The following is a 72,089-nucleotide window of genomic DNA, read 5'->3' as shown; positions in this document are numbered from 1 at the left end:
CTGGAAAGATATTTTCAACTCAAACCAACACATATTCAAACACCACAATTCCTCCCATCAGAGCAGCCTCAGTGCGCTCACACACACACACACACACACACACACACACACACACACACACACACACAGAGCTGTGGTGGCCTACGGTCACTTCTGACAGTGGACACCAAAGATGGGAACATCAGATCCGGGCAAAATATCAGAAAACATCACGTATCATCTAATTATCATCCTTTCATTTTGAAAATGTTGCTAAGCTCACATCACTTTGTCCAGCCTGTTTTAGAATGAAAAAAAGCCTTGAAACAAAAAAAGCCTTGTAATAAATCTGTAATTACACCATAAGGTTTTCTTTTCTTTTTATGTTGAATTTGATTTCTGGAAATATTTTGACCCCTCCACCCCCACCCACTCTCCATCTGTGTCGCCTGGCCAGCACTTTGGCAACCGGCGTTTTAAGGTGCGCTGGGGGGATCAAATATAGCGAAGTAGTGGAAATGTGGGTAGAAAGTGGCTGTAAAGAATTTAACGAATCATTGTGTGTTTTTTGGGTGAAACATGATTTAAACCAGTGTCAGCTCTCATACCTCAAACGCACCTGGGCTCATGGCTATTTAAATCATGCACTCTGCTAAGAAAACAATTGCCTTTTTTTTTGTTTAAGTAAGTTGCCTACGCTAAAAGCCTTTCAGTGTGTGCACTCACGCGTGTGTGTGTGTGTGTAGAGCATTGTTACTCAAATAGTGGGGTGTGTGACCCCTGGGAACATGCTTATGGTGTAGTATTAGCTCTATGGTTTAGGCTTTTTTTTTTTTTTACACTGATCATGTGCACACACAGCAGTAAACAGTGCAGTGAACAAACCCTCAAAGAGACTCCATGGAAAAATATTAAACAATGATGATAAGAAAAGCGGTGAGAGACGGAGATAACGAGACAAAGTTACCCGAAAGCTCAGACGAGGAAATGTGACAAAACGTATGGAGCGTTTGGCTTCAGTGTGACTACGGTGGGTGATGAGGAACGACTGGTGTGTTTACTGTGTCTAAAAATGTTGGCAACAAACAGCATGAAGCCAAATTAATTAAGTCGTCACTTAAAGACATTAAAACCCCTATAACGCTAATAAGCGTTGCGCTTTTTCAGCGAAAATGTGCAGAGTATTGCCAACTTCAGTAAACCTTCCGAGCGCTGTTATGTTAATAAATGTTAATAAAGCTATTCCTTGTTACAGTTGATCTATATTTCTTTCTTTATTCTTTTGTTTAGTGTTAATAAGGATACAATGTTTTGCAGAGGTGTACATATGACAATTTTACAGACAAATGATACTCTCTATAGCTGTGGTTGAGAGTGAGGGGGGGTGTTTTCCTCTTCCTTGGGGGGTAACAGAAAATTTTTTGAGAAACACTGATGTTCAGCCAGATGGACTCACAGGTAAGTGAAAAACTTTGGGTTATTCTGCAACAGAAGTCAAAAGAAAAGGTGACTATGAACACAATAATGGTGGAAGAGACTTAAGCCATAGTTTTATATCCAGACCCTGATTATGTGTCACATCACATGACAAATGCTTTGTCTGAAATACACAGTAATAAACGCACATCCTCTCGTACTAGATGACTTTCTGTCCTCCTTGTTTGGGTGGCAAAGTTGTTCAAGGGGTAAACAGACTTCAGGGCCGAGTGAGTCAGCGACTTGGGTGACACTTGAGTGACATTTATGATGGCCACGTGATATTTCCTCCCACCCCCTGCAAAGGGGTGGAAACGGTGGAATACGGGGCATCAAAAGACAAACAAAAGACAAAAAAACAATTGAAACCCAGCCTGAGAAGCACTCTAGACGCAATGTAGAATTCGGCAAAGACTAAAAGAAGAAATTGGAATCAAACTGAAGTCCAATAAAATGTGATCAAAGTGAAACTAAGGATACAACAATTCATTAAAAAAAAGAAGAACCCACCAAGTATTGCTTTACAGATGGAGCTCACAGGATCTGGTCTGCGATTGGCTGGATGAGTCTTTGGTTCGGTGGGAAATTAATCAATGCATTTCCAAAATCTACTTAAATCACCATTTTTATTGTTCAGTCAGTTCCAGCTAACGACCTCTTCATGTGCCAATCGTGCACGTCTGCGGTTAGTTCTTCAGCCTCTGACACCTAACGGATAATGTGACGTTAAATTAAAGTTTATGCATAAGCAATAACTCTGCCTGTGCAGTCTATTCTTCAATATCGAGCATCACACTTTGCAGCCGTACAAAATGCTCACTGTAATTGAGGTGTGTCTTCCTTTCTTCCAGAACAAATCCGTGTTGATGGACAAATCAAGGTCTTTTGGACAGCTGACTGTAAATCTTCTAAAGCCTTTGTCCTCTGGGTTGCCAGAATCAACAGGAATTGATCACTGCTTGTCGGCAGGCAAGTAACATAATTGGGTGTTGAAACGAGCGGGAGAAAATGGCGTTAATCTGCTCAACAGTTGTATTGGGTTTTGGAGGTTTTCACCCCAGAGGTAAGTGTGCCAAAGTGCACCTTCTCTCTAAATCTGCAAATAATCACTTCGTAACAACCCGAAAAGCCGTTCAAGTTTTTTTGCAAAAACTTTTTTATGCATGTTTTTGTCATCTGCAATACATCCTGAAACCTGCACGCACAATTTCCTGTGAAAGCCGAGCGAGAAAAGTCCCTCTGTCCTTGTTACAGACCTCTGAATCACTGCCCGCATCCCATCAGTGACTTGGACCCCTCTCGTGTTGTCACACATCCAGAATGCGTTCAGGTGTTTTTTTTCTCACATTTTGAGTTTGTACGTTACACGCGCGGTGATTTAGTGGCCACTCTCATGCTTTCCTCATACGACACTATTATAAAAATTAAGAATGAATTAAATAGATATTATGGATGTCTTTTTACGAGGAAACGTAGTCACATCTGGAAGTTGTTTGGTGCAACCACAGTCTGATGTCTTGGCCACGGGAGCAGCAGGGGTTACAGGCACCTCGGTGGTAATGAGGAACCAGATTTAGCCTTGTAGTCTGGGGGAAAAAGAAAATCTTCCTCTTCTACCAATTACTATTATTATTATTATTGTCTCATGAGTGACATCATATATGTGTTTTAAGGTAGGACTTTGGAAAAAGACGTGTTTGTCTAATTCTTGGTAAAAGTATTATTCCACTGTGGTGGTGGTGGTGAAAATAATTGCTCTGCACACACACACACACACACACACACACACACACACACACACACGTATGCGCGCTCAAACACACACATGCACATACTCATGTAATTTTGCCTAACTTATCTGTTCTTTCTGGTAATTTAGGCCAGATGGATATTTAAGACTGATGCTGCTATTGCTTTTGTTGTCCAATAACTCAGTGTTTCCCAACCACTGTGCCGCGGCACATTAGTGTGCCGTTAGAGATCATCAGGTGTGCCGTGGAAAAATGCCCACTTTCACCTGATTGGTCCGAAAATTATTTATCCAACGTAAATAATGTGTCTTCCTTTGTCTATGTGGGCAGCGTGCCCATTCGATGGCAACGGGTAGTGAATTAACCTGTGCATCTGTGTATCAGAGTGATTAGTGACGCTTTGCGTGATACATTTTTAAAATAAAAAGTACTCGTATCTGCGTAAACAAACAAGCAGCATTGTTGAAAACTACCAAGACGAGTGAGAAAGCGGTGAAAGCTTGCTACAAAGTTGTTGAACTCATCTCTAAATCCAAACAGCCACACACCGTAGCAAAACATTAATACTACCTGCCGGCAAAATCTTTGCAGAAGAAATGCTCGGCTCTGGCGTTGATAAAGAAATAACCAGAGTTCTCTCAAGTTATACCATTTTCAGACATATTGATGACATGTCTTCAGACATTGAAAAAAGTGTTCTGGAAAAGTTGCACATCAGTGGGTAATTTGCATTGCAACTTGACGAATCTACAGATATTAGATATATTAGATTTCACACTAAGTAAATTGAGACTACGGTTTCATTCTAATTCGTTAAAAAATGTTTTTGACATATTTATTCGGTGGTGTGCCGTGCGATTTTAATGTAAATAGGTGCCGTGGCTCAAAAAAGGTTGGGAAACACCGCAATAACTAACTAAATAAATAAATAAATCATAGTAGCAAGACGCAACACAACAGTATTTTACATGTTCAGGCTGGACACACTTGGCTTCATCATTTAGAGGCACAGAAGGCAGGTGGCGGTACTGCAAGGGTAGTAGTTGGAAGGAAAATGTAGTCCTCCAACAAGCTTGTTCTCTTGAGAGAAACACTGGAATGCTGGCCCAAAGCCTCACATTGAGTTCACTGGACAAGACATGATTAGATGGACCGATAATCCATCTTGCCTTACGGGCCCCTTGACTCTCCTTTGTTGGGCCCCTGTAATGCCGGAGATGTTTTTCTTCTTTTTTTTTTCTATACTTTCAATGAATGAATGAACTAACATAGAATAGACAATGGACAAAATGAGCCATGCCTCCCTTTAAGGTAACGTCCTTATCCTTGTCAAGTTTACAGTTGATTCATTATTTACAGTTTATTATCTACGCATTATTTACATTCATAGAATTTAGTGTTTTGTTTCATTTTGAGTTTTTTTTCTGTCCACCTGCTTAACGTAAGTCCTGTATCAACTGCCTTCCATCTCCGTCTTTGCTCTCCATACACCTCCCCCAGGAGGAAATATCTGGATCAGGGCTGACAAATGCATCGCTTTGCTCACCAGTGAACCAGTTCACCGGTAGTTCACAGTACTAACTGGTGGTGCGCGTTGTTAAGTTCAGCGAAATGAAATAATCCATCAATTGCCGGGTCAAAGTGAAAGAACTGTAAGCAAACACTTGGAAATAATTAACAGTGTTTTTTTGGATAATGTCTCCGAATAATGTAGAAGCTTGGCTTTTTCTGTAGTTGTGTGGGGGGTGGGGGGTGGGCCCTAAGACATCACATATTGAAATTATTACACATTATTTCTACACACACACACACACATGCACATGAACCCATCCTCCAGGGCCTTGGTAAATCATTTCCTTTCAGACATCCTTTTTCCACCACTTACACTTCCTCCAGGAAGAGGGAATCCAGAGAGGGGGTCGTCCGTGACTGATGACAGGAAACGAAGGGGAAAGCAGTGATATCCTCTCAGAGCGATACTCATCAGTGCCCAGGAAACATTTACATTATGAATATATGTGCGCTGGAAAAGCGCCAAAAGAATTGACTAGGCAGCGCCGGCAGGCCTTCACGTGCCAGCTTTTTATATCTCCGGAAGCCAGTTTTATCACAATGGTATCTCAGATTACTTTGCACACAACGCTCATTCATCAGTAAAATCTTTTATCACAAATAAACTCACTGAAACCAATGGGCCAATGACATGGTTATTACCATGGGAATAACTGCAATTATGACAGATTTGAGCACCAAACTTTGTCTGGAGCTTAGTCCCTATTTCTATCTCTACTTGGTATGGATGGTACGCTGCAGCTCAGGCAGATGGTGTACAATCTATAATATCTATAGTTTTTTTGGACACAGTTATAACACATTTCTAACCATTCTGTCTGAAAGGTAAAGGCAAATAATGCAAGGGCACGTAAAATGAACTCACTATAAGGAGTCAAGAAAGTTGTGGGTAGAAATTTGAAATTGCAAGGATGAGCAGGGTGCACTGTTTCACGTAGGTGCTGCACTACAGCTGCATTTAAGAAGTTTTATGTATATATATATATGTATATATATGAAGCTAGTTGGTAGTTAGCTAGTGAAGTTATGCGGTAGGTTTGGTTTGCCAAATGACCCTGTCTCACCCCATAGAGACCCGAGAGACAGATCACGAGGCAGAGGGGAAGAACTGGATGACGGGAAGGGAAAGCAGTAAGGCTCGGGGAGAGGTGGGACGAGAAAGAAGACAGGGTTAGACAGTGACGGCGTCTTATTGGATGATTTAACTCTATGTATATCTGTGTGGAATTATAACAATCAATCAACGGTAAAATAATAATAGCTAGTTTTAAAACAGATGGCTGGTTAAGGCACACTTGAAGCTTGGGTTGTTAATCGGCGTTGTATATATTGGGATAATATATTTGGTTTTTAAATGTCTGCTGCTGCTGCTGCTCTAAAGTGGATCGAATGACCTGGAAGTCCTTTTAGAAATGTGCTGAAATCAAGGTCCTTCTGAAAAATATTCCCCCCTACACTTCTATGAATAGCCCACACTTGGAACAAAAAAGGAATGCGGTTTGGTGTGTTGCAAATGTTGGTGGTTAACAAACTGATTAGAATAATCTTATATCAGTTGCGACCGTGAGAGAAATTCTGTTGCAAGGGGAGGTAAGTATGGGGGATTGCTGTGCAAGCAAAGGGACATAAAATTGCATATAAATTATCACAAAAATATGTTTAGGTGCTAATTCTCTAAATATACACCTGGTGGTGCGGTGTAATGAAGAGTGTATAAATGTTGTGGTAGTACTGAGAATGTGGAGAAGAGAAGGAAGAGGAGGAAGCCTGGGGGTTTGCCCCTTCTCTGGCGATGAGCGCAAGTAGCACTTCCGTATGAAAAAAAGAAATAATTTGGGTTATTTACTCAAGAGGACTAGGAAGGTGGCCATTTGAAGTGTGTATATGGTGGATGTTAGGGGAGGTGGTTGGGGGCAACAAGGGCGGGGGCTTCACCTAACATCCTACTTTTTACCAACTTTGTTTATGAGAGGGGGCAACGGTTAATCCCGCTCCTCGGGAGCGTCGATGGCTTCAAGATGCAGCTGAAATCTGTTGGCACCGACTAACATCTGGAGCACAAACACAGAGCGAGGCAGACTTAATAATAACTCCAGTTATCTATTATCAGCTCGCTGCACTAATAGCACTTATTTCCAACTGAAATATATCTGCTTTCGGTCATCTGCAGGACTCCCCCAACATCTAGCTGGAGGAGGAGAACTGTTGACCCAGCCGGGCCGCAAAAAATAGTACTTTGACGGAACCCACTCCAGACATTTTCAATGCCGTCCTTCTATTTTGTTAATCTTGGACAAGGACAGACAGCCTGCAGGGGCAAAGGGACACGAGCACACTGGTTGCATTGCCTTGCCGGGATTGTTTCTCTATTTTTCAGCCAAAAAGTACAGTCAAAGTGAGATATATAGGAGTCCTTAAAAGATGATAAAAAAAAAAAAGAAAAAAAAATCTTGTAATAATAATCCGGTAATGCAGTATTAGTTTTTCCCACACATACGCGTGGGGTTTGCCGGCTCGTCTTTGCAGTCGCAATGAATTTTCGGAGTGCTTTTACATTATACAGACCTTCCTGAACTTGTCGTACTATAGAAAGTATTACACAAAGATTAATGGTCAGTCATCATCTTTCGTTTTTTTTTTTTCTTTTGTCTTTTGTCCTGTTCTTCATCCACCACGTCGATTAATTAGCAGTCTGGACGGCATACAACTCTGACTTGCCTGAGCGCACCTGTGGTGCTTCCACAATCTCACTACCTCACCCATTCATGTCATGCCCGAACTCTGCTTTGTCCTGTATTTCTAGTTCTCAGTTCTGTATTTTTCACCCTCAGTGTTCCTTTATGTTGACCATTGTTATCCCTGATGTTGCTGTCTATTTATTTGTGGATGTCTTGCTATCTTCTGTCTCTATTTATATTTATCTTCATATTCATTTTCCTTTTTTTGACATTATAAATGTTACGGTGCTGTGACGAAGGAATTTCCCCAATGGGGATCAATAAAGTATATCTTATCTTATCTTATCTTATCTTATCTTATCTTATCTTATCTTATCTTATCTTATCTTAAACAACAGAATTCATAGTCAGAGTGTATTTTTAAATGAAATCTTCGAAATGTTTCTTGGCAACGGGTCCTTGACGGCAAGATCCAGAGGCCAAAAATACTTTGTCCAAAAAAATCTGGCACATCACTGCTGAGGAATTATTACAATGAGTCAAAGTATTGTTAGGTTTTACCACAAATCCCAATTTGAATTGAGCTTTTGTTAGAGTCATAGACACATCATGGACAAGATTAACACTTCTCTAGGGTTATGCAATCTTAATTACTTAGTTACCTCAACCGCTTGGCTACAGTGATTGGACAATTGTGGTGGATTTTAGAAAATAGCATCAACTTTTCAGTCCCTTATGGGAAGTTAAGCCCAGCAATAAGGCAAGGAGGGGCTGATGTCAATGACCTCTTAAATCCACTTTCCAAGGAGAAACAAAAGTGATTGTGTTAACATCAGTATCCTGAGGGTGTGCATCAGCTCAGTGTAACCCAGGTGAAGACAGCCATAAGTTAACAAATAAGAATAAATCTTCTTCTTCTTCTTCTTCTTCTTCTTCTTCTTCTTCTTCTTCTTCTTCTTCTTTCAGCTTTTCCCTTCAGGGGTCGCCGCAGCAAATCAACCTTCTCTATCTAACCCTATTCTCTGTATTCTCCTCTCTCACACCAACTACCTTCATATCCTCTGTCACTACGTCCATAAATCTTCTCTTTGGCTTTCCTCGAGACCTCCTGCCTGGCAGCTCCAACTCCAGCATCCATCTTCCAATATATTCACTATCCCTCCTCTGTACATAACCGAACCATCTCAGTCTGGCCTCTCTGACCTTCTTTCCAAAACATCGAACGTGTGCTGTTCTTCTGATAGACTCATTCCTGATCCTATCCATCCTGGTCACTCCCAAAGAGAACCTTAGCGTCTTCATCTCTGTGACCTCTAGCTCTGCCCCGTGTCTTTTCATTATTGTAACTGTTTCTAGACCATTCAACATCGCTGGATTCACCACTGTCTTGTGCACTTTTCCTTTCATTCTGGCTGATAGTCTTCTGTTGCATGATACCCCTGACACTTTTCTCCACCCATTCCAACCTGCTTGACCGCATCTCTTCATCTCTTTTCCACACTCTCCGCTGCTCTGGACTGTTGACCCCAAGTACCTGAAATCCTCCTCCATCTTGATCTCCACTCCCTGTAGCCTCACCGTTCCACCTTGGTTCCTCTTATTCACACACATATATTCTGTCTTGCTGAAACTAACCTTCATTCCTTTCATTTCAAGTGCATAACTTCACCTCTAGATTTTCCTCTACTTTGTTATCTGCTCTCACTACAGATCACAATGTCATCTGCAAGCATCTTTGAGATTCCTGTCTAACCTCATCTGTCAGCCTGTCAATCACCACTGCAAACAAGAAGGGGCTCAGGGCTGATCCCTGATGGAGTCCCAACCCCACCTTGAACTTCTCCGTTACCCCTACAGCACACGGCACCACTGTCTCACAGCAAGCATACATGCCCTGCACCAGGCGAACACACTTCTCTGCCACTCCATATTTCCTCATACAATACAGAAGTTCCTCTCTTGGCACCCTATCATATGCTTTTTCTAGGTCTACAAAAACACAATGCAGCTCTCTCTGGCCTTGTCTGTACTTCTCTATAAGCATTCTCCAAGCAAATATTGCATCTGTAGTACTCTTTCTAGGCATGAAGCCATACTGCTGTTCACAAATGCTGACTTCTGCTCTCATTCTAGTTTCCACTACTCTTTCCAATAACTTCATTGTATGACTCATCAACTTTATCCCTCTTTAGCTGCCACAATTCTGCACATCCCCTTTATTCTTAAAAATGGGCACCATCACACTTCTCCATTCTTCATGCATCTTCTCACTCTCTAAAATCCTGTTGAATAATTGAATCAGAAACTCTACCGCTGCCTCTCCTAGACACTTCCACACCTCAACAAGTATATCATCAGGACCAACTGCCTTTCCACTCGTCATCCTCTTCAATGCCTTTGAATAAATAAGAATAAATATTAAGTAGAATTTCATCATTTAAAAAAAAGTCATATTAATTATATAAAAATGTCTAAATGAGATAAATAGGATTAGAAATAGTACTTCATATTGTTTGTAAATAATTTTGTCAGTTTAATAGTACTGCTGCTTTAGGAAGTGGTGGATCTATCCACCGATCATAACGCTGATAGGGATTTTGTTCCAGAAGTTACGAGAATGGGACTCCCCCCCCCAAAAATATATATAAATAAATAAAACATGATTTAGAAAGTCATGCTGTTGAGTTGATTGAGTGAGTGAACAAAGAAGGAAACAGATATTAAGTATTTCTGGCATTTATTTTATCTATTCAAAGCGTTTTATTTAATATTCTGTCTATGATGATAGACTGTGGTTACTTTGAACATTTTCCCATCTAAGTTAATGACTGTATTGATGAAGAAACGGTGAACTGTGGAGCCCATGCGTCCCGCGCATATACATGAATGCTTGATGGCGAGGCACCCACAATAAGAGACTGACTGAAAGTGACATCGGTAGGAAAACTTTCCTACTCCTCGGTTCACCTTGCTTTTGGGGAACGTGGATTTTGAACTGCAAAGCTGATTGAGTACAGTTTTTCAAACTGTCTACCGAGAGTGGATCTCAACTCGGTCTTAAGAAGAGATCGCTTTGCTTTCACTTACTAAAGGACTGATTGAGTACCAACATTTTGACAACTATAGAACCATATATTCACTTTGTTTCATTTTCTGTAGCATATCTTGAGTATGTTGACCTGTGAATCTGAGCGTTATTGCAATTGAAGGTGTTCAATTCCTGTTTGGTTAATTGAAATGCTTCATGTAACTCAATGGTTACTGTAGTTGAAATAACCTTAGGTTATTAGGAAGATAATATCAGTAGTGGATTTCTTTACACTATAATAGGCCTATATAGATTTTAAATAAAGAAAACTGGTTAAAACTGTTGAATGAAGATTATTTGTCAGTGTTGTGTCACCTCTGCATCTGAGATGATGGACAATTTAACAACACGTTTCCAATGCCCCACTGGTGGCATCAAATCAGAACATTGACTCTGACCCCCTTTTGTGCCCCTTCCTGAATGACATTCAATTAGTTCGGCCATGTATAAAAACAACTTATTTCCACGTATAATTTAGCATGTAAATACAACAATGGTAGATATTATTACATTATCATAAAATTAGTAATAAATGACTGAGTGCTTTTGAATCAAACAATGATAATGATAATAAACCAGCAAGATAAGATAAGATAAGATAAGATAAGATAAGATAAGATAAGATAAGATAAGATAAGATAAGATAAGATAGATGAGATGAGATGAGATAAATACGATCATTTCTCATAATGGCACATTCTTCTACAGATGTTTGATTTTTCTGCACTTTTGCAAAGGTGTTTTCACAGAGTTTTAGAATATGAATTAAGCTTTCCACTCTGGATCCAGCCATGACCAGAATAGCCTGAAGGTGCTCCCTTTGCTGCTCTATATGGCAGCTGTAAAATGCTGGCTGTTGCGCCTGCACTTCCCAGTGTACATTAATATAGTCCTGTCCAATCTAATTGTACTTGTGTATAAGTTTCACCCTCACATGTACACTTGCCTTCTCCTTCTCTTTAGGGGTCAATCAGGGGGGATTAGCGCAGGGCTTTATGATGAGCGCTGGCACTAATACGGGCCGCAGGGAACTGGCTGCTGAATGACTGGGTTTGTCAGGGAACAGACAGTCAGACAGCTTTGAAGTGAGAAAAGGAGCCCCCTGAACCCTCCGACCCAACTTTTTTTTTTTAGGAATCCCATTAAGATTGGTGGCCTGGGGTTCCAAGGTGGTCATATCCTCTGGTTTATATTCACAGAGAGAAAAGAAAACATCCAGTGAAGACAATGCAAAGGGCCTACATGGACCTCCTATTGTCCTTGCTTCACATGACACGTTTCGAAAATGGCGTTATAAAAGTTTAATACTGGATAATTACATCCGATCACTAAGTTAATATTGTTGCGGTGAAACATTACGCCCTGAGATCTTTCAAAATACGAAAAATGTGGTCTGGTTCACGTAACAAAAGCTCATTTTTAATATCAAAATAAATGTGCTGTCCACACAAAAACACACTCACTTAACTGTTATAAATGTACACATTGCGTCAGTTCTTGGACACCCGGTCGAACCGTTTGTGATAAAATGGTAGCCTTAGCGTGCGACGGCTTTTCAAAGTACTACATTTGCAAAAGAGGGTCTGTCTCTCCTCACTTGCCATAGTTCTTGGCACGTCTGAGGTGACTGTAATGCAACGAGACAAATATTGTCTGGAGAGGCTTTGTCGAGTAGTCGAGATCATTGGCAGGGATGGAAGCATTTTTGAGAACCGGCAGTAGAAAGCAGAGATGGCAAGAGGAAAAGGAAAGTGAAAGGGAGTGCTTTTGCCGAGGAGGTTTTTGTTTAATAATAACTTGATTTATCCCCACTGGGAAATTTTTTCTCGGCAATTAACCAATCACGGATGAACCATGAGCAGTAGGCTGCCATCGACCAGAGTCTTGCTCAACAACACTTCGACACACTAGGAGGAGCCGGTAATTTGAACCAATTGAATCGAATGTTGAAGGGAATCCTGCACCGCGCCACCCCTGTGAAGATGCAGGTTTTCACCCGTGTTCGATGCTATGAAGGTTATTCTAAAAAAAAACAAAAAAAAAACCTCCAGAAATTGGCCCAGTGATTGGAGGCTGAAGAACCCTCGAAGTTCAACGTCAGAGAATTCGAGTTTTGGCTTTTGCAGAGATATTCAATCTACACATGTGACATCTTGAGCATAAAAAATAAACGATGGAAAAAGAAGGACCTGGGGAGGGGATTTGGTTGCATCCAAAGAGTCCAAGGTTTGGCATGGATGTTGGCAAGACGCGAAATCAGCTTGACAAAATAGGCCAAGAAAAACAGGGCACTGATTGAGAACACGGGAAGAACTAATGACACGATAAAGGTTGGAATGCCGGGCGCAGGTATTGAGACAAGCTGGCACAGAGAGACAGGAACACACAGAGCGAAGAGCCCCCAGGGTGGAGGTGGGGGGATAAAGAGCGACAAGTGAAACTAATCAGGGCAGAGCAGGCAATCACAAAGGTGGGAAAACATACGAGTGTGATGAGTGACAGGGGATGAGACGTCATCGGTGCTTCACACGGGATAGCGCGCTGATTGGAACGATGAAAAACATTGGCATAAAGTAAGGATGTCACAGCTATGGCCCCCTCTGTTCCCCCACCCCCTGACAGCACCCAGTTTTTGAGCCTGGTAGCAGTTGCGTTCTTGGGAAGGACCAATGAGGAGATTTATGGATGTGAAAGATTTATGAATGAATGAGGAGATTATGTTGGTCAGTGAGATAGAAGAGGACTCAGAGGAGAGGGTTAGATGGAGGCAGATGTTTTGCTGTGGTAGCCCCTGTGGGAAGTGTCTGAAAGGAAGAAGAGTAGTAGCAGTTTTGGATTAGTCAAAGAAGAACAGTATTTTTGGGCCACCTTTAGGATCTCTCTATTTGTGACCAGATTCAGGGAAATGAGATGTGTTGATTGAGCCACTTGATTCTGCAAATGGATCCTGAATGGAAGGTCATCGCGTCTAAAAGTCCGATTCCAAACTACCTCTATCGCCCTCAATATGAGACATATTTGCTGAAGGCTGGAACTGAGGAATACCCCTCTCCCTCCATCCAAGAATGGTGGTATGACCTGCCAATAAAAAAGGGCTCAGATCTTGTGGACTATGGATTTAAGGAAGTTGATGTCACTTGCAACTTACAAAACAATGTCAGATTGTCAGTATTCTTGTTTTGTTTTTCTAATTAGTATTAATCTAATCTCTTTGAAACTTAACATCAAACTCCTTTTGATTGCTCCCTTTTGAAAGGAACTATTTAACCAGAGAGAAAAGATATTACTCTACATTTAAAAGCCTTTTTTTCAGCCTCACAACAAGGATCTTTGATTCTTGTGCTCTTGAAGAATTCTCTTGATGGAAAAAAACTAAAATCTAAAACTGAAAATAAAAAGGAATGAACAAATAAATGAATAAATAAACAATTGTTAAGACAGATAACGAATGTGAAGAACAAGGAAAGAGTGACGTACGTAACAATATGTTTATATATACATATCAAATTGAATGCAGTCGTAAAATATGACAATTATACACAATGAATTGCTCAATCATGATATATACAAATAAATAAAGTAAAGTTAGAGTTTGGGGAAAAGATTTAATTCATTTTTTTTTCTTATCTGTCAATTACACACATCAAAACACAGGTAACAAAAAGCCTGATTGGTTGGCGCCTCAGAGTTTTGCAGTTATGTTGTGAAACCGCAACGCGGAACATCCAAGACACTGCCAAAGAAAAGAGTCTCCAACACCGGCACCAGACTCAGGCGGTAGACAATCCTATTTTCTGTATGACTGAAAATCTTGACATGGCGAATGGGACTTTAAAGAGATGTATACATTAAGCTTTCACCTGAAAAATGGTGTTGGACAAGTGGATTACATCGGACAGACATTTTGGACACTTGTATGTTTGCTATTTAATTGCATGTCTTCTTCTTCTTTTGGCTTTTCCTTTCAGGGGTCGCCACAGCGAATCAACTTTCTCCATCTAACCCTATTCTTTGTATCCTCCTCTCTCACACCAACTACCTTCATATCCTCTCTCACTACGTCGATAAATCTTCTCTTTGGCTTTCCTCGAGACCTCTTCTTGCCAGGCAGCTCCAACTCCAGCATCCGTCTACCAATATATGCAGTTTAATTGCATGTACCGTACTTAAACTCCTTAGAGGGACAGCACTCTTTTCCTGTGTTAAAAACTAAACAAAATTCAAACATACTTTCTCTCAGCAAGAGGCAGATTAAAAAGGAATCAATTTGAATTTAAATTAAAAAAAAAGGAGAAGAAATCAAACTCACTCTTTTCTTTGATGCCATACTCTTTATTGTGCTGAATAAAACGCAGTGAATATCTATAGACATTTTAGCAAGCAAGCAAATTTTTTGTCGTGTAATCCAAGGCAGTAATACTAAGTGGATAGAGACAAAGCGACAAGAGTTATATATGATAGAAGACATTTGAAATGATACAGAAGGATCGAGACTGAGCTGCACTTCCCTCACAGCTTTACTACATAACATTGCATAATGTAAGAAAAGTCCTTTTTAAAGGTTACATGTTCAGTCTTGCCTAATACTGAGAAGCAGAGAAAAAAGTCTTATAAAATGTATCCCCCCACAAAAATAAACTGTATATATATAAAATCTTTTTTTTAAGATGTTCTCCCTATGCTCTTGCAGACCTGAATTTTAAACAGTATTTAAGTTTGATAACGAGGTAAAAGTAGGCCTTTCGGGAGGTAGTAGTGTGTATTCGATTGTACTAGAAAATGATATCATGAAGAGAAAAGATCAACTTCATTAAGACTACCAGAGCTGAAAGGTTAAATTGACAGCGGCTTAGAAAGTCGTTCCGCCCATGGGCGGAGAAACCTGGGTGGGTGGGGGGGCTCCGTCCGCTCAACAGAACATCGATACTACATGGAGCCGCCTTTGCCTACATTTGAGACGGCCTCAAGAATAGCTGGTTGCAACTCTGCACTTTTTTCCAGGACCCTCGCGATGTCTTTCCCTCATATTTGGTTGAATGGACCTTGAATTGTAAAACGGTCAACAATATTTGTTGTTAAAACAACTACAACTTTCTTTCTTCTGTGAAATTGCTATTTTCGCATCATTTAACCATTCTTAGTGTTTCTCCTCACTGTCTTGTCTGTCACCATCTACCATATCTTGAAATATCAATATGCCTTTCTGTTATTTGATCATTTGCTTCTGGAATTTAAATCGATGTTTTTCCGATGCTCGTCTGAGGTGTTTTTGACTTTAAATTCAATATTTGTCATGTTAAATTCATTTTCAGCTGTTGCTTTTTCTGTGGAAACAATTTAATGCTACTTGAGTGTCACTGATGTCTCAATTGTAAAGGTAAAAACACACCGTACTTTGTCAAGTACATTTTGTACAATACTGGAGTATTGTCTATACTCCATAAATGCTGCATATTTCAGGTTCTAGAAACAAATTTCCCAAAAATGGCAGAGAACAGACCTGAGGTATGAAATGAGCTTTAGGTCCTGGACTGATAATTTGATTGACAGCTGAATTGCCTGCAGCGCTGACAAGTCTTTAGAGGCCGTCAACACCTGCTATCGCCCACTAATCGCTTTCCTGATCAGATCGCTTTCAGATTTCAGTATATTCTTTGTGAATTTGTATGCGTTTTTACTTTTTTGGGAGGTAGGATGGGGTTGGGAGGAGGGGCAGATGGGCAGTGTGTTCTTCAGATGCTGAAGCCTGTCTGTTTCGAAAGCTTTTTGTTCAAAGCTACAGATCATCCTGCTCCAAGTGCACACAGTTACAGTATGTCTTTTGTTAGCTTGATTTTCTTTAGCCTGGGATTCTCTGTGTTTCGCTGCTTGATAAATCACCTGCTCAGTGTCTGGACCTGTGGGTCGCAAATGCAACGGATATGTCTCGCTTCCAGTCATGTGGCATCCTCAGATTTTCTAAAAATCTCGTTCAATTCAGGGGAGCACTAGCCACTTATGCGTTTGCGGTAAAAACAAACGACTCAGAGTCGGGTAAAGTCTAGCGTTCGCTGTGCACAAGACACATTTCCAAATATATAGCCATAGCACTTGTCCATGGCTGGAAGTTGGATGTAACATGTAACAATAAAATCATGAGAACTCAGTTCCATTCAAATGTCTGATAACGGTAGGAAAAAAAGACAAAAAAAAACAAATGTCTCTACAAATTACTTTACGACTTACATCCTGCATCTCTTCCCACTTAATACGTGAAAATATCATTAGTGAGTTATAAATGTTTTAAAAAGTAATTTTTAAATCTGGTTAAAAATGATTGCATGTATCTTTCTTGCATCCCCACATGGAGAACTAGACTTCCCTTGATATGGAACCATATCTGACTAAAAATGGAGGCACTGTGATGGCTGTGGGTTGTTAGCTGCTGCTGAAAGCTAATCTTTGCAAGGCTTTTAGGCTAGCTGTCTGTCATGCTAACAAGGCAGGGATCAGATCTAAATAAAAGCCAGAAGAAAATCTCATTTGCATTTGAGTCGAAGGCACTGTTTAGGTCCCAGACACTGTGCAGGCTTGCTGGTCAGCGTCACCACTGTTGCAGGTCAAATGATCAACGTAGCTCCTCTGAGGCTCTACTTCCGGCCCAGTTCAAAATATCATGTTTTACTTTTCAAAGGTTGCCATGGTTACAGGTGAAAAATGGTATCATCTATCACTACATAAAAACCAATTCCATATACATCTGGTTTAACCATATAACAAGAAAAGAAAATCACATTTGTGTGAGGTACACAAAGACAGCTAATCAAATATATCAATGTCTACTAATTAAAAACAAGAAAACATGAATACAATATCCAAAATCCAAACATACGTTTCAAACTTGAACGTCAGTTTGAAGGTGAATATCCAAATGAAATTAGAAGCTTGAATGATCTGACAATACTTTAAGTAAGGAGCTTCTGCAGTCCTGATATATATTATATGTCAATCGAACTCATACTGAAAGTAAACCGGCAAAATCATTCCTTTTCAAGACTGGAGGTAGGTATGTCAATTGATTAGTCCATTTTTATCAGTCATTTTGAGGTACTGTACATTTAGGCTATAGGTAGTACATAACTCAGGGAAAAAAATCAAACTATTCAAAGAAAAAGAAAAAAAAAAGAAAAAAAAAGACATTTGTAGTGTCATACATAGACGTGATCCTTACGAAACCATTGTGTAAATCAGTACAAAATAAATTCAAGTTAACAGTCTGTCAAACGGAACACCCGGTTTGCGGATAAGGAAAATAATGTCTCGTTACCAAAGTTCAGATACAAAAATGAAGGTAAATTAGAAAACAGCACAAACAGCACTCCTGTTAGCTGCTTTTACTGTATCGTGCGTGTGAGTGCGTGGGTGTGTATGTGAGTGTGAGTGTGTGTGTCTGGGTCTGTGTGTGAGTGTTTGAATGTGTGAAAAACAAACAAACTTAAAAAATAAAAAAAGAAAGAAAAGACCACTGAATTGAGGCTTTTTTTCCGGGGATCTGTAAAGACGCAGAAAACAGATACGTCAGAGCCAGGTGTAGAAATTAGTGCTGCCATCAAAATGTACGTTAGATGACATGGGCAACTCTGAATTTCAGCTGTGATGAGCTAGGAATATTCCAAAAATAAGCATCTTTTTTTTTATTCAGGCTATACCAGAGAAAAGTCCTATAAAGAGATTCCCTGTTCCAGTCATTCCAGTTAGAAAAAACATGCCAAGCCACTGGGGACAGAGGCTGTCGCACTGCTTATCTGAAATCCTTTCAATTATTTATTCTATTGCGCTATAACGCTTATTGTTTTCGCTAGGTGGGTTGAGATGTGGGGTGCTGGGGGTTAACCCAGCTGTCATTGGGCAAGAAGCAGGGTTCACCCATGACCAGTTAGCTGCCAGTTGATTTCAGGGCCACTTATAGAGACATACAACAATTCAATCTTTCATTCACATATCTGAGTAATTTAGGGTCTCCAATTGACTTTCTGCGATTTTTTGGATTGTGACAGGAAACCAGGCGAATCTGGGGGAAACCAAGCAGATTTGGGCAGAATACCCAAACTCCCTGTCAGAATTGAGCCAGGGACCTTCCTGTTGTGCCCTTAACATTAAATCATTAGAGTAAATTTGCCAATTTTTTGATCCCTTCCAAAAACTGACCTAGGCAATTGTAAAAACGAATAAAAATATTATTTTCCTCTATTTCCAACATATTGCAGTATCTTTAAACAAATATTATTTTTGAACATGATAACTGTTATATTGCTGACTTTTTGCAAGAACAACAGCATCTTTTCAGATTGGACAAGGATCAACGTCTCCTGCCACGTTATTCTGGTAATAAAAGAATGATAAAATTTTATGGTCAAATAACTGGAAAGTGGAAAAATCGGTTGAGTTTTAAAATATATTATTGATAGGCATGGCTCTGCCATATCTGATACCTGCCTCTTCGCAGACCTCTTAGGGTTTACCTGACTGAATCAAACAAAACAGCTGCAGACAAAATGCCCTCCCCCCCCCCGTGACAAGACAACAACAAGCATGACCTCGCTTTAATATACAGTATTAGGTAAGTTACAACACATCTTCAAATATCTGAATGCACACTGCCTTCCTGTGCATTGGTTTTGTGTGTACTGAGCAACAGCGTGCATTTCATGAGCTGGTTGTGCTGAGTCAGAGGTAGTTTTGAAATCATGAGAGGATATTGCATATCAGTGACCAGAAAGCACTGGCATTCTGTAAGGTTTCCTTAAACCCCTTTAAGGTTACCCTAGAGTTACAGTGTGAGATGAGTCGTACAATGTAACGCTGCCACTCAATCCAGGTATCAAGTGTGGTTTGTGCAATGGGGTATTGGGGCCAGTGCGGGCAGGTGAAGACTCAATAACGTGCCAAAGCCGGCAGCGGGGATTCCGAGAGGTCGGATCGTGCATCTCGTGCACATGCCGACACAAATGTAAATGTACACTAAATGTACACAAATGACTGATGATGGGAGGCTTCCGGATTAGTGAGAAAGAGAGAAGCATTAATAAAAACAAAAGCACACAGCTTAACTTTGGCTTCAGATTTGTTGCAAATCTCCCGCAAATCTATGCTATGATATCAAGCGCGAGAATTCAACCCCATCGCTCCGTATTCCCCCCTTTATTCACTCACAGTAGCCCTGATACCCCATTGTACTTTTGAGGTAATGTGTTCTGTTCTTGTGGTATATAGTTTTTTTAATTTTTTTATTTTATTTTTTTGTTCTTGAGGTTTAGTTTTGCAAGGCAGACCGAGTCTGAGTTTTTTCTTTGTAGTGTGACATTGTTAATGGGATCAAGGTATTAAAGCTATGTTGCGATCACACGAAGCTACGTGAAGAAAGGTATTACAGTACAGTAGTCTGATACAATGCAACGGTTTGGTTGTGCAGTGATGTCATGATGTGTGTATGTGTATGTATGTGTGTGTGTGTGTGTGTGTGTGTGTGTGTGTGTGTGTGTAGAGGCGAGGGGGGGGGTTTCATTGGATTTGATAATGAAAGATGCATGTTCCTCCACCACGAACAGGGAGACTAAAGTACAGTGTGTGTCAGTGAAAAATTGCAGGGCGAATTAAAAAATTAAAGCTTTAATAAACATAAACATTTAGAAACATCCCCTGTAATATTTTGATTTTTTGGAGGTTTTTTTTTCAAGTAAAACCATTCTTTTCTTTGATAAGGGATGTGCAGTAGAGTGAAATCAGTCGGGTCAAATATTTTTAAAAAGCTGAATTATTCATATTTTGAGCATCATATCAAACCAGAGCTCCTGTGTCCCCTCAGATTTCAACAGATTTCCAACTTCTAATATTTCAGATTAAAAAAAGATTATTTGTAACTATAAGCTTTGCATATGAAGTGTAGAAATCCAAGATGACATCTCTTCTTTGGATTTGGGTGGCACAATTTTTTTTGTTTGTCACACCCAATATTTTTTTCGATTGAACTCCAAATGGAACACGCAGAAACGGACTTGTAATTGTTGACTTAAATCACGTTTGATCTTCTCGGTGAGCGTACAGGCGGAAAAAAAAGGATTGCTGTTGTTTAACAACAAGGTTTCTACTAGAGAATTTGACAACTGTTCTGACAAAGGGCTAAAGAGTATTTTTAGATGGTAACCGATAGCTCTTAGTTCTGCCAGGGTTTCATTCACGTTTTCCATGACTAATATTCAATTATGAAAGTTATATTTGAACCTCTCAGTTACTTGCGCTTCTCAAAATAAACATTTCACATGGAATATAACTTTGTTTCTAAGAAAAAAGTCAATAATAATCACACATAATACTGCAAATACAGATTTTATACATTTGGGGGGGGGGGGGAATTATTTTTTTTAAGAGGCCCTCAATTACAGCAAATTTCCGCCTGCGGAAAATGTTCATTTTACAAATCAAATTTGACACAATGACACCATGCTGTAGATAGCAGGGTATTTCATTGTTTGATTTAAAAAAAAACCTACAAATTAACAAAAAAATCACACCCTGGGCGACCATCTTAACCTACAGAATTCCAGGTCAGTACTTGTATGTGGGTCGACCAGAATGCAATGTAGCCGCTCTTTAGCGGCTAACATTGATAGGCTAGGGCTAGCTGCTAATTGTAGCATCAACTTTTTGTCATCCATTCTAACCTTACGGACATCCCCTGCCCAAGAGATAAGGGGACGAAAGTGCGACACAGCGGTACTGATTGTGGATCTGTTCTTGCCCAGCAGTTGTGAGTGTTGGACAATCCTCAGTCTTGGATAGGGGGGACTTGGTTGCACAGTTGGGGTGGAGTTGGGGCGTGGGGGGTTAATGTCTAAAGCTTCAGCAAAACCTAACAAACTTGGGCAGCCTTTGATTGAGAATGGCTCACATTCGACACCAAAAATAAATAACTGTCCTGAGGAAAGACATTTGCTTCTCCCTGTCCTTGGTGGTCTCACAGCAGCTGAAGTAAAGTGGTGGGAGTTGGTGGGGTGGGTTTGTTTTTAAATGTGTGTGGTGCATCTCTGTATGACAAAACCATATTGCGTTGAGAGAATTGGTTCAAATGGTTGTTGACAGGCAAAACGTCTGGACCTGAATTTTCTTGCTTCACAGCAGTGCAATGACCGAATTTTTCGTTTCGGCGTCACCCATGTTGTTGCATTCTTTTCTTTTTTTTTCGGTCTAATGCATCCGTGAGGCTGCGCCCGATGACAAAAACTGAAAAAACGGACATGGAGGTTTTCTAACTGAAGTGAAACCCAGTAAAAATGACATGTGGAAAAGGTTAAAAATAAGTGGTCAAGGTAGTCTTTTCCCTTTGAAAGACCTGACAGCTGAATGAGGTAGAGGTTTCACGGTGGTGAAGCTTAATCCTCCTCTGGGGACTCTCCAGCCTCTTCTTCTTCCTCCTCTTCTTCCTGGAAAGAAAAACAAGATGGCTTATGTCATTTTGACTCTTTCAACCCAGCTAAAGAATCCCTTTTTCAGACTCGCCGCCTGAGTGACGGGGGAGAACCACCACTCGGCTGCTCAGTCACTTACAGGATTAATGAAGAGGAACATAATGTTCCAAAACTTTCCAGGTCCTGACCCACAAAAATTAAGGAGCCACAGACTCGTGACTTTCATTATCCATGGAGGCCGCTCAAGCATGTTGTGCCACAGATGTGTGGATTTGGAGAGTTTCGTAACCATGAAAGTGACCTTTAAAACATGTCCACGGATGTCAAGTCTTAACTAATTTTTATGTATCTAATACTTTTGAGGATGAGCTACCCTGAAAAAAATATGATTACGAATTTTACTCACACAAAATGTATGTATGTATGCATTTAAGCATGCATGCATTTATGTATGTATCAATGTATTCATCTATCCATCTACATGTATGAACCATGAAAATATGATGTAAAGTTTGATAGATTTTTTATTTTTTCCCAGTAAAAACCTTTTTGGGGGAGAATATTTTAAAATCATATGTCTCCCAGTGGTTCTGAGGAGCCCCGGTCTTGACACAAACTTCCAGTGTTTCAGTTATAATAGCTGGTCCCAAGCCCGGATAAATGCAGAGGGCATCCGGCGTAAAACTTTTGCCAAAACCAAACATGCGAATCAAACATAATAACCAGATAATACCAGATCGGTTGAGGCCCGGGTTGACAACGATTGCCATTGGTACTGATGACCTACAGGGAATTGATGGAAACTGGGCTATTGTAGGTCAAAGAAGGAGAGGAGGAACGTGTGTTTGGAAGCAGAGAGACAATAGGAAAGGCAAGAGTCTGGGAAAAGAGCAGGGACTTTGAATATTGGGACTATGACAGGAAAAAGTAGAGAGTTGGTCAACATGAAGTAGAGAAGGATATACTGTGTGTCCAGGAGACCAGGTGGAAAGGTAGTAAGGCTAGAAGCTTAGGAGCAGGTTTTAAGTTGAACTATTATGGTACTAACACGAAGAGAAATGGAGTAGGGGTTATCTTGAAGGAGGAGTTTGTTAGGAACGTTGTGAATGTCAGGGTACCACACCTGATCCCAATTTGTAATCAGCGCCAGCTGCAGCAGATGCCGCTAATCAAGATCCCTATAAAGGGCAGCGGGACGCTCTGCCTGGCGCCGGGGGACTGCGGAGCCCCTGCCACGACCGGAGCCCCTGCCACGACCGGAGCCCCTGCCACGACCGGAGCCCCTGCCACGACCGGAGCCCCTGCCACGACCGGAGCCCCTGCCACGACCGGAGCCCCTGCCACGACCGGAGCCCCTGCCACGACCGGAGCCCCTGCCACGACCGGAGCCCCTGCCACGACCGGAGCCCCTGCCACGACCGGAGCCCCTGCCACGACCGGAGCCCCTGCCACGACCGGAGCCCCTGCCACGACCGGAGCCCCTGCCACGACCGGAGCCCCTGCCACGACCGGAGCCCCTGCCACGACCGGAGCCCCTGCCACGACCGGAGCCCCTGCCACGACCGGAGCCCCTGCCACGACCGGAGCCCCTGCCACGACCGGAGCCCCTGCCACGACCGGAGCCCCTGCCACGACCGGAGCCCCTGCCACGACCGGAGCCCCTGCCACGACCGGAGCCCCTGCCACGACCGGAGCCCCTGCCACGACCGGAGCCCTGCCACGACCGGAGCCCTGCCACGACCGGAGCCCTGCCTTGTTATGACCGGACCCAGTTGGCCGGTGTAACCTCTGACCTCGTCCTGCCTGAGGCCCATCCCGTCTGCAACCTGTCCTGCCTGCAACCCGTCCCGGTGAGACCCAGCCCTGTGCACCTCTGTCTCGGGGCCAGGGGCTTACCAATGACACCCCACCTGCCGTTTCAACTCAATAAAGCGCTTTCAATCCAGATCCCTGCTCTGAAGTGTGGTTCCCTGCTCGAGTCTGCCCCTGCTACTCGTGACAGTGGAGGTGAAAAGAATGTCCGGCTTATGAGTCGGGAACTGAAGGTGTGATGCTCAATGTTTGTGGCTATGCACCGCAGGTGGGATGTGAATTTGAAGAGAAGTTCTGGAATGAGTAAGATGAAGTGATGCAGAATATTCCCAGAAATGAGAGAGTGGTAATTGGTGCAGACTTCAATGAGCATATTGGTACAGGCAGTAGAGGGGATGAAGAAGTGATGGGCAGATTTGGTATACAGGACAGGAACACGGAGGGACAGTGGTAGATTTTGCAAAAAAGATGAAATGGCTGTCGTGAATACTTTTTTCCAGAAAAGATCGGAACATAGGGTATCTGATAAGAACAGAGGTAGGAGCATGCAGGTAGACTACATCCTGTAAAGACAAGGTAACCTGAAAGAGATCAGTGACTGCAAAGTAGTTGTAGGTGAGAGTGTAGCCAGACAGCATAGGATGGTGGTTTGTAGGATGACTGGTGACAAAGAAGATCAAGAGGACAAAGGCAGAGCAGATGACAAAGTGATGGAAGCTGAAAAGGGAGGAGTGTTGCATGATTTTCAGGGAGAGGATGAGAGAGGCTCTGAGTGGTCATGGAGTGCTTCCAAATGATTGGACAACCACAGCTAGTGTTATCAGGGACACAGGTAGGAGAGTACTTGCTGTGTCATCAGTAAGGCAAGTCAATAAGCAAAATTGGTGGTGGAATGAGGAAGTGCAGGCATACATACAGAACCAGCGGTTAGCAAAGAAGATGAGGGACACTGAGAGGACTGAAGAGAACAGACAGAAGTAAAGGGAGATACAATGTAAGGTAAAGACAGAGGTAGCAAAGGCAGAACAAAGGGTGTACAATGACTTGTATGCTCTGTTGAACAGTAAGGAGTGAGAGAATGATCTATACAGGTTGGCGAAACAGAGAATGATGGAAAGGATGTATAACAGGTTCGGGTGATTAAGAATAGAGGAAAACGTATTGACGTATCAATCCTCGAAGAGTGAAGGGAAGATGGAAAGAGTACTTTGAAGAACTGATGAATGCGGAAAATGAAAGAGAGGCAAGGGTAGAAGGTGACTATTATTGACCACAAAGTACCAGAGATTAGTAAAAGTGAAGCGAGGAAGGCATTGAAGAGGATGAAGTGTAGAAAGGCTGTTGGTCCTGATGATATACCTGTGGAGGTGTGGAAGAGTCTAGGAGATTAATCAACAGGATCTTAGAGAGTGAAAAGATGCCTGAAGAATGGAAATGAAGTGTGATGGTGTCAATTCTTACGAATGAGGGGGATGTGCAGAATTGAGGCAACCAAGGAGGGATAAAGTTGATGAGCCAATGAAGTTATGGGAAAGAGTAGTGGAAACTAGACTGAGAGCAGAAGTCAGCAGTATGGATTCATGCCTCGAAAGAGCACTACCGATGCAATATTTGCTTGGAGATTGCTAATAGAGGAGTACAGAGAAGGCCAGAGGGAGCTGCATTGAGTTTTTGTAGACCTTGGAAAAAGCATATGACAGGGCACGAAGAGAGGAACTCTGGAATTGTATGAGGAAGTCTGGAGTGGCAGAGAAGTATGTTAGAATGGTGCAGGACATGTATGCTAGCTGTGAGACAGTGGTGCGGTATGCTGTAGGGGTAACAAAGAAGTTGAAGGTGGAGATGGGACGCCATTAGGGATCAGCTCTGAGCCCTTTCTTGTTTGCAGTGGTGATGGACAGGCTGACAGATGAGGTTAGACAGGAATCTTCATGGACCATGTTTGCAGATGACATTGTGATCTGCAGTGAGAGCAGGGAACAGGTTGAGAAAAAACTAGAGAGGTGGAAGAATGCGCTGACAAGGAGAGGAATGAAGGTTAGTCGCAGCAAGACAGAGTATATGTGTGTGACTAAGAGGAACCCATGTGGAATGGTGAGATACAGAGAGTAGAGATCAAGAAGTTGGAGGATTTCAGGAGGAATTCAGGTGTCAACAGTTCAGAGCACCAGAGAGTGTGGAAAAGAGGTGAAGAGACGAATTCACGCAAGTTGGAATGGGTGGAAAAAAAGGGTCAGGGGTACTATGCGATAGAAGACTATTAGCCAGAATGAAAGGAAAGGTGTACAAGACAGTGGTGTGACCAGCGATGCTGCGTGGCCTAGAATCAGTTATAATGAGGAAAAGACCGGATGCAGAGATTAAGTCACAGAAATTAAGATGTTGAGGTTTTCTTTGAAAGTGACCAGGATAAATAAGATCAGGAATGAGTCTATCAGAGGAACAGTATATGTTAGATGTTTTGGAGAGAAGGTCAGAGAAGCCAGACTGAGATGGTTTGGTCATGTACAGAGGAGGGATGGTGAATATAGTGGTAGACGGATGTTGGAATTGGAGCTGCCAGGCAGAAGGTCTCGAAAGACCAAAGAGTAGATTTATGAGTGTAGTGAGAGAGGATATGATGGTAGTCGGTGTGAGACAGGAGGATACAGAGAATAAGGTTAGATGGAGAAGGTTGATTCGCTGTGGCCACCCCTGAAGGGAAAGCCAAAAGGAGAAAAAGAAGACCCCCCTGGAAATTGCGAGGGAAATCCATGGTTATATCAGGAAATGAATACAGGCTTTGCAAATTATAATATCTTGTAATCTCACATTATTACTTCATAATGCAATGACGAAGTTAAAAGAAATGCCTGGTGAGCCAGAGTCTGATGCACTTTCTTTATATATTCTGGGTCAGCATCAAAGATAAGCATCTCCAAACTACTTTCTACTCAGTGTCATATAAATGAACAATTGAAACATGAAAATATGATTTATGGGGTGGTAGGCTAACAAATACTGTAGACTACAATTAATTGTGCTAGGCTAAAGGCTCTTTGTCTAAGTAGCAAGTATTTACTTGTTTGTGGTAAATTAATGAACACCAAAGCAAAGTTCCCATCAAAAAAAAAACATGTTCTTTTAACATAAATTGAGATACAGAGAGGGAAAAGACAATAAATGAAAGCAATAAATAGAATATTTAAGTATCCTGGAGAATAAAAAGGATATTAAACTTCTATCGGCTTTTCCCTTCAGGGGTTGCTACTGTGAATCAACCTTCTCCATCTGACCCTATTCTCCGTATCCTCCTCTTACACCAACTACCTCCATATCTTCCCTCGCTACGTCCATAAATCTTCTTTTTGGCCGTCCTCTAGACCTCCTGCCTGGCAGCACTAATTCCAGCATCCGTCTACCAATTCATTCACTATCCCTCCTCTGTACATGACCGAACCATCTCAGTCTGGCTTCTCTGACCTTCTCCAAAACCTCTAACATACTGCTCCTCTGATAGACTCATTCCTAATCCTATCCATCCTGGTCACTACCAAAGAGAACCTCAGCGTCTTAATCTCTGTAACATCTAGCTCTGCCTCCTAGCTTTTCATCATTGTAACTGTTTCTAGCCCATACAGCATCTCTGGTCTCACCACTGTCTTGTACACCTTTCCTTTCATTCTGGCTGATAGTCTTCTGTCGCATAGTACCCTTGACACTTTTCTCCACCCATTCCAACCTGCTTTTACCTGTCTCTTCACCTCTTTTCCACACTCTCCGTTGCTCTTAACAATTATATCGTTTTTTACAATTTTATAAGACCATCGATTTTGTCAATGACAGGATGAGAAAAAAAATTGAAATAAGTTGCTCCTTGAAATTCATGAACAAGTGTAACTTTTTTGTGTTTTTCCAATGTGCAAAGTTCACTGTGGAAAACTGGAGGTGGGAAAGGAGAGCGCAGCCCCCTCTTCCCCCTCCTTGGTCCTCAGATGAAGTGTATTTCATTTTCCACATGGCTTCATTTTATACAGAGTGGCTAACTGGCACAATTTATAACCCTCTTCCTTTCCCAGGCAGTGGCGGTGCACCCATTCAGCGGCCGAAGCCTGTCTGCATTCTGCTGGTCCCGCTCCATTCATTAGCGCTCAGACTTTAGCCTTGAAGCGCCTGCTAAATGATACCATGTGTGACGAGGGCAAATGAGTGCAAGAGAGAAAAAAGGTGGTGGTGGGGTGGGACAACAAAAAGAAGCTTTAATCATATTGGCCATTCCCCCTGTGACCCCCTCCCCCCGCCTCCACCCACACCAGTTCACACCATTATTTTGAAAGGGTGAAGGTGTCCATGGCTTAAAGCCCATTCATTCCAGCCAGTGAAGGTGTTTGCTACCAAACTGATCTGTCTAAATGACACTAAATTCTTCTGGACTTTAATCTGTATTTGTACTTTTTTTTTTTTATTCAGTTAATGAAATAAAAAAAAATCTTTCAGGTCTTACAGTCACATTAGCAATATATGTGTATGTATACGTATACATATATGTGTACGTATAATGCTCAAAAAAATAAAGGGAACACTTAAACAACATAACTCCAAGTCAATCACACTTCAGTGAACTAAAACTGTCCACTTAGGACACAACACTGATTCATTTTGACTTGTTTTTGAGGATATGACATCAAAATTTGATCAGCCTGTAGTGTGTTTTTTCCACCTTCATTTTGAGTGTGACTCCAAATCCAGACCTTCATGGGTTAATAAATTTGATTTTCATTGATCATTTTTGTGTGATTTTGTCATCAGAACATTCAACCATGTAAAGAACAAAGTATTTTATAAGAATATTTAATTTGTTCAGATCCAGGAAGTGTTATTTTAGTGTTCCCAATATTTGAGGAGGTGTGTGTGTCTGTGTGTATTAGATTACCTCTATTTTTTTGTTACAAAGATATCTAACAAAGTGTCATAAATCTGATCATCACAGCCCACTGTTTCTCGTTCTCTCCTCTCCATGTTCTCCTTTCTGGCATAAACCTGTTTCCTATCTCTCTCATCACCAGTCCTTAGTGTGCCCTTTCCAGTGGTTGGCGCCAGATCATGGTCAGCACGCACCCTGTTTCTTCCAGTATCCTGACTCTCTGTATGGGAGATCCCTGACTGCCTTGGCCCGTCAGTTCCCTGACTACCTACCTAAACTATGCCTTAAGCCCCCCCATCCCCCTGCCACACCACGCCTTTCCTGTTTACCACAAGTAATCTGCATTGTAGGTCCAGCAGACTACTTATGATGCAACTAATAACATTAATTAAAATTGAATAAAACCAAATAAAATACAATTTTGGTTTGTATTTTCAAGTAACTTCTTGATAATCTCCCAGAAGAGTTTTCATTTCAATTTATTTGTTCAGGCCTAATTTTGGATGATTTTCTGTTGATTCTTATGGTGAAATGTGACTTCTCATGGTTTTGAAAGTCAAATGTAACCACTAAATCATTAAAATCTAGTATAGACAAAAAATAATCTGGTAAAAACCAAAGTCAAAGACAACATGTTTTAAATTTATATATTGCCTTATTTGGCATTCTGTGTTAGTCACTCCTCAACAATTTTGGGTGACTGTTTGAAAGTATTGTTTCAATTATTTCCATCAGGAGAGTTGCTTACTAAAGAGACATGAGTCACAATCTAAAAATGTCACGTTACTCCTGGATGTAACATGCTTTGCTATACGACTCTAAATTTACTAAAATGGAGAAAAAAATGATAGGTGGAAAAAAATCATAATCCTGAATACTGTCTGAAGTAGTGGTAGGGTTGCATTCAATTTCTGTCCCCTATGTACAATTACTTCTTTGCCTCCATAGCTCATTACTGAATCTGAAGTCAATTCTATTCACTTTCCTGTTTGTATAAAAAGACAATTTAAGTATAATGCCCATACATCTATGTTATAAACTTTCCTTTAAATGTTAAGGCTCGTATTAAGACAATGGCTTGCTGAAAAATAGGGCGTATTTTATATAATTACTTGAATGTAATTACTGAAATTGGCCTTAAATATCAAAAAGGAAATAAGTTAAAAAAAAAAAAAGACAAAAAAAAAAACGAGCTTAATGGGGTATTGAAAATATAAAAATCGCTCACTGTGTTGCTTAAATTACATTATCATTATGGTATGTATTTTCACTTTGCTACACCAAAAAGTAAACTCCCTTTGTCTTTGATGGAGCAATTTCCTTCGGGATTAATAAAGTTGTTCTTATTCTTATGGCCACTAAAAACATTCAACATTCATTCATTCATTATTTCTACTGCTGATCCCGCAGTCTAGGTTGTGGGGATGCTGCAGCCTATCCTAAGTGAAGTTCACCCAAGACAAACAACCTTTCATTCATTCATTCATTCATTCATTCAGTGGACAATTAAGGTTATGCGATGTACCAACTACAAGTTTTTGGACTGTGGGAGGAACATGCAAACTCTACATGGAGAAGCCCCCAGTCAGGATTGGACAAGGGACCCTCTTGCTGTCAGGCGGGTAGCACAACAGACTGTGCTCACCCTTAAAACCAATATATTTATCTATTTTTCCCCCCTTAGCATTCACATCACTTCACTGAAAAACCTATGCAACATGAGACCAAGACAGGTGAGCTAAAGAAATGTCTAGGAATGGCTAATTCAACTGTGCAGACACAGTGAAGAAGGGTTCAGCTGTCCATCAGGAAACTTGAACTCCAAGTTCTATTGGATGACAGCGGCTGTGAGATGCTCAGTGGCACAACGCACATTTTCTTCCATTACCTCAAAGTAGTGCACTCTGGAATTGGGCCTAAGCTAAAAAAAAAAAAAAAGTCACCAAATGACAAGCAAGTGTTTCAGAAAGGATAAGAGGAAGCTTCTCTGAACATGATGTCCCTCTACGAAGTAGATGTCCACAAAGGAGCACTAATTAACTTTGTTATTTTTTTTTTAAATAAAGGGACTAACATTGTTTTAAATCTTTATATGTCAAACCTTATCCCTCAGATCTGTTTCAGATTGATTTCATATTGTTGGCTGCAATTGCCATCATTGACTTTTTCCAATTAGCATCAAGAACCCAAAATGAAATGTCCTCATAAAAGGACTCAGCGGGTCACAGGAGGATAAAATACCTTTTGTACTATATGATATATGACTTAGTAATGCAGTTAGGAGTGCAGTAATAGCTGCTAGTGATTTAGCACTTCAGAAACCTTTTAAAAAAACTATATAATTTATTAATCCCAAGGGGCAAATTCATCTCTGCCTTCTAAACCCATCTCAATGTGATCATGCACACGCAAACACACATGCAGAGCACACGGGGACAGTCACCATGAGGGAGGTCGGTGGTTTGGTGTCTCGATTAAGGGCACTTGAATTGTCGGAAAAGTGAATAAAGGGGGATAAATAACTTTACTGTTGGTGCTTCAAAGTGATACAGTGTAAATGTTTGGCCCAGTCAAAGGTCTGGCCCAGTCTTTTTGTGAATGTAATATCTCAAGAAGTCCAGAGGGGATTTTCTTGGCGTCCATTAAAAAAAAAAAGCTTGCATGAACTCGAGTTTTACTCATCATAAATGGGATTGTGTTTTTAAAGGGGGGAAAAAATGGGCTTGTAAAACTCGGATACTTTGCCATGTGCTTGTGTAAGGTTGCAGCTTCCGCCCGGGTCATGCATCAACACCACCCCACCCCGAGAGCTGGAATGAAAGGGGTTTGAGGTTTTGTAGGGACTGGCAGCGTCGGGCCTGAGATAAAGCAGCCTATCAAAGTGGGAGAACGAAATGACATTTTTATGGCTTGCAGCTCTCAGGGCCTCACAGCACCTCCCCACTACCTCAGCCCTGTTCCCACACAGCCACAAATCAGAGCCGAGTTATGCATGCATTCACACCAAAAAGTGGCCTGTGCTAGCAAACACAGGGAGGCTGGTGGATTCCTGGACAGTGAGGGCATGCATGGGGGGGGGTCCTGTGTCATGTTTCACTCACTTATTACCATTCTACTTTCATTCTCCTTCTCATGTACAGTACATGCTCTCACCAGGAAAACACACACACACACACACACACTGCAAACACACACCTCATTATCTGCTATATGTGAACAGACGTGGAGGAACAGCAAAGATTTCCCCCTCCGATGGAATTTGCCAGCTCGGGCAACCGTAACAACTTCTCTCACCTTCTCCTGCGGAAAACCTCTTGTCTTTAAACACAAGTCTTTCGGCTCAGACCACAACACGCCATAAAAGGGTGCATGTGTGAACTGGCGCTTGGCGAGGTGGGAAAAAAAAAAAGAACCTGTGATTCATTATTGATGAATAGAGTTGTATCCATGTGTGTGGGATCATGCAACACAAATGAATGGAGTTTGTTCACCAGGACAATAACCAAGTGTGAATCATGACACAATATAAATATATTTTAGCGGAAACGTTTCTTGCAAGGTTTCTGGAATTTATTTATTTTTTATTAATTTGTTTATTTTTTTGTTTGTTTATTTGTTTGTTTATTTTCCAACTTTCATTGTTATCAATTGCGGCCGTTGAGGTAATTTGTCTCAGACTTAAATTCTTGCAAATTTCCAGCTAATTTCTTGAACATCATTTTATAGGTAATGTTTAACCAGGTTTTCTGGGTGACTAGGTATCAGGAAACTTCAGCGTTCCCACAATTAAAAAGAAAAAAAAAATCAACAATATTTTAATGGTAATTTGAACAAGTTAGTGCTTCCAGTAAACTCCGTCTTAAAGTCGTATGTTATTTCATAGTTGCAGTTCCACTGTGTAGTCACTTGGAGTTTATGAATCATTGCCAGGTTCTGCAGGCTTTATGAATACATCCATGATATCATTTTAATAAAACTACTGGCTCTTCCTCTCTGTCCATCTGTCTTTGATTGACAATTTCGAATATTTTGGTGTCAGAAGATAGACAGTGGCCCAACGTGCTATCAATCATCTTCTGTGGCACAAAAGATTCTTCTACAAATGCTTTTCTCACACCGGCTGCAGCATCGTGTTACTGACATGCTAACTCTTCACTCCGCTAAGCTTTGATTTACAGTGGGGAGAAAAAGTATTTGATACACTGCTGATTTTTCAGCTTTTCCCACTTACAACGCATGTAGAGGTCTGTAATTTTTATCATAGATACTCCTAAACTATGAGTGACAGAATCTAAAACAAAAATCTAGAAAAACACATTGTATGATTTTTAAATAATTAATTTGCTTTTTATTGCATGATTCAAGTATTTGATCATCGACCAACCAGTAAGAATTGCAGCTCTCACAGACCGATTAGTTCTTTAAGAAGCCTGTTCTCCACTCATTACCTGTATTAACTCCTTAGCTGTATAAAAGAGACCTATCCACAAACTCAATCAAACAAACTCCAACCACGCCACAATGGCCAAGACCAGAGAGCTGTGTAAGGACATCAGGTATAAAATTGTAGATCTGCACAAGGATGAGATGGTACAAAAGTTGTATGAAAAGTTTGTATATATGGGTGCAACAGGTCGAACTCAAGATGAATTAATTGTCGAGACCTAAAAATGTCACACCCCCATACATGCACTCGGTTTGTGAGAGGACAATATCACCGTTAATCAGCGTGCAGAAAGTCCACTTTGTTCAGACACAACAAATGTGTCCCCAGCGTTATGTGATTAGGATTGCAGATTGAAAGTATCTCTTACCTGAGCAGGCTTTTTCTGGATGACTTGCTGTGGCTGCAAGAGAGCAGAGGGACAAGGCTTAAGGTCAGTTCAAATCATCAGCAGGAAGAAGACCGAGGACCTCCAGCTTCTGCGAATGCTCGCTGTCGCACGGCAGCTGACGAGGCCTTGCTTCCCAGGATGTCTGGTTATTCCTCAACTGGAAGTTAATCCCGCAAAAGAAAGACGGTTGAAGCTATTTGGATGTTTGTAAGTTGAAACCGTGATATTACACTGAACACGCTTGGTAAACAAACAACCTTGACGTTGTTTAGCCACTGACAGCCAGCTCTTTAGGGTTGTAGAAACTATTGCTGTTTATTTTTTTCTAAGGCAGGAAACTCAGACATTGAAGTCCTGACTCTCCAGATAAATGTCTCCATCCACCGCGGAAGTGTTTGAGTCACACAAACAGGATTAAAGTAAAGGTGCTGCTTATTCTAGGCCAATATATCCAGTACTGGGGGGGCTGTGGCTCAGTTATTAGAGCACATATCCCCGCAATTTGATTCCCGGCTCCTCCTGTCTGCACACTGAAGTGCCCTTGGGCTAGACATTGAACCCCAAGTTGTTCCCAATGGCCTGGTTAGTGCCTTACATGGCAGCTCTACCGCCATTGGTGTGTGTGTGAATGGCATCTGTTAAAGTAAGTAAAGTGGAGATTATTTACTGTATCATCAGCATCTTGTTGATTTCCGACAACTTTCTTGTGAATTTTGAAGTAATTTTACAGGAACATTGAAAGTGCTTTAAAATGTTGAGATATTTTGTGTGATTTAAAAAAAAAATGTTTTCTTATTGATGTCACTAATGTTTAATTTTCAAGTATTTTCTCACAGTGGTTTCTTGTGGGTTTTGATGTCACTCATAAAATATTATAAATCACATTGGTTTGTCCAGTCAACAGGAACAGTCAAAACTGTATCAGACATCTAGGTTTGGAGCTTTTGTGACAGTTACAGCTTTTAACCTTAATACTCCTTATATGATTTCATTCCTAAAATCCATCAAGAGACCCCTCCTACCTCCTACACACACAGCCCACCCATGACCAGCGTCTTGACCCCCTGAGGAGTTCTGCTGTTCTGCTACATAGGGCAAGTGAAGTCACCACAGGGTGAGAGCAGCACACAATTGCCAAACTGTAAAAGGGAGTCCAAATTCTGGCCCTCAAATCTCTCGCTGGAAAAGCTTTTTGATTCCATTCTGACCGGTGCTTCTTTTCAAGAATAAGATACAGAAAGCTTTTAAGAAGGTTGGGAAAAGTCTGCAACCCTCTTGACCTGAGTGTATTTGGACTCAGACAGCGGCAGGAAACAAGGGGAGAAAGCAACGCGGAGCGAGAGAGCACATACAAATTGAACGCAGAGAGGTTTTGGCAGCTGCTAAAACCGCGGTTTCACCGAGTCCCCGGAAAATGTTCGACGTTTTTTTAAAGGACCCATTCAATCCTCAGAAACACAATATTGTGTAAAATCAGTGCAATTTCAATCAGAAAAACAGATAATCAAAAATAATGAAAGGCCAACCTTTCGAATTCCAACAATATTATTAAACACACACACACACACACACACACACACGGGTGTCACTCGTGGTAGAGTTTCATGGACGTGGGCGATGAGCCAAACAGAAGCAGCAGCTTCACCACAGAGTCCCGGTGGACGCAGGATGCAGCTGCCCCTCACACTCCGGAGTCACGGCACACTAGGAATTCAATGGATGTCTTATTTGCATGACGATCATTCTCACTAAAGCTCTGTGAGTTCACTCTATAAATGGAAAATCTAATATAATATGATATGAGAGGCTTGTGCATGTGTGTGTCTTCTTCGATCAAGCAACAACACACCAATAGCCTTATCATTTCCATTGTAGATAACTGATATTTAAATATATGCTACAAAAACAAAAAACCCAAACCAGATTCAGATCAATTACTTCAATTAGAGAGAACGATTCAGATCTTTACTTCAACATTAAAATGCAGTAAAACCCCTAATAAAGCTGCAGTACAACCGCAGTGCTACCTAATCACAACAGTGGAGCTGATAAAAATACGGTGAAACATCATTAAAGTAAAAACAAGAGGCACAAGGGAGCCAGTAAAGTATGACATTAACAGCCAGCTGTGAGACCTGGTGATGGTTGTCGATTAAACAAATGTTCTTTCCCCACATTCTATTACTACGGGGACTGGACTGGAAGAAAAAGGAAGGGTTTTATATTTTTGGAGGAGGCGTTGATGCCCGTCAGCTGTTGCTTGTGAGCTGTTTCATGTTGATGATACCATCCAGTCAAATCCTGATTCTTACCTAGCCTGAGCAAAATATTTGAAATGACCTGTCTGACTTAGATAAGCAAGATATTAATGTCTTCACGACCAATTTCATTTCAGCAAAACAATAGGAGAAAACAAAGGATCACTCCGTGAATGTGTCTTGTTTTCTAATGAATCATTCTTATAATTTCTGTATGTTTTTCTTTAAAGCAAGAACTATACAAAACACGACTAGTTAATTCATTCATTCATTACCTACATGCTTATCTTGGAGTCAGGCTTGTGGCGGGGCCGGAGCGAATCCTAACCGTCATTGGACGAAAGGCTGCATTCACATTGGACCATTCATCAGTTAATGACAGGGCCACATATAGACATACAACCATTAACTTACTCACTTAGTCACACGTCTAATAGAGAGTTACAACCATTTGCTCACTCATTCACATGTATGGGTCATTTGGGGTCTCCAATAAACCTACTGCATGCTGTTGGACTGTGGGAAGAAACTGGAGAATCTGGAGGAAACCCACTTGGACACGGGAAGAACATACAAACCCCACACATTAAGACCCCCTGTTGGTATCCAACTAGGGACCCTCTTGCTGTGTGGGGGAAGCGCTAACCAATATGCCATTATGCTGCCAGTTTTTAATTATATAGTGGAAATGTTTTTTTTTTTTTTAAGCTGAATGTCAATCAGAAATATATTACCAAAATAAATACCGCAAGATATCACCTATGCAGGACATTCTATTGCAAAGTTGTGTGAAATAATAGAAAAAAGTAGAAAATTTGCTAAAATTGATCCCATCCTTAAAAGAAAACTTGAGAAAAATAAAGCCTGAATGTGGGTAACCAAGAAACGACCTGGGAATTTATTTACCTGGACAAACTACAACTTCTGCAAAGCAGCAAGAGGTTAAATGAGAGCAGAGGAGTGCTGACACTGAGTCCAAAACAGCGACTGCAAGATGAACTCATTTGACTGCGGCAAACGAAATTGCATCAGGTCATGATAAGATGTTGGTGTTGAGTTCCGCGGGGCAAGGCTGGTCCTGAGCGGGGCTTCCAACTGGTCAGGAAGTAGCGCTGCGCAAAACCCAACAGCTGAGCTCTCCAAGCTCGGAGAATGTCACGAGAAAATGGAAAGTCCCTGGTTCTTGTAAGCCGGGCCAGCTGCCGGCCCTGAGAAGAGCCCGCGTCCGCCCCCACTTGCGCGTGAGCATGTACACATACACACACACACACACACACGCGTGTGTGTACACTTGCACACATGCACAGAGATCAGGGCAAACAGCTGGTGGTTTGTGTGCCAGTTCCGGCTGGAGCGAACAGTGTCTCTGTCGACACCGGATGGTCCGGCATGAGGAATGTAAGCAGCAGTGAAGGAAATGGTTGGTATGTCATGCTCACACAAAGGAAGACCACCACCCTCCAAACATCGCTTGACCCGCTCTGCCTACCCCACCCCCATCCCAAAAAACTCAACTCCCATCCCTTTTCCATCGGTGGTCTGGCTACATCTTCCCACACAAGACACTGATGGAAGTTTAGTTGAAAAATTAAATTGTGTTACCAGAAAAAAAAAAAAAAACTGCAAAAAAAATACAGAAAAACTCCAGTTACATTAACTGAAGACCTGGTTAAAAAAATCAATTAAGAACTAAAATAATGCAAGATATTATGCCCAGCTATTTGTTAGAATCTTTTTTCTTTCAGGGATTATTACTACTTCTTCATAACATTTCTTTAAGATAAGATAAGATAAGATAAGATAAACTTTATTGATCCCCATGGGGCAAATTCCTTTGTCACAGCAGCGTAACAGTTATAATGGCAAAAAAAATGCAAATGAAATAAGAATATAAATTTAAATAGGGAGACAGAAGACAGAAGATAGCAAGATATCCACAAATAAATTGACAGCAGCAGCAACAACAACAACAACAACAACAGCAACAACATCAGGAATAATGGACAACATAAAGGAACAGTGAGGGTGAAAAATACACAACCAGAACTAAACGACAATATAGTTAGTGACAATAGCACTGACTAAAATAAATAAACAAAAATAGGCAGGGTGTGTGTGAGCTTGGACCAACAAGGATAAAAAAGACAGTAGAGTTAGGGCACGACGTGAATGGGTGAGGTAGTGAGATTGTTGTGTGCCGTCCAGACTGCTGTTGTACAGTCTGAATACTGTAGAAAACCGAATACTAAGATTACTTATCATAATTTATTTCCTCACCACTTTCACCTTATACTTTCCAAATGCCAGGTGTAATGTGGTCGGAAAATATCCAATGTTAAATGATAAAATTCTCTCAAATATGCTTGTCTGATGGAAGAATAAAGATGGCAGCGGAAACTTAGGGTTTCCATTTGGTATAAGCTCAAATGCAGCCGATTAAATTCTGATCACTTTGTCACTAATCTATAATTTAACATGACGGACTGAGATAAACAAATAAAACAGCTTTTGATGGGAAATTGAAAAGCACTGTGCAAAAAACTGTATCTGGGGACGGATGGAGGGCGGTTGGTATTAAGACAATTAAAAACTGCCATGTCACAAATTTGCCTAAAAATGGCATTAATTTAGGGTAGAAGGGTTGCAGACACCATGCCATGGGGCCACGTGGTCCTACTGCTCTGCGTTGCACTGAACAAGGTACAGCTGAGAAAAAAAAAGGGGGGGAGGGGTGATCCAGTTGGTAAAATGTGAATCTGATGTTACTGGAATCAAACCTACGACAACTGCATCGGTTACAGCTTATTAAAATAACCATGACGCCAGCACTCCGACCCCGGATCCTCGACCATTTTCCAGAGCCGAGATCTTTTCTTCCACCCGCAGCCCCTGAACCCCTTCTCTCCGTCGCCCCCCCCCCCCCCCCCCCCCCCCCCGGGCCTGGAACCTCTCCCTTTGCCCCTTTTCCAGACCCTCTCCCTCTACCCTGGTCCGGACCCTCTGCTTCTCCAACACAAAAGGGAAATGGCAGCATTGTCTTTCACAGGCTGTGGCAGCTTTTTGAAGTCGCCTGGTCTTGTCACTACGAATCACCCGTTGGGGCCCCGGTGGCCGCTCAGCCTTAGAAATCATTTGAGAAGGGGGCGGGCGAATGGGCATCTTGAGGCGTATCATGAAGGCAGCATAAGCAGCTCGAGCAGCTCAGAAGGAATGCTGCGTAGGTATGACTCAAAGGACTATGGAAGGCCCCCATCTCAGCTGAAACCCAATCCCCTCCGCTGCTCCAAGAATGCAGGGCTCCGGGCTTTCAGCCCCTTCAGCCACCCAGAAGTCTTCTCTGATCAAAGACAAGACGGAGGGCCTCCCTGCCGCTGAGGACCCAGGCGCAGGCTACCATTCACAGAAGCCACAAGGCCACTCGGCCCATCATCCCCTCCTCTCTTTCGAGAAGTTATTGCCGGGCCTGACACGCTTTACTGCCTCTCCAACTGGCCATAGGAATACCGCGCTCATGCAATTGTGGAAAAAATATATGGATGTGTACTTGAAATTATGAACGCGGAGGGCGATTGCTCACTCTTTGTCCATCCGGTGGCCTTGAGACCCCTTCCTGCGCTTGGCGCAGAAAAAGTAATGGGTTTTAAATGATTCTTCAGAAGCCCGCCCTGTTCGGCAAAGAGCCATCAGCGATTGAAGAGCGGCGTACAAAATAAAAGAATAAATAAGCATTCATTCATTGTGTTGCTAAAATATTCAAATGAAATAACACACTTTTGATTCCAAAATCAAGGTCCCGCCAGTCCTATTAATGTGGCAGTTGGTTTTGCGGTGGCGCAGTGCTTCCTGCTGGCACTAGGGGGGAGCACATTTCACATGATCCCCCAATGAACCGGCATTTCCAGCTCGTCATTTCAGCTTCTGAATTGATATTTTCCACCTAAAACAACATTGTGGGCTCTCCTGTCAGATCTGACCTGTTGAGAGTACAACTTTGACCTGCTTTACCATAAAACTATCAATGATCTTATGCCGCAAACTTCCCTCCATCACAGATGTATGGGTCCCTGCAGACAAAAATCAACCTCCCTCACCTCACCTCAGTTAAAAAATGATCAAAAATAAATCAGGGTGGGGTGTTATGAAAAAATATTAATCGACACCCCTCTTGTACAATAATGTTTATGTTACATAAAATCCCATCACTTATATGAAAGTGAAAATATTAGCTGTCTCTACTAGAATACGGAATTATTCAATTCCAGTTTAATAAAATGTTTGTTACTTGAAAAAGCATGAGTTATATTCAATTTTAGACACCCAATTTCCATACATTTGTGTGTTTGTGTGTGCGTGTGTGTGTGTGAGAGAGAGAGAGAGAGGGCGAGAGAGAGATAGATACCCATTCAATATCATTAAAACTATTACAATATGAACAGTAAGTGAACCAAATATTCATTTAAGAACAATACAATACGTTCTAATTTCTGTGTTTGCATTCTGATATTTTCAGACACATTAACTCCAAAGCACAGGAAGAGCAGTTGACTAATAGCATTCACAACTGTCAGGCCGTGGTTGATGCCGCAGTTATATGTGTCTCAACTGGCTTGTGTGAAATCATGGAAATGAACAAGAGGTCCTGCACGGGGAGGAAGTGGATTCCAGACACCTGAAAACAAGTGATGATTCGTTGCAGTGAGGCGTTCAAGTCTATTTTTCGGGGGGCTGTGTCAGACGGCTGTGCCGGACCTGCATGTTCTATCTCTGACTGTCAGAAAAAACTACAGAGCCTAAATGAGTTTATTCTTGTTCCTGCCCCAATGTTCAGCTGCCTCACAGACATGGGCCTTTTTTCAGAATTTCCCTGCACCCTCTTCCTACACACTTCTACTTCTCTTTGCACAGGTCACTGGTATACAGAGTGGGAGCTTATGCTTTTTTTTGGACAATTCTTCGATATTTCGGTAAAAAATGCATATGGCGATAATAGCTCTGATGTTGGGATAACAATTAACCACAACTCAGGTAGATGTGTTTTTCATTGAGCAGTAGAAACAGTAAGTAGGTGTAGTAGAGGATTCAAAATCAGTAAGACAAAGCTTACGTTTGCCAAGAAAGAATACTAAATATTAAGGATATAGCTGCAGTTTAATTAGAGTATGATGTTTGTCTCAGAGGTTGTCGCCTGTTTGGAGATCTGGTTTCAAAACAAGCCCACTATCTATGATAATTGATCTTTCTTATTATAACATTGCTGTATTTGCAAAAAAAATGGCAGTTATTGAGGTCACATATGCCCAAGGAGAAAACATCCCGATATATTATCACATGTTGTCACACAGATTGTTGTAATACTGTTACAAAATTGAAGGTAAGGTTGTAGTTTACAATCAGTGCACATTGTTTTTGATGTAAACTGTCATAAAACATCTTTACACAATCAAGAAAGAAAATCACAGCAAAGCTCATCAAACAAATTTTATTTTATACAAGACAATATAGCATATATAATGCTATTACCATTTCAGACCATGCTATATTGAGGGTCATATGGCATATACACATTACTATATACATTACACAATAATATTTAATACATATATGCTATATGAATTTTACATATTGAAAGTGGGACCCTTACCTTCCCTTTTTTTAAAATAAAAATATTCAGATTATTCAACTGACCTATTCGAGCTTTTGTTTGAATACGTATGATTTATTTTCATATTTTTAATCAGAGTAATAGTTCATATTATAACCTTGTCATAGGCTGCTATTCTTAGGGTGCTGTTTTAACCCTCTCAGGCTCAAATTAAGTTGTGGTTGCAGGAAAAATCTGATATTTGGCTGTCGCAAATCTGCAACATCTGCCTGGAGAAGGTTAATACTTAGAGGAAATAGTACATGATGTACCTTTTACTAGACCTTTTGATCCCTTAATGACTCCTGGGATGGACAATAATATAAAGTGTACTAAGAGGACCGCAAATGGATTCCAATCGTACCCCTGTTTGTGACCGTGCATTCAAACAAGTCAGCCCGACCACACCGTGAGTGCATGCGTGTTCTTTGGTTGTTGTTGCAGTGTGCATGTAATTATCCTGCAGATAGGTGCTGCTGTTTGCTCAGGTTAACCGTTAGCAGCGGCTAACCTTTAGACCCCCTCTGAAGCCAGGTGGACACTCGGAGCAGCTCGATCCCAACTCCTCTCAACAAACACACGGCTGCATGGATGAGGAGGTTGTAATCGGATATGCTTCACATGCACGGCTGCTCGGACTATGGGCCTGTTAAATCCCGGAATGCTTGCCATTTAAATCGTTAAAATTTAACAACTTTGCCTAATAGAGCACTTTGAGTAGGTGAACGTTTTACTTATCTGGTGGGTTTGTAAGGCACTTACCAATTCATAGGGTCCTAAAACATTGAGGGATCCAAAGGGCTGCTAAATATAGACAGGGACTAGCCTGAACTCTGAGGCAGGAGGTTCACAAAACATTTTATAATAAAAATGTAACATTTAAAGATATGATACGACCCTTTTTTCTGTATAGTGAATTTTATGTGGAATTGAGCCCATCCATTTATAAGCGCTCTATCCTTTAACACTACACAATTTTCCGATCTGTTTGTTTATGTGTTTAATTTTGTAAATTGTCAGGTAATTTAATTTATCGTCAGGTAATTTACAGGCATGCCCTCTTGTATTTTTACATGAATTCTAATTAACTTAATTAATCTAAAAGTTTTTATTAACTGAACTGAATTTAATTGAGTTTTATTGTATCTAACTAAAAAGCACAGTCGCAGGACTTCGAGTGTTAATTTTATTTCATTGCTAACCCTCACCAGCAGGCTGGTCAGTGAGACAAACATGCAGACTTTACCTTTTAACAATTTGTCTTGACAAATTGGAGAAGAATAATCAATAATCAATAAATTATGAAAACAAATTAATCTATAGATAGCTGAGAATTTTACATGAGGAAGGAACAGATGACTGGAATAACTAGAGATCAGAGATGCACAACAGAAAAAAGTCTTTCAGTCAATGAGGAGCATTTCAGTTCGACCGGCGACTGGATGTGGCTGCTCAGCAAAGGAGGGAGCTGGTTGCTGTGGTGACGCAGGTGAGCAGGAAGCAACGTTCAAATAGTGTTTACTTATATTTTTTTTACTGCACTGCACAGCTGTGTATGTGTGTGTTTGTGTGTGTGTGTGTGTGTGTGTGTGTGCGTGTGTGTGTGTTTGTGTGTGTGTATGTGTGTGTGTGTGTGTGTGTGTGTGTGTGTGTGTGTGTGTTAGCTTAATATTTTTCCAGTCATGGTTAAGCAGATAAGGTATCATCTGTATCCATGGCAACCTGATGTAGAACTTACTTGAATGGGCTACCTTTGATATCAACATTCTTCAAATATATAGCACATGGTACACTGGATTTTAAATTTGCATTTTTTAATTAACATTCATAGCAGTTTCAGATGTCAGACTTGTAAAACAATTAAACTACTTTTTTCTTTACCTTTAAGTTGATGCAATATAGTTGAGAATACTTTAATTAAAAGAAAGATTTGTGAAAAAATCATAATGTAAACTAAGTTTTATTTAAATTAGGTACAAGAATATGTTGCAGTTATACGCAAAGGAGAGATACAGCTGGTTGCTGCGGCCCCCATAGATGAAGTTCCCAGATAAAGCGTCTGCAAATAAACTTTGTCCTTATGATTAAAAACAAGACTTAAGATTGCCTGAAATGTGACTCTCTCTCTCTCTCTCACACTTTACACACACACACACACACACACATACACACAAACTAAACAGTCCACACATTCCTCTGACAGTGAAATGAGGTGTGTAATTGTATGAGGAGTTGTGTGTCTGCCAGAGTCTGAATGTGGCGTCGTGCTCAAACACCTGAGGATGGTAACAATGTTCAGTAATAGCTTACGTAGAGGTTCTGTAGATGTTCAGTTGACGTAATGACTCAAAACAAAACAAAAATGGTCGCCAAGCTCAGACACATTAACTTTGACATCACTTGGGATTTAAGTGTATGTTCTGTTCATGGACGCAGGTCCAATGGAAAATATAACTTTCATTCATCATTAATAAATCAGACAATAATTTATTAATGATAATTTACTTGCAATTAACTAAGCTCTTATTAATGTGTCCAATATTCATTAAACACTTAAATGAATGAGAAGATGATTCCATTCATGATTTTACTGGGTATGAAAACAGAATGTGATTCATAGCTAATATAGTAATACATTAACTGACAGTTACCTCATGTGACCAATGATCCCAATTATTGGTGTTTGGTGTTTGGGTTAATATACAAGCTTTTATGAACTGTAAGTAACTGCTAATTAACACCCCAGTGAAAAGTCTTTTATGGACATTTAGGTTACTTCAGTATATGTAAGATTACTCTGTTGTGTAGAAAGACAAAAGCAATGTTAAGTACGGTATTGCGGTGGGGTGAGCAGTTAGGTAATAGCATTCATGTCATGGTTCCTAATGGTTTACTCATTAACTTATATCATAACTAACAGTTAAATAATGTGTGCATACATGGATATTGTGCAGATATAACGTATCTTATTTATAAAAATGTTTTTCATTTGATGAAGGATAATTAAAATTTAATACTAAACCAGAAACCATTTATCTCTGCATTGTCAGGTTTAAATATGTTGGGATATTCATCAAACTTCAAATGCAACTGAATAAATCTTTCAAGGTTTTCATGACAGTTGTCAATAATTGGTATAACATTAGCATGTTGCGTCAAGGATGTTACAACACCATAAATGTTTTAACGCACCATAGCCTTTTTCTTAACACGACAGCACCAACTACACACAACACAGCATCTGCGGGAAAAGTAAAGAACCCCACTTTAAAACCTAATCTGTCGGATCAGACAGGAAGCTGACTGGGCTTGATGTTCGTGAATATCACAAAAGAAAACGTGATAAAAATAATTTCTACAAAGTTGTCCCTGTTTGTATCCCCCTGGGCATTTAAAATGTTCAATCTAAAAAAAAAAAAAAAAGGTTTTATTGCTGTGCAGCCTTTGACAGTGGCATCTGAACACTTGAGATCAGTTCCGACAAACTTTAGCGCGGAGGGTCACTGGCTGCCTAAAATGTAAAAACTTATCTTTCCACTTCAGCAGCCTTTTAGACACAGCCCTCAAAATTGTTTACTTCAGACTCCTTTATCACTAATGCTTGAACAAGTTATTTACTTCCATGTCTTACTCATTATTATTACTCTCACTTTTTATTTATATATAGTGTTTTATTTTATTTTACATGTATTATTATGGCATTAATAAAATTTTACTCTACCCTTTTCCTCCGTACTATTTTATTTTCATGATTTTTCTTTTGAATGAAATGAAAATGCATCCATCACTGTAAAAATCACAATTAGATGTATGAATCTATTTCCTTTTGAGGTGTATTTGTGTGTTTTTTGTCGCTTGTTTTCCAATGCATGTTGGCGAATGTTTTTATTACTTTATATTATTTAATTGACTTCTCTGGGCCACCACTAGGGGGCGCATCAAGCTTTCCTGCATCAAATCAGAATTAGATTCAAAAGGTCTTATTTGAGGGAAACTAGCTGAATATATAGAACATGTGACCAATGGTAATCATAAACTATGCATGCATTATTAGTATGTATGGATATTAACTGCTCTGCTAATTAACCAATGCTCAATGCTTATAATTGCATTGTTGAATGCTAATAAATGTATCAGTTGATGGAAGTCGCCCACCCACCCCTCCTCCCCCGCTGTGTTCAACACAGCCGCCTGTCCACTCCACCCGCCCCCCCGCCAGCCAATGCCCTTACAGAGTCATGAATTGCACCTATCAGGGTCAAACTAAACCCTGCGATTAGGGGGAATTTGCCGAAGGGCCCTTTTGTAGAGGAGAAAACTGTCTGTCGTTGCAAGGAATGTGGAAAATTCCTAGCAGACAAGCAGCCTTTTGTTGGGAGGTTTTGGGGAGGGGGATGTGAGGGAGGGAGGGGGGTGTGCTCTGGAAGGAAAGAAAGGCGCAGACAAATTGGACTGGCTCCATTTAGGAGCCTCCGCTGTTTGAAGTGAAATCTGTTCCCAGAGAATCTCAAAGGAAAAGAGGAGGAAAAGTAGAAAAAAAAAAAGAAAAAGCAATGCAATACCTCTGCTCAGACTTTACAAATCTTCCTCTGCCCCTTGCTAGGTTCATTGAATATTTTGCAGGGACGAAGAAAGATGTTTTTGTTTGGTCCAGCATATATTATGTTCATGAGGTATGCTGGAACAGGAAGGCACTCAGCTCTCCCTTGTTTTACCAGAGAGCTGCAGATGTTATTAATTAACCTGTCGTGCCTGAAACAGCTCACTTCCTGCCTCATAATAGTGGTAGCAGAAATACTCTAATGACATAAATGTCCGTATCTATTTAAGGAATTTGAAAGAACCGCATTGTGAAAGGAAGAGAGGGAGAGACACTCCAGGACAGCTGCAAGGCTTCCTGTGTAAAACAAACAGTGCGAGCGCTAAGCTAAGTGCTCTCCTTCTGCAAATGCACCACAAATGTTTATTTTTAGATTTTGTTAAGCAGGTTTGCTCATTTCATTACAAATTACCTGCAGACGCTGCAGGGGGCAGGGGTGAGGGGGGGGGGGGGGGTGGAAGGGTTTTTTTCTTTGAAAAAAAAATCATGTGGAACCTGGCTTTGTGTCTGAGCGCGACTTTTACGGCATTGATGATCTGCATGGAATTGGTGTGGTTTCAAAAATTGAGGGATAATTCATTTTGAATGAATAATTGCAGTGTTCATCTCCACAGAAAGAATTCCGGACTGAAAAACAAAATATTTTCAATAAGCGATTTTAATGATTTGATGAAGAGTTATTTGACGATAGCTTTTATTGTACCATTTACTCCTGATGTCTACAACATTTGGCGTGTTAAGGTGTTAACAAAAGAAAATACATAGAAATAAATAAATAAATATATATTTATTTATTTATTTATTTATTTATCCTCCATTGAGAATGTAAAACGGGGCAGCAGGCAACATCTGTAAACGCTTCAATAAATTCGGCTGGCTGTTACCACATCGATGATGTGAATATTATATAAAATGTGAATATTATATATATATATATATATATATATATATATATAATATTCACATTTTTCCCTCCTCTTTCAGTTACTTTTGGATTGTTTTTTTTCATGGCCATTTACTTGCCATTCCTTAAAATAATTTACATAATTTTATTTATTGCTTAATTTTATTGTTTTCTGTCATTATGGCAAACATTTAAACATCCTTGCGTGTTTTCATGTTTCCTCAGTTGTGACATTTCTTTGCTGTGGCCACCGGAGGGTTCACTGAGCCAATGCAAAGTGCTCCTGTGCTAAAATCCCCCCCAGGGGAATTCCCCAAAAGCTCCGACTCCTAAACCCTCCTCCAATTTTTCACAAGAATTTCAGAATGAATCCATCAAAGCCCGAGAGAAACATTCGAAAACGGTAAATTATGACCATTATGTTGTATCGTATGACAGTTAAGTTGCTATTTCTTATGGAAAACTTCGTCTCTTTTTTTTTTTTTTTTTTTTTTTTTGCATCCAAATCTAGCGGCTCTCTGCTGTGTTGTTGTAGCCAAGGACTCAAGAGTGAAATGATTAAACTCTTTCAGAGGCTGCCGCAGGAAAAAAGAGGCGGGAGGGAGTCGGGGGATGGGAGGTAGTGGAGGGGTGGATGGGCATAGGTGACCTGTGGAAATCCGCTGAGGTCCCAGAGAATTCCTAATGCCAGGCCTCCCTGTCTGAACAAAGGCCTCTAGTGGCTGGAATCCAGCCTCTCGGGGCTGCAGGAAGGTGGGGGGGTAGGTGGGGGTGGAGAATGTAGGGAATGAGGCAAAGTTACAGCATCCCCCCAACTCTTTTCAGTGTCTCTGTGATCTCTGAGACTCTCTTCCTCTCTCTCTTTTACAAATAGCCTGGAGAGGCAGCACGAAACAGCAACCTAAAAATAACTAAATGCAAACCATCCAGGAGTGGAGAGTCAGCGGTACAATCGTGTAAAAACTCCCTTTTTTCAAAGTTACAACTAATGAGAAAAGTGACTCACCGAGGATGGCCTTTTTTTTTTTTGCACATGACACATTTTCGCTTTAGCTGCTGCTCATCGATGTGGTAACAGCCAGCCGAATTTATTGAAGCGTTTACAGATGTTGCCTGCTGCCCCGTTTTACATTCTCAATGGAGGATCTGGAGTGTCAATGTAAATGGATGTAACCTCAAAAGTTGTGTCACATTACCCAAGGGTTGGAAGGGATAAAAAGATAAATTGAAAAAAAAAATGCAACCGACATTCTATTGAATAGACGGCAATAAATAAGAGATAGAACTGATTTTGTGTCGTCATGCTGCATTTTTATTGAGTGTATTTGACAGAGGTGATGATTTGTTTTAAGGGTTTCGGTTAAGAGGCTATAATTAGTGGTGTTGTCTGTAATGAAAACAACCAATTGTTGATAATCTGCTTAGACGTTCATGACTTTTATACATAACTGCCACCCATATGGTTATTTAACTGCTGTCTGGCAAAAAAAAATAAAAAGAAAGACCCTTCAGGGTGATGATTTTTCAGTAGAAATAAAACCTGATTGCTATTGAAAAAGCAACTCTTTCAATGCTATGTTACATTTCAGTTGTTATAAACAGATTTGGAGTCTTCTCTAAATTGACGTGTCCACTAGATTATCACTTTGAAAGCAGAATCTGTTCTCGTGACGGAACCCGAACTCTCACATCAGCGAAATCATCAGCTGTCCATGAACATGAGACCCGAACCTTGCGCTGTCCGCTGGGAACAGGTCAAATGTCTACGCCTGGGACTCAATCGGAGGACCGGGGGGATCGGGGGGGGGGGGTTGGGGTGGTGGTCCCATGAGGGTCTTTGAAACATGGGAGGGTGCTTCGTCACGCTACTTAAATACATAACCTTGCGCATGTGACTCATCTCTGTGCCTGCTGAGCCACAGTGAAATGAGTCGGGTTATGAGAATTTCAGAGAGCTGCAACTTTTGAGAGGATATTCAGGAACTATATAGTAATTACTGGCACATTTATGCCAGTTTTCCATCAGTAAGTCTTGGAGGCTGCTCAGGAAGGACAAGGACCTTCTCTCTCTGCAGCATAATGTATCCACTTCATAAAAAAATACATTTCTGTTCAAGTTCCTGGTTGCATATTAGTTTGCTACTAACTGAATACACATTGGTCATGTCTTTCAGCCACCGCTCTGGTCCTGGCATTCTGCTTTTGCACATCATCGAGTCGCCTTCAGCTCAGGATCTTGCCTGCGGAAGCTACTTTTTTCCTTTATACTATGAGTTCAAGGCGTGCTTGATCTGGAACGGCTGCGTTTTCACGACCCCCTTTTTCTAGCAAGTGAAGCAAAATGCTTCACTTGCTTTTTGCGTGGAGTGCCATTTTTAAAATCTACCACGGTCACCAGTCGTCTCTTTCCTTGCGAAAAATGAACAGAACCAACTAGAAAATGGACCCACGAAGCCCTCCAATCTGTTTTGGCCTGCTGTGCCACAGGGAGATTTCGAAGGTCTCGCAGTGGCACGTAAACACTTCCACCAGAGGTAGCAAAGGGCAGTGGATTTTCACACGGCGAGGCAGTGTAGTGAGAAATGGAAACTCATGTGATGGTCATAGATATTATTCCTGACATGCAGAAACATGAACACTGTTGCACCTTTGCTTTGTGTGTTGTCCATGTTGTTTTCTTCTTCGTGGTAATTTGTTTTCGAGTATGTTGCCTAAAGTGCACGTCCCAGAACGTAACTTGAAAGTTCACTTCAGAACTTTTCTGTCAGAGAGCAGCTTAGCAGCATTCATTTTTATATAAGTTGACAATATATCACTATAAAACAAGGCTGCTTGATTGTTCAAATGACACCGATACAATGCAGAATGAGCTTCTCACTGTCTTTGAGTGATCCACGCACGACCTCCAGTCTTCTCACACACAATAGCTTCCTCCGTTGACGACTCTACCAGAAGATACGTGGTCCAAAAGTCTCGTACGCCAAGTTTAATATTTTCTCTGTGAAAAGTTTCCAAGACTATAAAAAGCCTTTTTTTAAACGTCTGACGCTGATCACAATAGCGCAATTATCCCTGTCGCACACATGCATATATTCAGCTTTTCAAGCCTCTTTTCCTCTTTTATCAAAGCTATTGGACGAACTCCTATTCATCACCTCTGGCAGATGCCCCCCCCCCACGCACACACAACCCCTCACCCACCAGTCTGACTTTTGGCACCTGCTTTCAGTGTGTAAACCCAAGCCAAGAGCAGCAAAACCTCGTATTAGACGGGAGTACTACCTCTCCTCTTCACACTCCATCGACTCCCCTAACACACACTCACGCCACATCCCTCGCGCTTCCTTTCCCATTCAGTCAGTCATTTCCGCACATTTAAGTGCGGGGGATTTTCGTAACAGTAGCCTCCATTTAACACCGACGCGGGCTTGTACGGAGTCAGGCCCGAGTGTGTCCTGGGTGTGAGTTACATCAGATGTGGCTGCAGAGAATCAAACACAAAGAGGCAGCTGTGTGGAAGGAAGCAGTTTAGTATCCAAGTTCTGGCAGAGAGAAAGCGGCTGACCAGTGGAAAGGGAAGTGAAGCACAAAGAGATAAGAGCGGCGAAGAATAATATTTTCTTCTTTTTCTTGTCCTTACCCTATGAATGCACATGGTACAATTCCTGCCTTGCATGAGCTTGAACAAGACTGTCCTCGCGCGATAGCGTCTCCGAGTGACCTATATTTGGGTTCAAGTGGCAATAATGTAATAAAGATAAGCGCAAAGCAGGAAATTAAATGACGCCCATGTATAGTGACAGACTGTGCACCGATGGTACAAAAATCCCCGGCTTGTCGGCTCACGTCCGACTCCAGTCAAAACTTTACAGCTCAACAATATTCACGGCCTGAGATGTTTTTTTCAACCACTGTGTTTACGAATTTTACTGACAAATGCTTCCTGCTGAATATGCTTGGTTTTATATCTTTTCTTATCTTTTTCTTTGTAAGGAGCCATAAACTGTGGCAACTGCTGCAGTTCTACTCCATAACCCCTTGCCTCTGACGGACATCTGCGGTCATTCAGTTACCGACCGGATTTCAAGATTAAAGTGATTTGGATAGGGATCATTTTTAGCAGTAATCGTCTTTACCTTAAAAAAAACATTGTTAACCTCAATAACCTAGATTACTCTAATTTACCGTTTTATATTCATCTGAATAATGGATGGGGTGAAAAAGGACATGAAATTATGCAGAGGATGTGGAGGATGAGGTCAGATGGAGGCAAATGGTTCGCAGAAGGGAGCAGCTGAAAGGATAAGATATTTATCTGAATAGGAGATTGCCTGGTGAAGTGAGCCTTAATAGAATGAAGATGTAAAGCTGATAATTATCACATTATTCGGACTTTATCATGCTTTAGTGACAGCAAATAGATGAAGTCCTCTTGGTTTGAGGCGACATGGCTGGACGGAAGTTTCTGGGACAATGAGACATGGTGTGGAACAGGAACGTAGATCATATTATTACAGTATATCCAAATCTAACCATACCCTGGGGCAGATATTGGCAGAGGTCTTATCGTCAATGATATGCCGATTACATTTTACTTCGTAATGATTTCTCAGAGAAACAGTGCGAGAACCGTGTTGGAAAATATATCATTATTAAGATAGATTTGTTGGCTCTGTACCAACATCTCAGATGAATGAGCATTGTTTCCCCGAGATTCTTTAATTGATTACCTGATATTTTCTTTGACAAGCCGCAGAAATTTGGGTGAGAGGTTAAATGGCCAAGTGGAGGGCGGAATCAGTTTTTTCTAAAGGTGCCAAATATCTTGTGATTTAAAAAAAAAAGGACTGGATTCAGTTAATGGAGAGTTCTCACATGTGCAGATTGTTTAAACCTTGGTTGCTGTCTCAACTTTACGGTTAATAATTGTCAGGCTGAGATGGAAAAGGTCCCAGGGGCCACAGGAAAGACACTACAAAAGGGCTATCAGCCGCCTCAATACTACATTCCAGCACAGTGGCTGAAATGAAGCAATTGCAATTTCTTTACGCCTTGTGCTGAATTTTGTTAGAGGTTCAAGAAAAAAAACCTACGTTAAAAAAACATTCTTGTTTACAACAGAAATATCTGATCGTTGGGATCAATGATGGTTAACATCTTGGCTGGCAAGAGTGTTGGCTGTACTGCTGCCAGAACAGATTAACCACTTGGTGCTCAGATACAATAGTGGACTGACGGGGGTGAGAAAGAATCTCCGCACACAAACCGCTGCTTTTGGTGGATGGAGTTCAAGAAAAAGTGAAATGGAGAAGCAGCAATGAGGAGGATTTGAAGAAAGATTAAAACCTCACTCATATCTGACAATGCAGATGACCTTTAAGTGAAACAGCCTTAGGACACTGAATTACCCACATCATATAAAATATAATTAAAAAAAAAACACCAACAAAAACCTATCACCTTACCTGCGATGGAATTGAAATGTATTGGTGTTGTGTAACTCTAAAAGTAGTGTGTGTCAAAGAGAATCAGAGAAGATGCGCCCCCAGAGACGATTGGCTGTTTATTCAGAAAACAGCAGAGACTTTGCTCAGAGCTGGTTCATGCAAGACTGTTCACAGAGAGTTGCTATATTCCCCAATATTGAAAATGGTTATTAAAGAATTCAAAAGCAGTAAAAACTCCAGCGTGAGAGGAAGAAGACATACATCTTTAAATAGAATAATGCCAAAATTCACTCACTCAGAACACTCTGGATCGCTAGATAGCACTGCAAAAGAGCAGATCTTTTGTTGATTTTATTTTAACTGTCCATATACGGGCAAAGACATGCAAAACTGACGTCACAGAACCAGTTCCCATGAAGGTCAACCGTACGTCACCTCGTGACGCCCCGTGTCTGGGCCGTAAAGCTCCATTTGAACAGACCGCACAGACAGCTGACAGTAAACTAGCTTGTATATTCACCTGCGTGAAAGTAGCATTTTCCTACCAGCAGGTGGCAGTAGGTTGTAGGACTCCTTAAAAAACAGGGATCTCAAACTTCAGACTGCATAAACAACATAGTGTTGGAGGGCAATTTTCTCTCCAGCACTTTCTTTGTACAGCTATTTTTAGTGCCGATTAGAAAGGTGCTGCAGGTGTCTTATAATTGTTACCTTGATTACTCTGATTTCATTTGATTGCACCTTGCGGGAAAGCAGATACTGGGGTGGGGTATTTAGTGCCATCTTGTGGGTTACAAAGGAAAGACTGTAGCCAAAGATGGAAATCAATTGGATTTAAGGTTTGATGGATTGTTAATATAGGAGCCAAAAACTGACATCCAGCTTCTGCCACTAAACTGGGCAGAAAATTAATATAAGCGTTAAATAGACGCAACAGCAGGAAATTTTGTTTCTAGGGTGCACGTGATTGGACTGCTCCCAGACTCCCAACCAGAAGCATGCTGATATCTGCGTTTGGAAACTCATGAAAACCAGCATAGTTCTCAATCTGCTAAATTTCTAGTGAGAAGTTTATTGTAGAATCAGCATTTGTTTTCACGCTGAAAGCCATTTAGTTCATTTGTAGGGCCATCGTGTTGCGTAGCAGGCTGCACTCGAACACAAGCCGGCAGGCGGAGTTTGATAACGCTGGCTCTCGCCTCTGTCTGACCAACTATGTTGCAATTAAGTCCCTGGGCGATTCGCGGCCAGTGAAATTTCTGATTGCCTTGAATTGCCAGACTCCATTCTGACACCGTGCCTGGGCTTTAGGGTTAAGAAATAACGAACCAAACTTTGCAATGACGACAAAACGCTACAGACATGGGAACTATTTCCAGTCCAGTGTCAATATCCCTTTACTCTGGAGCTTCCCTAACAATAACAACGAAAGCTGAAAGCCCTATAAATCATAAGCTTAGTTTTGAACTCCCATGTTACGTCTGCATCTACGGCTACAAATGACGACAAAGTTCGGCTGGGGGACGAATGAATGCTTAAAATCCACCCAGATGCAAGAAATGGACGAGGTGGAATAGGTCAAAGAGCGGAGGGTCATCCTTCACCTCTGAGCAGCAGGGAAAGGTGGTTGTTTTGGCAAAGAGACGCCACATCTTCCATTCCAGCACCAGTATACAAAGGGAAAGCAGGGATAGCAAAACGTCGAGTACAAGTACTGCACCCTTGCTCTCATCTGTAGACAAGGTTAATCCTTAGTACTACAGAGGAGATTCACAACATATCTGTTCTAAGAACAGGAATGGGGTTATTGGGGTTCCACCTTGGATTGACTACGCAAGCTGTTTTTTTAGGCGAGAACAGCTTAAAGTTCTGTATATCAAAGGCTGAAAATTGATACTCTAAGTAGAAAATGAACATTAAGGGACATTGTCATCACAGTATATTTTGAGTTCAATTCTGTCTTGCAGTGAAACTTATGGGATCCGTATAGGGAATTTGAACTGCTCAGGCAAGTGTGTGAATCCCAGTTGGCTGGAGTGTTTACTACCTGTGGCTCCCCAACTAATAAAGGCACAACATGCGCAATAAATAATCTAAGAAAACACCACGGGGAAAACAGGCAAGTTAAACAGTATTTCGTCTCAGAGCAGGACTGCGCAACCCTTTGATGGTTGCATGGGTGTCTGAAAAGTCTACTATCTCTAAAGTTTGCTTGGCGGCATGCCGGATCAAAAGCTCTGGTTGCACGGTGACGTAAAGCGGTGGAGGTCAACGTGAGGGTGCGTGTGTGGGTGTGTGTACCCGGACCGAACCACAAAGGAAGCGCTGCAGTAAACCCTCCGGCGTTTATCAGTTCGGTCCAAGGGTTCAGTGGCTGGTTGGGAAACCAATTTGTCGCCTGTTCATGACAAACCTCTCACTTCACGGCCAACGGCGCTGACATTAAGGCTTTATGTTTTCTGTCTTCTGACGAGCTCTTGCTGGACATACCCATCACACCTCTCCCTGAGAGATCAGACCTTCGTCAGAACAACATCCCTCAGAGGTCACTCCTCCTGTGGTTTGCTTTTACAGTCTATCAGTGCATACGGTACTGTGTATTAGTCTCGGCATTTTAATAACATAAAGTATTGCCTTTCCTAGGGAAACCTGTATAATGGGTCATTGCGATGGATAAACAACAATGTGAAAACATATGACCGAATGAATATTCCAGACATTTCGAGGACATGTCAGTTCCAAAAAAAAGCAAACATATCAACTGATATTATTATAAACAAGATCGTTTTTTCTAAACAGATTCCAGCAACTCACAAAAATCCAACTCCTCACGTTCATACAGTGTGACATTAATGGCCTTTGAGATTCAAGCCACTTGGTTATGACGTGAAATTTCAATGTCTTTATTTTCAGCTGGAATTTACTACATCATCTCTCCACCATGGAATTTATTGCATTTTTATGTAAAATCAACCTCTTTCTCACATCAAATCAGCATGAATTTAGTTCCTGTGTGTCGCCGCCTGCTGTTTTGATAGACTGTGTTGCATCTCCAATTTAGATGACCACATTGAAATGGTCAATAATGATCAATAAACTTGGGTATTAATCCACCTAAATAAACATTAACATAAAGAGTGTGATTTCTTTTGATACTTAGCACACACCATTGGCAGAAACGCACCCAAACACTGCATTCTCGGGCTTCACATGATTGCGTATTGTTTTTAATGGTGAAGCCACAGGTGCCAGGAAAAGCCCTGGTTAGTAAGGGTTAAAGAAAAAGCCCTGGTAGCCCTGGCATGTTGTTGCCGGAGGAGGACGGAAAGCTCAGCTGCACACGCATGTGAACCGAGCAGTTTGTTTACTCGCTGAAGGTTTCCTTCAAACAGATCTTGAAGCTGCCACTCAGAGCTGATAAGGGAGGCCGAATGTGCCGAGGACGGGGGTGTGGTGGCTTGGGACGGTACGGGACACAGCCAACATAAAACACTGGGGTTCTTGGAATGCAACGCTTCCGGGAAGTGAAAGAAAATCTAAAACACACACTTTACGACACTCCAAGTCTGTCTCGCCTTTCACTTCTTCTCCCCTCCTTTAACACATAAAAACGCAGACATGATATATGCTAGAGAAAATTCACATTCCCCGCGTCTCTCCTCGCCCTTCCTGGTGGCACGTCTGACTGCCGTCCGCTTTTCCCTGTGCTATCAATCAACCCTGTTACTTCAGCCAGATAAACACTGAGGCCTTCAAGCTGTCAGAGGCGTTATTTAAGTATTCCTGCGGTCAGAGCGAAGAGTAAATATTTTCTTTGACTGATAACGTGAACCATTAGGGGATCTCCTTGAACACGCACGCAAAAACCACAACAGCCACGGAAACAAGCCGCTCAGGCGACGTAATCAAAGTAAATAACACAAGATGGCCGCAGAGTGTTTAGTCGGTGAGACGTCCGCAGACCACAGACCGACTATTCATCTCACCAAAGGCTTTGAATGACAGGGAACAAGTGTGTGGTAATAAAGTGTTCTCTGCTCCGCCGCGGTGTGTGAGGGGGGTGTGCGCAGAGTGACTCACCCATTTCCTGGGTCGCCCCCTGGGTCTTTTCTTCACGGTCGCCTCAGCTTTCTGTCGATACAGAAAAATTAGAGTAACAGATTAGTCTTTGTTCTGACAACTCGTGATATGTAGCAAACTTGATCACCAGGATAATGATAAGTTAATAATCTGTTACTGTAATAATCTGCATTGTTATTTCTTGCTAATCACATGTGTCTTTTTATTACTTCTTATTACTAACTATATATATTTGTATTTATGCTTTGCAGCCCCAGCATCAATAGCTTCTTTCAAGACCTCACCAGATAGTTTGGATAGCCCTGAACAAAATAAAGAATACCTCTAAAATATTTTTTTGCAGGAAAAACTCTAAAGGTACAATGTACTTTCTTGTCACTTTTGATTTCTATCTATCTATCTATCTATCTATCTATCTATCTATCTATCTATCTATCTATCTATCTATCTATCTATCTATCTATCTATCTATCTATCTATCTATCTATCTATCTATCTATCTATCTTATTTTTTTCTATTAAAAATAATCGATACAATATCAATAATTATGATAGTTAATAATAATAATAGTTTCTCGCACATTATACTAAAACTTCAGATGCTATATCAGACTTTATGGAATATGCATTAACTTGGTGACTGGAGATGATGATTTATTGGACATTCAAATCAAAAACAGCCAGTTGTTACTTATAGATGTAAAGAAACAATGTTTACATTCACAAAAAAATTATGAATTGTGATGTTCCCGCATTTCTAATAACTCCTATATAGTTAGAAAGTTGTCAGAAAATGGATTTGAGTTGTTTCTTACAAAAATGAGGACGATATTGCTACATAACATATCTGTGTCAGTATAACATACAATAATAGACAGGACATTGGATCAAAGTCACTTTGAGTAATGTATAAAGGTAAAGTACCTGCGAGCTCATACAGTCTGTATGAGCTTTTTTGTACAAGTTGATCTGATGCACCTGTTGGCCAATGGTACCTAATTGGCGCAGAAGTAACCTTCCCAAATCTCTTGAGGATACAAAACCAATCCATTTCCAATATTGCTTTGCAGATCCACCATTCCAAATTCGAGCGAGCAAACAGTTGTTTGTCAGATGCGTTTCTGAAGACAAACGATTGAACAAGTGTCAAACAAATAGCCGAAATCTTTGGAAAATGCTTGAAACCTACAGCCTGGTTTTGCATCATGGTTGGCTTCTTTTCCTCTCTTTATCTAATTTACGTTCAAAATGCTTTACTTAATAAGTTTTGACAGTGATGCACCGCCGTAGATTGTATATTACAAAAAAAAAGCTCACAACAAAAACAGACGCATTCTGAGATGTAGACACTGGGGAGGGATTATAAAGCTATTTTTGGTCTGATAAATGACAGCTTATTGTAGATGAAGAGATTTTGAAATCTACCCACACAGCAATAGACATGGTCTGAGTTAGCAAAGTAGCAAGCGCATATGTTTCCAGGACGTTCCCTCGCTGTGAAATGGATACCTCTGACAGGAATGTCCCAGTGTGTTTAGCTCGAGGGGAGGGAATAACTGAGATAGCCAAATGACTTGATGTTTGTGGGAAGTGGAAGAGATGGAGCCTGACAGATCCGAGCCAGAGAGCCATACTAAATAATTCATCAGATATTAAGTGGTGTCCGGGCTCAGCGTCTCCGTGACACCTTTCTGGGCAGCGCTGGATCGAAGACGATGCATGGTATCTGTGATGAGGAGCTTGTGAGCCTTGATCTGGCTAAGTAAACAACGCCAGAACAAGCTGGCTGGTTGCTTCAGACCCAGATATTGCATATCGGCGGTTAAAGGGTGCTATTCCCGGGATGCTCTGCAAATCTATGATCCAGTTCTCAATTTTGCACTATCACAAAAAACAGGGTTCAAGAAAAGCTGCAACCAAACAAGCTTAGATTTTATGCAATTCCGGAAAGTCATTGTATTTTCCTAATCATGATAGAGCAATTCGACTGTTTTAATAAGTTACTAGAATAAGAGTTGTGGTCTGGAAAATACTGTCTCTGGGTACCTGCAGCAACCTAATACACATTTTCTCGTTCACGCTTGATTTGCCACGGTCTGTATCAGTGGATGATTTCATACTTTGGTCCAGTTTGGTTTCATATAGGAAACATTTCAAGGAACAAGAATGTATCAACAAGAGCCACATGGGAGCTGTCTCGGTGTTTCGAGAAGCACATGTTTTTCTTCTAGGATCAATGATTTTATTCGAAATGGAACAAATTGGCGTCTCTTTTTAACCGAGGCCATCATTTGGGCCCCGAATCAAACCAAAGCCCATTAAAATAGTAAATTTAACGCACTTCAAGGATACGAACTGCTTCAGTCGCTCAAGAGGGGCAGGAGACATATTGATCACAAACCACAGGAGCAGCTAAAAGAACTGATTTAGTCCAAAACCAAGTCATTACTTCCCACCGCTGGTTGGACTCCAGTCTGATCATGTCCAGACCACAAGCAAACCAAACCAGAAATGTCTTGTAGCTCGACTGAGACAATGTCTTCAGCAAGGTGCCTGTTAGATTGTGTTTGATGCTAGTTCACACCTGTCTGAAGCAACTCTGACTGACATTCAGACAGCACATACCAAGGACTAAACAAGGCAGAGGTGGCCCATCCACGCTAATGCATTTCTCTGGGTTTCACCGTCCTGTGATGGGGGTGGAAGTAACTCCCTGCTGTGGTTTTGGCAGGATGAGATCGTGAAGAGCTAGAACATGCTGCAGGGACTACATCAGTGGAAGGGATTAAATGTCACCCAGTCATCTTGATACAGTTAATTTGCCGAACATTACGGAGGTCAGCTGGGACGGGATGATTCATGCGAGTAACAGTTTGTGTTATCACTTCATTGGACACACTGTTCAGGGTGTGTTAACGAAGCGAGTAGGGGGCTTGACAAGAAGCTGCAGCCAAAAGACAACTAACATGTTTTCCAGGAATATTCAGTATCCTTGTATGCAGTGCTCATGTTGGACAATGTGATCAATGCAGCATTGATTTTTGAGCATTGCTCCTTTGAATGGTTGAGCACTGATAAATGATTTTAATGTTTATGTTATCCATCCCTTTTCAGTGCCTTACTGAAAAAAGGACACAAATGGTCTGATTATGGACAAAGGTTTGAGGCATGTTTGCTGGCACTCAGGTTGGACTACATGAGGAAGATGAAAATAACATGCCCAACACATTTCAAGACAGACCTTTATCTAAGGAAATTTCTCCCTTCTGAAAGACATGTTCGCCAGATGACATCCTCAGTACAGCTCTGACATTATAATACCATGTGGCACGAGACATCTAGCACTTAGCCTGGTGGGCAACAACCAAACACCTGAATTTCTGTGACGAACCCCACAATGGTAAACAACCTTAGTAAATAACAATATGTGTATCACCTCGTAGCTGGGCTAAATGAGGATGCTTGCTAAGCTTATGTCAGCATGCCAACTGTAACAGAATCTAATGTTAGCATCATTATTACATCAGTCGGGTGTCGTCTGTCTGGACACAGTCACGATCCTGGCAGCATCATCAGCAATTTGATGAAAGGTTAATGATCCGCAGCTTGACCATGTCAGTGTTTATTTTTCATGAATGCTGATTTTCCAAATACTTACAAAAAACGTTAGTGTTCGATGAGTTTGTGATAGTGAAAGCTTCTGAAGTTTCACCTGAATAGGGGCATACTCATGGGAAATGAATCGTGAGTATGGAGGACATCTAAAGTTAACAGGAAACTACTTCCTTTAAATTGCAGTTGAAAGAGGATATCAATCAACATCAAAACATTGAAGTTCAGCTGCTTCTTGCATCTAATACAAGTTTAGTGTGAAATTTGCCACCAGCTCAGTGGCCCTTTTCCAAAAAAAGTGAGATAATTGTAAAAAAAAAAACTTTTTACATCCCCTCTGAGGCTATAAATCAAATCTGGATAAACTTAGCCCATATGATTTATGGATTTCCATAAATACTATTTATACTTGAGTATACACAGTATATTCCATATATTTAAATCGGGACGGTCATCTAAAAATAGGTTTAGTTTTTTAGTGTTACGCTGATGCATACAGTCATTGCTAGTCTCGTTTTAATAAAATTACATTAACGTTAGTTTTCATAAATATATCTATTTTCTATAGCACGCATGCTCTGTAGTGAATGACTACAGAGCATAGTACACATACTATAAATGCCTTCCGCAGCGGAGGAAAACATATCGTTGCATGAGCTGGTACAGTAAGGTCTCACGTCCCAGGGGGACCAAAGTGCTTAACCTTCAGCGCCGTGATGATGTCATGTGACGTCTCTGCGGTGACACATGACATTCCTGGCAAGCCATTCTGTATCCTGTAATCCTGCTTATCTCTTTGGGATGCTGCATATTTAATGTGGAGATTTAATGGTCTGAAAGACAAACCCCTCTTCAATTAGTCATCAGTGTTTTATAAGTCTGAGACAGGGTAGGTCATGTGACAGAGGAGCTGCCACTAAGTACCCAATTTAGCCTCTCAGGAACCTGAGTTGACCCGAGTGCAGTGGCCTTGCAGGGCAAGTACAAGTGGGGAAAAAATGAGAATGTCAGAATGTCACAGACTGAAATGGAAGAATGCATTCTCTGAGATCATAGAGCCATGCTTATGTCAGATCAACGTCAGAAACTATGAGGTTCATGCAGCCAACTTTTTCAACATATTCAATTTAATTTGCTTGCAGATTTCTTTTTTTTTCCTTATCCCCTCTCTTGCAAATCAATTCAAATATATTATATATTTACAATAAATCATACATTTTTTTCCATTTGTAACTATAATCTTATACAGTCAAATCTCTTGAAAATTCGTTTAACTGGTCACTTTACCAGTTTTCCAGTTGTTATGTGCTGGAGTAGTTTACTTTTTTGGGCAAATTCACTGCCTGATTTAACCTGATACCTTTTTGAGGAGTGGGCTGGAAATTAAGGATTTTATAATGTGAGAGAATTTGTTGCAAATATACCATGTTTATTTAATTACAAAAATACAACATTTAGCTCTTACTTATTTACTGCCAATGTGTACGTGCATATTTTTATTCGCTAAAATGGTCCCTGGGACAACACACACACACACACACACACAAACACACACACATGCACACACACAAACATACAAATACTGTACACACGAGCACAAGCACATCTGTATATGTATATATATATACATACATTTAATGTTTTTTTCAATGACTTTCATGAACCATTTTAAAGTAGCTACATAATCACTCTGTGATTGACAGTGACCTGACCTGCTTATCAGGGTAATTAGGTCCCTATTATACATTTCACTTCATTTTATTTTTAACATTTAAAAAATTTGATGGTCTCAGAATGTACACTGATGTCATTTATGGAGAAGTTATTTCTATCACTCAGCGAACATAATATAAAAATCTAACTGTTACTGCACTGTGAAGCTTTTAATGGATAATGGAATGGTAAAATCTTGAAAGGATTCTGCCCAGCGTTATCCATGATGGGTTAAATGCAGAGAACAGGTTTAGCTGATGCTGTGGTGTATGGACTAACTGAACATGACTAAATACATGGATTCTTTCTTTCTTCATTTTCTTTTTTCACAATAGACTTGTAAAATAATAGTATAGAGGTGGTTATTACAGTGATGATAGGTCCATCCTTGAATCGCAAATGTACAATTCCAGTCAGATTTAATTTGTAAAGCGCCAAATCACAACACGGTTGTCTCGTGACACTTTCCAGGTAGAGAAGGTCTGGACCACACTCCTCTGAATGAGTTACAGAAATCCAACATTCCCCTGTGAGCAAGCACTGGATGACATTGGCGGGGAAAAACTGACTTTTACCGTACAGAAAACTCAATGTGGGTGGCCTTCTGTCTCAACCCGCCGGTGTAAAAGGCCCGAGAACAAGAAAGAAGGAAACAGAGGTAAGAAGCAAGAGTATGGCAAACAGAAGGGCTATGAAGGAGCCAGAATATCTCTGGGATTTATTTTTGATGGTCGTTTCGGAATATAGAGATGTTCCTTGATGACACCCTCAGAAAATCTTGGTTCTAACACTAAATTCTCATCAGGCTCCATTTAAAGGCTGTGTTGAGGTTACTAGTGTGGCTGACCTTTTCACAATTTTCCTATTTCACAATCAATGATTGGAACTATACAAATCCTGCACACTTCAATCCAAGATCTCATCATACCAAATCGAACCTCAAACACCTGAAAATAAGCAAAAACTGAGCTACACATCAGCAATACAAAAAAGTCATCTTAGGAATGCTTAAACAAAAAAATGTTACTCTAAAATATGTAAGAAATTACTTCAGAAAAGGGGGAAAAGACTAAAAATGCTGAGGAATAAATCAAAATAGATTAAAAAAAATCTTAAATGAAGCATTAAAAAAACAAATAAAATCAGGTAGGAAACATAAGTTGAGCATAAAAGGGAAACTCAAACAACTGCTTATGAAAGTGAATACTTTCAGGAAACGTATTTATGTTTATTGTTGATACAACATACTGATTCAGATCGCCTAACATCGATCATTATTATAAAGGTGTTTCTCAACATCCGGATATTCATTTGCTCCCACATTGCTCACATGGCCCAAACTCTTTAAAACAACAACTTGCTTTTTCCGAATGGCGTCAAAGTCATTTATTGCACTTAACGCCCACGGCACAATAGTTCCCAGTTATAAACTGTGCAGATATTTGTCAGAGATTGCGGAGGTGATTGATACAGGGAGGGGTGGAAAACTTTGAAGGAGTATATGTTTAAGGTGTGCTCCTTTCATCTGAGCAGATTGATATCTGCAGTGTTTATCATAGCGACGCCAGATGAGGCTGGATGGCATCCAGAGCAGAGTGGTTCACTTTCAAAGAAGTGCTGGGAATGTTTACAGTGGTTCCTGGTGGCAGAGCGAGCGCTAAGGCTGCTGTCATCGGCAGCCTAACACAGCTTCATCTCGCTAATGAATGACGACACCGGGACTTGCCCCGGCCACTCACGACGAAAGCATCGCCGGCCAAATGCTTGCTAGGATATTACTGTAAAATTCCAAAGCTTTCCTTAGGCTCATTTTAATCTTCCCTCTTTTGTTAACCAAATATCTCATGCACACTCTCTGTCGGGGCAGGCCTACTTCATTAGGCAGATATATCACTCCTGTGATTTTTTTTGCAAGTAATTTCTTGTCCAATGATTTGCCGAACAACGCTGGCTAGATTAAGGCCATGACAAATATTTTAATATTTTCTTAAAACATTTAGAGCTTTTCTTTAAACTGAAATAAATGAACTGATATTTACAATAACTACATAACTAGGATGATTTATGATCTATATTTTTCTATTTATGCTGGTTTTTTTTTCTAGCTTTTCATTAATTTTGAGTTGGTTTTTTTTTTGAAGATAATTGACTTCTGGACGATATATGTTCTTACAACTGATTAAATAGAGAAAATCGAATTGCAAATGTAGGCTGCTTCTAGTTATTTATATAAGGTTTTGCAGAAATTCAACATTTTCATTTGATTTGTTGGCAAATTTTAAGGTGGTGTCAGTTTTAACATTTCTTTTCATCACCTTCAATCTATCAATGGGAAAAATTGGCTATTCCTCATGTTTATTTTTCAGAGTTTAGAATATTATTTTGTTTGGTCTAAGGTGAAGGTGTCTTTTACTTTTATGGATGATAAAAATCTAAAATTTGTCCTGTGTAAACCCATAAGTAGGTAAAAGGTCGTGTTTCAATATTTTAAGTGCATATTTGAATTATAAATTCAAAGAAAAATCAGAATTACTTCAGCTTAAGGAGTTTTTTGGAGGTTTGAAAAAAACGAGACGGAAAAGTGTTTGCCTAAGAATATCTGCAGCATTTAACTTTTAATTGACCAAATGATTGCTCTCTGCATCATGTTGGATGCTTTGAATGTGAAACATGTTAACAACATATAAATTTGGGTTGAATAAGACATCAAATTAAATTTGGCGTCATTCATTGGAAGAAAAAAATGACTATATATATATATATATATGCATATTGTGGATGGAGACAAAGTCTTAGAGTATTTTGCTCAAAAAGGAACACTTATGCATGACTTGTTGTCCAATATTACATTTGAAGCAGACAATATGAAAAAGAGAAGGCCATCACTTTACAGCTTCTTCTCACAAAAAGCATTAAGTTTCTCTTCCCTCTTTACTTCCTTAATTATTATCATCATTAAAATTATTATCATTATTATCAACACAGATCTGTACCACATAAAAAGAATTGAAAAATTACATCAAAAGAATACCATTAAATAACATAATACTAATTGCAAGAAAATTACAAAGATGTTGCCTGAAACCTTTAGATTTGAGAATTATAATTTAGCTCAAAAATCTCCCCCAAAAATAAATAACAGAATAGATATGTAATACTGTTGTCATTAATTGTAGAACACTTGGTCTGTTTTTACAAAGAAGAAATTATATTGTTAAATATTGTCCTGTTAATATCAATAAACAACTTCAGGGGTGAGATAACTATAATGAAACAATGTGTCATCATGTGTTGCCTTTGAAAACCAAAAAATCATTGAGACTAGAAGGAGGGCTGATGTGCGCTGTAGGCCAACAGTCATCGAATATGAAGCAATTTATTTGTGAGAATAATGTAAAAATTAGCTGAAAATTTAGAAATAAGTACAAAACCAATCATAATAATGGTTTCTAATACATAGCTAGATAAACTGTAAAATGTTACACTTTCAAAAATTACATTATTGGAATAAAAGGTGAATTTAATTTTCAAGCCTGTAAAAAAAATGTGTTTCATGTGATAAATTTTGATCTTAACCGAAGTTATTTACATAATTGCTGATTTCTGTACTCATGATAGTTGATAGAAGATGTTACTATGATATGACTGAAAATGATTTTTTTGAAATCACAGTTACTTAAAACGTTAGTTGACTTCCCAAGAAGTTTGCTGTTACTGTGCTCAAAACATATGTAATTCAATATTTGATCGCTCTCAATGGTGGAAATTAACAGACGGCGCTCATATTAGTATAATGACCTGGGTAGGTGTTTGGATTTTTTTATAATTTGCTTGTTCATTTAAGCTTTATTTTCGTTGTATCGTATTTATTTCATTTAGTTGAATTTACGTACTTTTAGTTCAGATTTATTTACCAGAAATAGATCCATATTGGGATGCAGGCAGAAAATTATATATCTCATTACATGTCTAGCTTGTCCATATATATATACACACACATATATATGTATATATATACACACACACACACACACACACACACACACACACACACACACACACACATACACACACACACACACACTGACCTGCGGGTCAACACAACAAACGCAAAGTTGATCTGGCTCATGCCATGTGCTCTTCGTCATGCGGGCTAAGAGACTCGACCGTGCTCAGAAAAGTGTGTTCACTAGTGTGTGCGCTACCACGTCACACACAGTAATGCAAATATGGCTCAGCTCTTTAGTAAAGCTCAGAAGGCAGTTTTAAAATATTGCTTTGTTTCTGGATATTAGGTTTAAAAAACAATAGTGTGTGTAACAACTGCACAAAGAAATTACATAACTGTGTCTCCAGACAGTCTGAATCAGTCCAGTCTGGACTGATTCATCTACGTTCAATTAACATACATCTGATGCTGATCTGCCTTTGAGTTTCACAAATTTCGATGGTGTTTTATTATCATTATTATTTTGTTCTTATTTTTCAGTCAAATTGAGCTTTCATGTAAACTCATATTATGCTAAATTGAAAGTGATTTCTCATTTATTTTGATTTTTTTATGATTCTTCTCATTGGAATTAAATATTTTATATAATTTATTGCAGTTTTCTTATCTGAAACCCTTGATAATTTGGAGAGGAATATTTTACAGATTTTCAAATGATTTTATTAATTTTTACTATTATTTCATACTTCTGCACACACAGATCCTATGCACTGTGGTTTTTAATTGTCTATCAGGCAACTTTGTGGAGTTTTCTGTGAATTTCAATCAAATTTATAGGTCTCAATGTCTCAAGTGGAAGGTGATTCTTACTAGTTTATTGACAGGTTTTTCCATGTATTTGTGTGAATAAGCAAACTTATCAATGGAAGGACTGATCATAATTAGTTTCCTGAGACTTAGATAATGAATCAGTTTTTGAAAATATATATTTTGAATGCACACACACACACACACACACACACACACACACACACACACACACATATAATCTGATCTGTTTGTTGATGCTGTAAGAGTATGAATGTGGCAGACACAGACGTGCGTCGCTCAGGTGCTGAGGTTCCTCACCTTCTGCGCCGCCTTTGAGGGGCCCTTGTTCTTACTTCCTTTGGGGCGGCCCCTTGGTCGCTTGGGGACAGGCTCGCCGCTGGGCTCCTGAGGGGAGTGGGGGCATTACATGGGTGTGGAGGACAGGAAACAAAGCTTTGCACCCACCACATCATAACACGCACACACACACACACGTGCATACAAACATGAACACACTTACAAACACAAACACTGAGTGGGCTGGTGTTTTTCAACTATGTGCTTGTGGTGGTCTCATTGTTTTATGGGTCAATACCATAAGTGGGTCAAAGGTTTTGTGTGTGTGTGTGTGTGTGTGTATGAGGCGTAAGATAATTATTCATGAGTTGTTTATTTATCTTTTATTATCCTGCACTGTCACGTGTAAATTTAGCAGCATACAATTCAAACATCTCAAAATAAACATTTCCAGAATAAATCTGGCGAGCCCACATTTTTGATGTGGGAAAGTGACTCACAACCTGTGAATCACGTCGAAAACCTCCAAGCGAGCACACGTTCGAATCCCCTCCAATCCCCTGTGAGTCAGTTTAAAGTTATTTAGTTTATTATTTTCATTTTAATTTCGTTTATTTATCTTGCTCAGGTTGTGAATCGAAAGGAGCGGACGTGAAACTTTCCCGTTTTGCGCGTAAACAGGAGGGAGCGGACTGCGCACAGTTACGCGCAGGAACGTGGTACTACGAGTTACACACTTTCGACGTAAACCTGCAGGAGTGTGTATGTGTGTGTGTGTGTGTGTCTGTGCGTGTTGGACATGCGTGCGGACGAGGGATAATTCGTTAAACCGCTGCGACCCACGAACACTTTCCATTAACGGCGGCAAAACTCAAAACTCAGACTGACTTTCTGGGGCTTCCTCGGTCTCCCCGGCCTCCGCTTCTGGGGCTCCGCGGCCCCCGCGGGCTCCTGGGAGCCGGAGCTCTCCCCGGCCTCGTCCCCGCCTCGTCCGCTCATGGTTCCCGGCGCTGCGAGTCCTCCGTTCTCCCGGTGAAAATAAAAATAAAAATAAAGAAAAAAAGAACCAGAAATAAAAGTACAGTAAAGTAAAGTAATCGATGTATGTAAAAAAAAGAAAGAAAAGAAAAAAAAACACGCGGGTGAGGATTAAAAATAGCGCTCGAACAGGTATCCACGTATCGTAGTTTCCCGCGAGAAAGAAAAAAAAAAAGAACTGGTTCGACTGAGAGGCAGCGGAGTTTTGAGTGTCTCCCTCTCCCACTCGAACCGGGCTCAGAGGACGCGGCGGCACCGGGCAGGAGCGCGCAGCAGCGGCGAGGCGTGACAGCTCGGCACGGATCGTCTGAGGAGCGTGGGCATAATAACCGCGTCCACGGCCCCCACTCTGGAAAAAAAAAGCTGCTGCAGCGCACTGAGGATGAGGTCTTAAAAAAAGAGAGAGAGAGAAAGAAAGAGAGAGAGAAAGAAGGCGATGGGTGGGTGGGTGGGTGGGGTGTAAGGGGGGGGCACAGAAACAGACGGAGAGAGGGAGAAATCACCTCTCCCGGGGGCGGTTGCACGGGCGGGCGGGAAAGAGGAGGAGGAGGAGGAGGAGGAGGGCGGGTGGCTGGACGGGGGCCAGAGAAAACACGGAGGAGACGGGATCCTGGCCCCGGGCCAGACGTGACAGGCCGCATTTATGAATTAAATTCACATTTTCACACGTTTCAATGGAAGCCGCCCCGGCAGCCAGTCAGAAGTTCACCGGTAGGTTCGTTCTCACCGGCGGCCGGGGGGGGCAGGCTGCTGTCACCGGGAATCAGGCTTCTGTTACCAACCGCTGGGGGAGGGGTGGTGGTGGTGTGTGTGTGTGTGTGTGTGTGTGTGTGTGTGTGTGTGAATGGAGGGGGGGGGGGGGTCACATTTGATCGCGCCGCAGACTGTTTCGAGAGCAGGTGGAGCCGGAAGTTGGGGGGCCAAAATGAAGACAGGTGGCCACGTGACGAGATGATTAAAAGCTGCATGTCTAAAAGTCGATTTAACGTTTCCTTATATGAATTTGCAAAGCCTCAAACTCAGAAAATAACCTCTTGACATTCAGCTCATTCTCATACCGTTTCCTCGCGTACATCCAGATGATTTTAAATGCACCCTTGTTGATGTAAACAATAGTATCTAATGACGTCATGCTCTACGATCCGCAGTTCCACCCCTGGCCGATAGGGGGAGGCGCGAAACTCCAGAGTCAATGAATGAAGCAAGAATTTAAATATTTTAGGACTATTTTCAACTAATTAGAGCTCATTTTCAGTGAATTACTTGCTCAGTTTTTGCATTTTTATGTGTACTCTATTTAGCTATTTTGTAGTGTGGTTTATCCTACAACATTAATTTCAAGAAAAATTTCTTCACAAATTTCAACTGAATGTCCAACATTTAAATGCACTTTTTCATCTGTGTTGATTTTTTTTCTATTTGAATTCTCTTATAACTTTTTTCCAGGGAGTAATTAATACTGCATTTGATGGAAATCTGGAACTGGCATTTTTTTGTCACGTGCACTTTTTACTTTAAGTAACATAAGATAAGATAAACTTCATTGATAATTTGATATCAATATCAGGTTCTTATAAATGATTTGATGTAATAATGTAAATTTTTGTAGTGCTGAAATGCTGAAGGCTTGATTATTATAGCGTTTTAATAAGGGAAACACCCAGGTGATGGTAAAACGTCTGTTTAATGAGCACGCCACCACCATATTATTGGCCACCACAGCCAAGCCACACAAGCCTGCAATACAACTAACTCAATTTCAGGTTAAAAAAAACAACAACAAAAAACAGAAATCTAGCATCAACATAAACCCCAACATTCGGGACTCGCTATAATATCTTATATAAGTCTAAAAGATGAATAAAATGGTGAGTATGTGCTCTCTGATAGTTATAGAAGACTGGCAATTGACTAATGCTAACGTAGAGCAGCTAATACAAAGCTTGCAATGCTAAGGGTTAACAGATTTTAAAACAGCTAAACTGCTTATAATAGGCAAATTAGGGCTGATGGATGCATTGATTCATGCAGGCAGTAAAATACTACAAATGCTAAGAAAAAAATCATTGCTAACAAATGGCTAATGTTGGCCTACAAATTATTTAGCAACAGTTATAGAGGACGTAACATGGTTATTGGAGTTGAACAATGGCAGAAAATTTGGTTAATAGATGCTACCACATACCTAACCTATGCTCGCAAAAGGCTGATTTCTGGTTAAAAGGAGGTAAAACATTGCTAATGACTGTTGCTAATGGCTAACAAGAAATAATGCACAAAACTACTAATAATAATTTCCGGACTATTAGCCACTACTTTTTCACCCGCTTTGAACACTCCTGTTTAAAAATACATACATCTAATGTATGGATTTTAGGGGCTAATGAGCTTCATGCCTCCAAAATATTTTTCCTCAACACATCGGAACAATGAAATCATACATTGACATCACAGAACACATGTGTGGTTTACATAAGTGACATTGAGAGCGACAACAAAAGAGAGACCAAGCAAGTGTGTGACGAAGGAATTCTGAGGCTGTTTATTTACAATACTGAAGAAGATAACTTTAGTGGTTTTAGTGCATAGGATGAAGATGATATCGATCAAAGACTCTTCCTGGTAGGTTACTGTATTTATTTTTTTAACCAAATGTGTTACAGGCACTGTTCGTAAAAAAAAGTGTTTACGGTACATATTTAAATGTAAGTAAAAAAAAAACTGTCTGTGTAACAAATTGACACTCACAGTTAGACAAGTGCGGCCTATATACTGTATGTACCATTTTTTTTCCTTTCAAACTTAGTGGGTGCGGCTTATATTCAGCTGTGCTCAACTGTCCAAAAATTAGGGAAATAATAAGCTGAATTTCTTACTCTGTAGCACATAGACATTCTGTGGTAATGTTCTATTTTAACATAAATTCATTATTTCTAGTTTCAGCTCACAAAAGTACGACTAATAAATTTGATTCCTCGGCATGTAATCAATAGCTGCAGTTTGTATTGACTCAGGGTTTCACTGATCTGTTGTAGACATTTGCAGATATTTAATGCAACAATTAAGACTTCCATCCATCTGTTCATCCATCTCCATCTAATTAAGACTTGCTTTTTCCACCTAATTTTTCTACTCTTTTTGAATAAATTTCAAATTTCTAGCTTCCTTATTTAAATTGCTTATCTCCCATACAAAACAGCTTTTCTGGCCATTGGACTACCCTGTTCATCATTTTGAATATTTATGGCAACGACTTTTTATCGTATATTCAACTTTGTTTTTGCATATAAAGATGAATATCTGTGTCACAATTAGAGCTTAGTACTCCCAAAATAGTACCTTTTTTATCTCATTATTTTGATTCTCTCTGGGACTGTATAAATATCTATGTATAAATGTATACATATACAGGTCGATTATTGCCACCTTCTTTAAAATAATAGCCATAGTCATTTTTTTGTATTTTTCAGAAAACACAAAAACTATGCTATATGTTGAATAAGGAATTAATTCAGTCTAGATAACCTTTTTTGTCAAAAGACTTGGGAAAGAGACGTAGACGATATGTTTTGTTTTTTAAAACAATATATATTTTCAAGGTTCAGTATTTACCTTATTTACTTCTCTTACTGGCAGAGAAAGGGTTCCCATAGTTTTTTTTTTTTTTTCCGCACACCTCCCCAAGTTAAGAATCCAGTGCAAATGGGGGATTTTAAAGTAGAACCAGAGCCATGAACTTTCCCTGACATGTCGGTGAAGGAAGACTCCAGAGTAAACCCAGCAAACATGCAACATTCCTGCAATATTCCCACCAGGTTCCCGACTCGTAATATTCCTGAAAAGTCTCACAGAAACACAGGCACTCTTACATTCATCTTACATTATTCAAACCCACAGAAATGTTCGTCTCATTCTTGTGGAGACACTGACTATATCAGGCTGCATTCAGGGGGAACGGGTGTAGAACACTGGACATGTAGAATATATGCACTTGATAGACTGGTGCAGCCATAAAAAGTACAGGGCTTTGAAGCACGCCGCTGTGGACGTAGACTGAGATCAATTACACAAGAACAACAGACACAAAGAAGAAAGTGCCTTACGTGGAAGACCTTTCCCATGATCCTGCAGCCTGCTCTCGCTGCCTGACACACATAGCCGTACTGCGTTCAGCAGCATTAAAATCTTAATTCACAGCAATG

The 72,089-nt window shown here is 40.6% G+C and overlaps 1 protein-coding gene across 1 annotated transcript; it reads right to left on the bottom strand.

Annotated features, from left to right (window-relative positions):
• Positions 1-20,006: 20,006 nt before the first annotated feature.
• hmga2 (high mobility group AT-hook 2) lies at positions 20,007-68,290 on the bottom strand. Its single transcript, XM_086146775.1, has 5 exons — positions 67,738-68,290; positions 66,871-66,957; positions 56,469-56,519; positions 33,518-33,550; positions 20,007-22,003 (listed from the first exon to the last, which is right to left on the bottom strand). Exons 1-5 carry the CDS (start codon positions 67,846-67,848, stop codon positions 21,953-21,955), a joined length of 333 nt encoding a protein of 110 aa, XP_086002901.1. The 5' UTR covers positions 67,849-68,290; the 3' UTR covers positions 20,007-21,952.
• Between the last annotated feature and the right edge of the window lie 3,799 nt (positions 68,291-72,089).

Source organism: Fistularia commersonii, chromosome 5, assembly GCF_037954325.1.
Source record: "Fistularia commersonii isolate RoL2024-O1a breed Wild chromosome 5, RoL_Fcom_v1.0, whole genome shotgun sequence".
NCBI lineage: Eukaryota > Metazoa > Chordata > Actinopteri > Syngnathiformes > Fistulariidae > Fistularia > Fistularia commersonii.
Note: the sequence above shows the minus strand (reverse complement) of the source record. Positions and strands in the feature narration are given on the sequence as shown.

What these genes read in the sequence shown, in the direction of transcription:
- hmga2 (XM_086146775.1), bottom strand. Translation starts at nt 67,848, where the DNA reads ATGAGCGGACGAGGCGGGGACGAGGCCGGGGAGAGCTCCGGCTCCCAG. An exon ending in GACCGAGGAAGCCCCAGAAA is followed by an intron (nt 66,958 to 67,737) that starts GTCAGTCTGAGT and finishes CACTCCCCTCAG; the next exon opens with GAGCCCAGCGGCGAGCCTGT. An exon ending in TCCAGAAAAAGCCTGCTCAG is followed by an intron (nt 22,004 to 33,517) that starts GTAAGAGATACT and finishes TTTTCTTTCCAG; the next exon opens with GAAGAAGAGGAGGAAGAAGA.